The sequence below is a fragment of the Primulina tabacum genome, chromosome 16, assembly GCF_025594145.1.
Source record: "Primulina tabacum isolate GXHZ01 chromosome 16, ASM2559414v2, whole genome shotgun sequence".
Lineage (NCBI taxonomy): Eukaryota > Viridiplantae > Streptophyta > Magnoliopsida > Lamiales > Gesneriaceae > Primulina > Primulina tabacum.
The window spans coordinates 21846019-21918107 of record NC_134565.1 but is presented as its reverse complement, the minus strand read 5'-3'; the positions used below and the strand labels follow the sequence as shown (position 1 = coordinate 21918107).

The 72089-nt window shown below is 34.6% G+C and overlaps 2 protein-coding genes and 2 long non-coding RNA genes across 4 annotated transcripts in view; 2 read left to right on the top strand and 2 right to left on the bottom strand.

The window, feature by feature from the left end:
• LOC142529242 (putative xyloglucan glycosyltransferase 6) overlaps window positions 1-4951 on the bottom strand; it is a 5815-nt gene extending 864 nt beyond the window's left edge. The window contains exons 1-5 of the mRNA XM_075634715.1: window positions 4106-4951; window positions 2214-2522; window positions 1317-1607; window positions 1130-1243; window positions 1-198 (exon numbers count right to left, since the gene is read on the bottom strand). The exon at window positions 1-198 is cut by the window's left edge and continues 864 nt beyond it. Coding sequence (XP_075490830.1) covers window positions 1-198; window positions 1130-1243; window positions 1317-1607; window positions 2214-2522; window positions 4106-4798 — 1605 coding nt within the window. The 5' untranslated portion in view covers window positions 4799-4951. The remainder of the gene's footprint in view (window positions 199-1129; window positions 1244-1316; window positions 1608-2213; window positions 2523-4105) is intronic.
• A 14145-nt stretch (window positions 4952-19096) lies between these two features.
• On the bottom strand, window positions 19097-60273 carry LOC142530106 (putative phosphopantothenoylcysteine decarboxylase). Its single transcript, XM_075635884.1, has 4 exons — window positions 60170-60273; window positions 26392-26579; window positions 19806-19944; window positions 19097-19637 (listed from the first exon to the last, which is right to left on the bottom strand). The coding sequence occupies exons 1-4, from the start codon at window positions 60221-60223 to the stop codon at window positions 19326-19328; spliced, it is 693 nt and encodes a 230-aa protein (XP_075491999.1). The 5' UTR covers window positions 60224-60273; the 3' UTR covers window positions 19097-19325.
• Window positions 31053-32897, top strand: LOC142529762 (uncharacterized). The gene is made up of 3 exons (XR_012815956.1): window positions 31053-31149; window positions 31676-31735; window positions 32774-32897. It is a non-coding gene; the product is annotated as an uncharacterized LOC142529762 (long non-coding RNA).
• Window positions 37761-39232, top strand: LOC142529761 (uncharacterized). Its single transcript, XR_012815955.1, has 3 exons — window positions 37761-37858; window positions 38385-38444; window positions 38957-39232. It is a non-coding gene; the product is annotated as an uncharacterized LOC142529761 (long non-coding RNA).
• Window positions 60274-72089: the final 11816 nt, after the last annotated feature.

Here is a 72089-nt window from a genome sequence, read left to right as displayed (position 1 = left end):
TCGTGGGGATGGGAGGATGTTCAATATGGAGACTAGTCCAGGGACGTAACAGACAACCCAAAAAGGCAGCTGAGCTTCGGGTAGGAACATAGTCAACGGGAGAATTATGCAGAAGAGTGTGAATGAGTAAAATGGTAGTATGAGCTTCCGCAGAAGGAAGAAAAGAAATATTAGGTTTGCTTTCTTGACGAAACTCACCTGAAATATCCAACAGTGTGATTAATGTATTGACAGCTTGATAACCACGGATGTATTAAAGCATTGAAATTTTTTTAAAGCAATAAATGGTAGGTGATAATTATTTACTTTATATGAAATGATATTTAAAATCAAAATATCTCCACCAGGAAACAAAATCAAACATAAATCATAATACCCAAAAAATGTATTTCTACATAACTCGGAAAATAAAACCAAAACATGGCCCCATTCTTTTGCTGTGTAAAGTACAGCTACAAGTCAATTATCAATCCTTTGCATAAAGAGCTATGTTCAAAAGAAAAAACTGCATCCAAATTTACAAGTGGCATTCTCCAAGTCTGATTTCATTTCTTTCAATCGACGGCAATTGGCAAAATACTTTCCAACAACAATTCATTATTTGAAGATCAAGCCCCATATTTATTATATCTTTTTATTTAAAATCAAAGAATGCATCATAAAATACGATATGATGTTATTATGTCAGATCTTTGGTATAATTTTATTGTGGTTTAGTTACAAGAAATATTATATTTGTCCCAAAAAAGAGTTTTCACTCTAGCCACGACATATAAATTTTGTGTTTTCTTATATTAACTTCTCAACATGTATCTATATATAAAAGAAACATCAATTATATCCTCACATTTAAATTCATCGTAAATGCAACATATGGTAGCTTCCTGATGCATTCAGAAACCAGACAGTAAAACAAAAGAGTTTTCGCTCTAGCCACGACATATAAATTTTGTGTTTTCTTATATTAACTTCTCAACATGTATCTATATGTAAAAGAAACATCAATTATATCCTCACATTTAAATTCATCGTAAATGCAACATATGGTAGCTTCCTGATTAACTTTATTATCCCTTTATCCATGCATTCAGAAACCAGACAGTAAAACATATACATCAGTTGTACCAACCTTGGAACGCAGAATGTCAACAAAACAAAGACGAAATAACTGCATGGGTCCTGAATGCCAGCGGTGTTGCTGCTTTATGTATGCTTCATAAGACTCGGGAAGTTCACATAAGCACTGCAGACATGAGAATTGTTAATCACAAACTTAAAATGCATTGACGACAATAAAAATCTTCATGTGCACAAACCTTAACATCATTCAAGTAAACAAATTTCCAACCACAAAGGTGAGCGCGAACAGCAACATCCATGTCTTCAACAGTGGTTCGCTCCAACCAACCACCGCAGTCATCTAGGGCTTTGATTCTCCATACACCAGCAGTTCCATTGAAACCAAAAAAGTTGATGAACCACCCATTGACCTGTTGCTCAACCTCAAAGTGGAATGCCAGATTTATGTTTTGCAATCTTGTAAGCAGATTCTCGTCCTTGTTGACAAAAGCCCACCTAGCTTGCACCAATGCAAGGTTATCTTTTCCCTTCAAAATTAAGGATTCAATTAGTAGTCTTTCACAAATATTCTACACCTTAACAACGAATTTGAGTAAATTAATATTTCAGATTCATGCAAACAGAAATATTCTTCAGCGTTGCAGATGTGAACATGTATTTTCGGTAAGAAGGGCCAGAGATAGATACTCGGTGGAAACCCAACTTCTTACTATCTCTTAATCTGGGAGAAAAGGTGGTGATAAGCAATTGCAAGATGATTGTAGCAATTTTTTCAGAAGCAGAATTTAAGTAAAAGAGGTCCCGGGGTGATTGTACTGTATTATTTTTTAGGCCTACCTTATAGAGCAATGACTATTGGCGCTAGCAATTTTTTAGTCACCTTGTCCATTGTGGTTCATATTTTTGTAGCATTTGATATTTCAATTGGTATTATTCATAACCATAGGCATTTTCCAGTTTCCAATCATATTTACAACAATAAGATATTAATTATTTCAAAGTCTGAATGGAAAAAATACTTAGTAGCCTCACGAATTAAATTCAATCAAGACACACAATCCTTATCATCAAACAATTTTTTTTACTTTTTACATTTCTAAGTCCACTTCACATATATATGGTAATCTGATTACCTTGAAGTAAGGAATAGTTCTTTTCAAAAAATCTGGTGCTGGCTGGAAATCCGCATCAAAGATAGCTACAAACTCATATTCTTTTACATAATCACAATTCATTGCAGATTTAAGGTTCCCAGCTTTATATCCAGTGCGAATAAGACGATGTCTGTATATGATGTGCACACCCCTCTGTTGCCATTTCTGCACTTCTGCCTTAATAAGCGATTGAACATCTGTATCATCTGAATCATCCAATATTTGTACGAGCATCTTCTCCTTGGGCCAATCCTGGATGCATACAGCTGCAATAGATTGCTGGTATACCTGAAGCAGCATCAAAGAACAACAAACCTCAGAGCTACCAATTATCTAAATCATATCCACATTTCATAATGCAGAAATACAGAATCCAAAGTCTAATTTTCAAATTTCCTTTTCCTCTGCACTAAGAGTCACTGGAAACACTTTTATCCAAGAAAATAAATTGAAATGATTCCCATAAACATAATCGTTCTAAATTAGAAGCACCAGTATGTCTAATTTTCAGATGGAACTCAAAGGTCATTAATCACCTGAAAATATTAGGTACTTCATACTTAACTTGCATCATTAGATTATACCAACTCTTTACAACTTTTCAATATTTCTTAACAAGTTTTCATTTTCATGTGCCTATTGTGGACTTTGAACTAAAATACATAGAACATTAAAATAATTTGAACAAAAAGTTATTGAATAATAAATTTATGAAAACAAAGTGATTCTATGTCAAATTAACTCAAACCACTGTAATAGCATCATCTTATTAGGCTCCTGGATTTCAATCCTAAGGAAAAAGAGGTAAACAGAATAGTCCGATGGAATAGAGGACAAATCCATTTCTCTAATGAGATTATCCTGTTAGTGTCACGGAACCAAGTCACAAACATTCACTGAAGCTGGAGGTATGACCATTTCAAGCATGAACACTACTATCAAAGACAATGATCAAACTTATTTGTGAGCCACAAATGCTTTGCATGTAAATAACAACAAAGGATGTACGAGAGTGTGATTTATAGTAAAAGATTCAAATGGACCCAACATGATAAAGGGATTGTAAAAACAGAATTATCAGCTTGATTGCCTGAGCTTTTTGTCAATCATTTTCACCTAAAAACAAAGAAGCGTTCTTTTTGTAGCATTTTGTCAAGCACCAATTTTGCATCCTTCCAAGTAATATTTGTTTTCCAGCAATGATTAAAAATTGAATGAGAGGAATGTGTAAAACAACTTCTTCGAGCACAAAAGGAGGTCCTTGTAGAACTGACTGCTATATCTAAACTTTAAGTTACAGAAATTTTTATCAGATACCATGCAAATTTTAAGTCTTTTCAAGCAGACAGCCGTATCCTGGTTACCTAGCTAGGCCATTCAATCAATTAATCATCATATGAATAGAGCAATTTAAATAGAAACCGCATTTAATATCTGCATATCGTGATAATGCAATCATGTTATCAGTTTTCTCCGGCATTGTCATAAAGAGAAATGATTATGTTTCATACAATCAAAACAAACAAAGTTTGTGTATATTCAACACTTCTTCCACACGTGCTTGTAACAAGGTCTCAGTGAAACTAAAGAATTGAAACTAATGACTAATTATAATTATAATTCCACAAAAATGGCATAAATGTGAACACCATTCTTTCTTTCTTATTCTGAGTTTGTGCTTTTGTCATGTAAAGGCGCAATTCACAAGCTTTCTTTTAATGGATTACAAACATCATGTTTATCACCGTCATTGATAAACTTCAGAGTGCATTACAAAACATAGTCAGTAAGTGGCGGGACAAATACAATACATGTGTGGAAGAAGTGTTGAACTTTTAATTCGAATGATTTGAAAGCCTGCATCATCTTACCTCCCTCTCATTGCAAATAGGAATTTGCAGTAGCACCATCGGGAAATTGTCCACATTCCCGCCCCCAGTTTCATCATCCTGCTCATTATCCATCTCCGCCACCGGCTTCAACCCTCTGAGCTTGATATAAAAACATCCCAGCACCAAAACCAATCGATCCACGGACTGTGCCAAGAACAACACAATGCACACATTCACAAGACTCTGCAAAGGTGGCGCCAAATAGTTCGCCCTAGTTACCAACCATTTGGCATAAACATACTCCAGTAAATCTTCGACCTCAGACTCCAACGTAGGAGGACTGAAATGCCAACCCTTAAAGTATGCAACGAGCTCGAAGATAAGGAGGCACACGCTGATAAACAAGAAGAATTTGATGATCTTGTAAAAGCGAGACTCGAATCTGGGGACGGCGGAGGCCGTAGTGATTCGACGATTCGCTGTGCAAATGATGGATATGAATCCATTTGTAAGGAAAGCAACGGTGTGAGTGATTTGATGGAACTTGAGGAGGTAAATCCAAGACAGCTGCCGCGCGCTGCGGGAACGGTCCTTGGCGGCGGCTGATGTGGGGCTCTGAATGTCTACAGTTAGGAAAGCGGATTTTTGCAATAAATGGTGGTCGGATTGTTCGTTGTCGGTACGTTGCTTGTTCCACCATTCCTGGAACTCGTAATTAGGTGAAGGAGACATATAGATGCAGGAAAACGATGTATGTACAGCTTCCGATCTGAGCTTGCTTTTGCATCAATGGCGGATCATCTTCGTTGGATCCGGAGAAACAGGGAAGAGGAAGAAGAAGAACAAGACTCTATTTTACAAGTTTAATTAGTTACCCGACTTTTTTATTTTTTATCTATTTTTTTCTTTCCGAAAATTCAATATAACGTAATATATATATATACATAATATATATATACACAATATACATACATATAATACGGATCATATATACATTTTATTATCGATGGTTTTTTAGTTATTGTGAAGATATTTGCAAAAATTTCCTAACTTTAATATTATTTATGATATTTTTTAAGTTGTTTTGAAATGTATGGTTTCAATTATATGTTCCAAAAATATTTATAAATGTTACTTAAAAAATATTGTTTTTTTTAACATAACAGATTTATTAATTATTTATAAACGTTACTTAAAAAATAGGGTTCACGAGTCGTTGATTACGGTTGTGATTATGATTAACCGACAATCACCGTTATGGTTTGACTTTTTTTTATTTACCAAAAAATTGAACTTATAATTTTTTTAAAAACTGATTCTAAAACATTGCTATTAAAAAAAATTAAAGGCTTGAATATGTATTTCCTCAACGCATAAGATTATATAAATAATATGAAATGAATGGAATTTTGAACCATCTAAACTAGTAAATCCAACGATGTTATTACAGAGGAAGAGGTGGTAAGAGAAAATCTCCTAATATTATTGCTCAGCATGAAAAACAGAGGCTTATAGCCTAGAATATTTCTAGTTCATCAGCCAGTAATATTGAGCAAAATGGTTTTCTATACAATGAATTTCAAGAATTTTTGTGTAATGTCCCGAAAATTTGAAGGTCCACGTAAACCACATGCATGCGAGTTATCAAATTTCTTATGTATTTTAATTAAATTGTTTTAATTGCATCTAGTAAATATGGTAGACATGTTTACATGTTTAAAATATGATTTTCAACTAGAATGCATAAAACTGTTTTTTAAAGGTTATTCGAGATGCGATCGAGGAATGGAAATCGGGAGCCATATGAGGGAAAAATATTTTTATTAAATAATTATTTTAAATTTTATAATGTATGGTATATTTTAAATGGTATTTTCGAAACGACAACTTGAGACGTATTTTTAAACGGTATTCGATTTTCGACGAAAATATGAAATTTTCGAGAACTCGGCTAATATTTTCACAAAATTTTTTAAGCAAAATATTTTAATTATTATCTAATGAGCTTAATAGGTTTATTATACTAAGTTAATGGGCCTACACTTGTGCCATGTGTTTTATACATCTAATAAGAATCCAAAAACTCTACACACACACAATAACACACGCACACCACATCAAAGCACTAAGACTCTCCTTGGGAAGCACCTACACGATCACACACATGATTTTCAAGAAAGTTCATGTAAATTTGAAGGAAAATTCAGCAAGGGTCGCCTCTCCGCCAATGTTCCTCACATCGCCAAATTGTTTTCGTGCGTGAAATACGCAAATGCACGCCTTAACTTTCTTTCAAACATCTTTCACACTATATTATGTTTTTTTGATTAAAATTTGCATGAAATATATGTGGCACAAGTTTTATTTTCGTGCATATTTGTGAAAAACTGATCCAACTATGTAAAGGCAATGAGCAAACCAAAGAAAATAAGCTTTCAGTTGGCGTGCATAAATTTGATAACATCAAAATGAAGATTGGTGAATCAATGAACGAATTTGATGAACGTGTAAGAAGCATCGTAAATGAACTGAATGCACTAGGAAAAGTGTATTCAAACAAAGAAGTGGCACTAAAAGTAATGCATGGTTTTTCCAAGGAATGAGATATAAAAACAATAGTCATACGTCAATCAAAATACCTCAACAAAGTGAAATTGCATGACCTGTTTGCTGACCTGAAAGCATATGAGTTTGAAATGCAAACAAAAAAAGGATAACCATCAGTTCCAACAGCCACAACTGCCCTCGGTTCTCTGAAACTGGAGCCAACAGTTTTAGCTGAGAAGAGTGCTGAACAACTGAGCAATGACGCAATGCTATTGCTTTTCAGAATGTTTGGAAGGTTTATGAGAAAGAATCATGCATCATTCCAGAAGAATAACAACAGGATTGAATCAAAGGAAGAACCGAATACCTCCTACAACTATGGCAAAACTGGTCATTCCATAGCTGACTGTTCCAAGCCAAAGAAGGATAGCAGACGATCTTCGAGCACATAAAAATATCTAAGAAAATTGATCCTACCAACAAAAAAACTGAAACTAATTGTTCACAATCAGTTGAAATGTCAAATTTCAAAAAGGAGATTGCTAAGATGACAGCAGAAAAGGGTGAGAACCAATCTATGATTCATCAGTTGAAGTTTGAGAATTCGAGACTAACTGCTCTGATTCAAGTCTGGAGCAAGTCATCAGTCACGTTGACTGAGATGCAAGGTTTACAAAAATCAGTTGGAGAAAAAACTTGTTTAGGCCTTAACAGTCAAGATGAACCTTCATCAAGCGGTACTAAGCCAGAACTTAATATATGCAAAGGAAAATAAATTCACTTTGTTAATTCAATTATAGTTGATGTACTACCTGAGCCCAGTAAGCCGGTTGAACAGTCGATTGAAAATATGAACAAGGCTAAAAGGCACGTGATTAGATATACTCCAAAGAATTCAACTGTTTGACGTATATGGTCACATAAGTGGTTCAGTTATAACAAATAGAATTCTGTGAAAATCTATTACAATCACAATTGTAATTGCAAGCTTGTTCAAAAATGATATCGGATGAACAAGAAGGCGAAAAAAGCTAAAACACATATTATATCATCTAAACACAACACACCTAACAAGCACAAACTAGGTAAATCTATTTGGAACACATCGACTGGAAAGTCAAGTTCGACTGATCCAAGTATGGGTTCGTAAAAGACTAATAATTTCAAGACCCAAATAGATTTGGGTAACAAATTTATTTATTATTTGTGATTGCAGGTTACAGGAATACTGACCAAAGACTCAGTCTAGTACTTGGACAGTAGATGTTCAAGACACATGACTGGAGATGCATAAAAATGTATGAACATTTGTCAGGGCACTGCTACGACAGCTAAAATGCTCAGATGCAAAAATGATCTGTTCCCAATCACACTTATCGAACTGCCTTACAAACATAATTGTAACCATTTCTTAGACGTAAACTCGAGATCAAACCTTTACTTCTATAATTCACTTAAAACTTTGACCGGAGTCCCGTTTTAGTCCGAACTTAACCAAACTTAAACCATATTTCAAAAGCTCGTAACCAAACCCTGTATGACCCAATTAAACCGTCAACGAACTTGAACACAATGACACATCAACACCCAAAACAAACCATGCCCATCAAAATCAAATACTCTCATGTGCATGATTAGTGCCTAGGCCCTAGCTGAGTAGCACTTGCGGCGCTTGTAAGTGCCTAGGTGCCATTCATCAGTGCTGCGGTGCTACAACAACCTGAAGCTCGAGCGCTGCGGCACTAATCCTGCAGGCAAAAAACCCTAATTTTCCACTTCGAAGCCAAGCCATCCTACGCTCACCCAGCCCGGACTAGGCTCAAACCAACCCATCCTAAACCACAACCAATACTTCTTGCACTGCCCTAGCCATGACCTTCATGTTAGAGTAGGCGCCCGGCAAGACAACTTCTGACTCGAGTTTTATTGACTCTAATGTAAAATAATATTTATTTTAATAATATCTTAGATTTCATTCGATTATGACATTATAATTTATTTGTATACTCATGCAAGCTGCATAGATAAAGTCCTTGAATATACAATAGGTACCATGAGGTCTAAGTCGCAACTGTAAGATCATGGAACTCATTAGGAAGTGTACCGTATAATCTAAACAGGTTCCTAGTCGAATCAGCCGCCTAAAAGAAGGATAAAGGTCGCTCGAGCTTGAGACTAGCATCTGTGATGTAAACGTTATGTTTCATTGGCAAGGACATGTAGATGTCCATTCACATAGATGTGTGATCATATGATGATGCACTGAACAACCCTCCATCAGACTATCCAAGTGTTTCCCACTTATCGAGTGAAATAGTCTGTAGTTATGGTTGTATACCATTAGTCCTATGACCCTGAACAATGTAGGGGCTTTACGTACTAGCATACACTTTTATCCGTTTACCGACTCCATAGAGGGTTATCAGGTGGCAATGTTGGGTGTAGTTTTGAAATCCGTAGGAGTAAATGTATTGTAGTCGGGGATTCATTGTTCGCCTACGGGAATATATCCTATGTGATTTGATGAGTTAATAGTGCAAGGAGTCTCTGGCCAGAGCAAGAAATGTGCCTTAGAGAAAGGTATTTTCCTAGTTGCATATACCATGACACTATTAGTACTCAAAGATAAATCGCATCGTTGTCAAATTCATATGCAACTCTCGATATACCAATGGTTGCAGATTTGACTGAGATATATGTGTTTAAGGGACCGTACTGTATGCTGACCATGACTAAAGGTTCTTGCAGGCACTATCAGTGATACCTAGGGGATCATGGGGTGATGCTACTAGACGCTCTTATCATGATCTGATGGTGCAATCAAAAATGAGTTCTGTCATTCTTGATCAAGGAGTTGATGAAAAAAATGTGGTTAATTAGGGTAAACTCGAATAACTAATAAATGTTATTCTGAATCACATGGAGATGTTGTAACGTCCCGAAAATTTGAAGGTCCACGTAAACCACATGCATGCAAGTTATTAAATTTTTTTTGTATTTTATTAAATTGTTTTAATGCATTAATAGCATGTTTATTGCATGTATATGTGTTTTAATTATTGGTTAAATTATTTATTTAATTATTTAAAAAAAAACCATTTTTAACGACGCATAATTTATGATTTGCATTATTTTAAATTATTACATGTTTATTTGATGCACGTTTAAATTTTTTCTTGAGTTTTATATTTCAGGCGAATATTCGATGCGGGATTGGGAAAAGAGACCGTGACCGACTTAAGCTATTATTGAAAATGTGATTTAGTCTGATCAGACGCAATTATGTATGGGTCACTTGCTTTGAAACATATCTCTACGCAAAATGATGATGTTTATGTATGCTCAAGTATGTATGATGCAAGTATGTTTATGAAAAGTTTTATGAAACGATGGCACGTCTATGTTTATGCATGTACCTGTCAAGTTTAAGTATGAACGCTCTACTTTAAAATGCATGTGGTTTCATTATGTATTTCTTGTTATTCCCAGTTTATACATGTTGATTCTTTAGACTCACTAGACTTGATCGATGCAGGTAAGGACGAGTATGAGGAGACGAGAGGTAATGATCAGTGAGCTGGCTCGGACTGCACAGTGGACTAACCCGAGGACCGCCTTAGTTTTAAGGATTTTTATGCATGTTGTTTCATTTACTCTGATTTTTAAGAATTTACTTTATAATGTTTTGAACAAGTACTTGTTGCGAGTTGTTTACAATTTCAAATATTTGTTCAAGCATTTTTATTACGTGGCATTTTGAATGATAATTTCTTATTTAAGAAAATTTTTTATTTTTCCGCAAATTTTAAGTAGTTCAAAAATACGGTACGTTACAGTTTGTATCAGAGCGATGTTCTTGTAAAGGGTTATTCCTACTGCCGGTTGCGAGAAGCTCACGAAGTCACGCCTCAAGTTTGTAAGTTTAAAGGTTTTAAATAATTTTAATGCTATCACCTGCATGTTTACATGATATACGTTTTACTGTGCAGGTTTATCTGTCGTTATGTTATAAGATTAGATGCTTTCAAATTTTTATGCATGTTACAACATGAAATGAGAAATTATATGGTTTTCATGCATGCTGGTTTGTGATGGAATTGGACATGATTAAGATTTTGGCTATTGGGCGTTAAGAGAGATTGAAAATGATTTGACTATATTAATTTTTGGGTTAGTAGTACTGATGTTTTGCTTATGAGTCATAAGTTAATCTTGAAAATTATGAATGCTTTTGAAGGATGTAGGTTTTCTCAAAAAATGTTGATGGTTCGTGGTTACTAGTTATGTTAATTTTTGAGGATTTTATTTAAGCAATACTGATTTGAAGACTACGACAATCTTTAGAAGTGTAAAAATGTATAACTTGGGATTTGAAATATTGATGGAAATTTAAGATTTGATTATGAGAATTGAGTTTGGGATTAATAAGGTTAAAATTATTGAACTTTGTGTTACGGGAAACCTATAAAATTGGATTAGGAGCGCCAAAAACTTATGGATAATTGTAGAAATTTGGTAATTAAGGGCCCAATTGGATATTTTTCGAGGAAATTAGCAATTAATTTTTTTCAATTGATAAGAAATTTAGGGACTAGTTTAGCAATAAGAGAGAATTGAATGGTTTAAATGATAGGATTTTTCGGTGATTTAGGCTTGAATGATATTTAGAACCTTTAAATATCTTGGTTATAATGTTGTAAGGAATGGTAATCAAGGGCATGGTAGGATGAATCAATATTGGGCTTGAAAATTTACGCATTAATAGAATAATGTTGTGACAAATTAAGAATTTAAAATGATGAAAATTTAAGGTAAAGTGGATCAATTAGTTAAGTTATAAAATTAGACATCAAGTTAACTTACTTTTGGGGAAACTTAAGGTTCGATGTAGCATAAGTTTTAATCATAATCTTAAGAGTTAAAGTTATACCTTTGTTAGGGTTAAATTTTTATAGAAAGTTAGATATGATTGATGGTTAGGTTACTTGATAGACGCACTTAAGAATTGAGGTAGACACCTTATTTTTGGAAATTTTTGAAGATCATTAAGAAACTTGAGACTAAGTGGATATGTGTGTTGGAGTTATACTATCTATTACTACTTGGGTTGAGTAAGCTTGAATTTCAATTTATGAGATAATTTGACTCTACCCCGAACCAATTCAGACCAGACCTTAACCAGCTCTTCCTAGCCCACCACTGGAGCCCCTGGACAGACCTTATCCATGGCCCCTAGCCCCATGCACTCGGACGTGGGCGATTGACCCGAACACCCCAAAACCGTTCCACCACCACTCCTAGCTTCCTCGATCGGCCCTTCGACCACTGACCAGCAGTACTCAAGCCACCCTAGGCCACGTCTTGACCCACCAGGGGTCTGATCCAAGGCCTAAGACAGCCCTTGGACCGCAGCTCACATCCTATCACTCGATCTAGTAAAAACTTGTGCTAAAAACAAGAAATCTGATCAGTCTCCTACCATGACTCGATCCAAATCTGAAGCCTTCACCTAAACCCTATCTAAACCTCCTGTAGATCGTCCCTAACCATCAAAAACTGGCAGTCCCTTCAACAATATAAAAAAAGTGAGATGCAAGTGGAGAAATCCAATATTTTCATGTATAAATCGTGAGAAACAATTGTACTATGATGTGAAAGATGCAAAAATAAAGGTTTTCGGGCGTGCCTTTGTGTTGAAATGTTCAAAAATTCGAACTAACGGAGCGAGGAACGAACACCGGTGGGACGGGGAAAAAGCTCTTACTCAAATCTCCTTGAAAACGAAGCAAAAATGTGCTGGTATGTGTGCGAGGTGCGGCCGAGTGGAGTGGGGAGGGTGGCTAGGGTTTGGATGAATTTTTTTGCTAGAAGAATGAGTGGGTGTTTGGGCCTAGGTTTTTAAAATAGTTTGGTGTAGTGGGCTTGGCCCAAAAATATACTAACACAAGCCCAATAGGCCTAATAACACGCACGTAAAATATTTCGTTTTGGTACGTTTTCAAATTTTACCCGAACCCTCAAAAAGTCCTCCGTTTTGCTAAAATTCGACTACCAGTTTAAAATATAGCTCGACGTGTAAAATACCACAAAATACCCCTTTTCGAGAACTACATAATAAATACATCATATTAAATAACAATTATTTAATAAAAATATTTTCCTTAAACTGTCCCCGGTCTATGTTACTCGTTCGAACATTGAATACTTCCAAAAGCCCTATATTATGCAATTCTACTAAACCATATCATATAATCAAAAAATCATGTCATAACCATGCCTTAAATGCATTTTAAACATTTAGTTAAGCATTTTAATAATACCATATATTTGCATGCAGTTAGGTTCCATCGCTTGAGTTTTTTAGACCTTACAAATCCGCTCTGGTGTCTTGCTTGGAACTTTTCCAAAAGATAACACTACTATTGAGTTTGAATACAAATCCAGAGGTTGATTTTGAATCATCCACATCTGGTTGAAAGCTATAAAATGTTCCAATTTTAATTCTCCACTTCCGTAAACCATGAACAAATTATTGGTCCTTTTAAGGTGCTTAAGAATATCTTTCATGATTTTCTAATGAAATGGACCGAGATTCGACTTATGTCTGCTTGTAACACTCAGTGCAATGGCAATATCAAATCTAGTATATATCATATTATCCATAATATTGCCAATTTCAAATGCATATAGAATGCAAGTCATGGTTTTATCTCCTCATCGGTCTTGGGAACATGGACTTAGATAGCGTCAAACCATGCCACATTGAGAGATATCATCTCTTGGACTCCTCTATAGAAAATCTCCTCGTTATGCTAATTGAATCCGGTGAGCCCTAACATTCTCTTTAATATATCCATATAGATCAGTATTCCTAATACATAGGATGTTTCACACATATCCTTCATGCAAAATTAACTAGCTAACCACAATTTAGTTGATTGCAACATCCCTACATCATTCGCAATGAATAGTATGTCATCAACGTAAAGTATTATGAATGTCAATACATTCCCAATAACCTTCTTGTATAGACAAGATTCCTTAGGATTTTTAACAAAGTGAAACTATTTGATAGTGTTGTCAAATATTTTATTCCAACTCATCGATGTCTGCTTGAGTTCATGGATGAATATCTGAAGTTTTCATATTTTATACTCACTTTCTACTGATGTGAATCTTTCAGGTTAAGATATATAAATCTCTTCCTTAATGTCACCATTAAGGAATGTTCTCTTCACATTTATCTGTCACTTTTTTATAGTAATACCATAATATGATAATGAACTTGAACATCATGACTGGAGAAAAAGTTTCCACGTAGTCGATATATTTCATTTGAGTGTATTGTTTTGCTATCAATCTTGATTTGAAGGTCATTACCTTCACATCCGTTCCAAATTTTCTTTTGTGAATACATTTGCTTCCTACGAGAATAATTCCTTCAGGTGGATGACTAAGAACAATACATGGTTTGAATGCATGGAGTCCTACTCGGACTGCATGGAGTCAAGCCATTAGGATGAATCGACGTCTGTTAATGTTTCTTTGAAGTTTCTTATATCGCATACCGGAATGAGCTCATCTTGGTCCTCTTCAAGAAACACGCTCATCCTCTTAGGTGGCCTTGAGACCTTTTCGGATCTCCTAAGAGCTTGCGTCTATTCAACTGGCTGTAGGGTGTCGGTATTACTATTTCAGGAGTGGGTGTTTCTTATATCTCCTCGAGTTCTATCATCTCACTTTTTTTATGTAATAGAAACTCCTTCTCCAAGAAGGTAATATTTCTTGAAACAAACACATTTGTTTAATTGAGATCATAGAAATAATATCCAACAGAATTCTTTGGATATCCCACAAAGTAGCAAAAATTAGTTGTGTTATCCAATTTTTCTCCCACTGTATGCTTCACATAAGTTGGACATCCACGTATTCTTAAGAAAGAATATTTGAGAGGTTTTCTCATCCATATCTCATATAGAGCTTTATCCACTGCTTTTGTATGAGCTTGGTCCAACCAACATTGTCGCAGTCTTAAGCAAATTCCCTAAAAGGATGGCAACAATTCAGTGAATCTCATCATAGATCGAACTATGTCCATCAATATCCGATTATGACGCTCTGAGGTGGGGTATATTGTGAGAGAATTTCATTCTACTTAAGGTAGTCTTGAAATTCGGTACTTAAATATTCTCCACCTCGATCAGATCGAAGTGTTTTAATATTCTTTCCTAATTGTTTTTCTACTCCAGCTCTGAATTGTTTGAACTTTTCAAAAGATTCAGACTTGCATTTTATTAAATACATATACCATACTTCTAGAAGTCATCAGCAAGTGTAATTAAGTAAGATTGTCTATATCTCGTGGTAATACATAGAGGGTCACACATATCTTTATAGATCAAATCAAGTAGATTATGTGTACGTTCCATTTTCCTTGAGAAAGGGACTTTGGTCATATTTCTTTTTAAACAGGACTCACATATTTCAAGAGAGTTTATGTCTGATATGTCGAACGTGCTATCTCCCACTAACTTGTGCATTATTCTTTGAGAAATATGTAATAGTCTAGCGTGATACAAGTGTGTCTTATTTAGACTATATTGTTTTCTTTTGTTTGTTGAAATCGTATTCACTTTCATATTGTTAGTTGGAATATCTTTTATTTTTAAGTTAGAGAGATTGTTTTGTAATTGTCATTTCAAATTAAACTATTCTCATGTAAATATTGCAAACGTTTTTAAGCAAATAAACAAGAAAATAAATCTTTATCAATCATAGAAATTAAAAAATGTTTTTAACCATGTAAGAAACATATAAAATATATCACAAAAGTAACTTAAAATTATTGTTTAATAATAAGTAAATATTTCCTCAAACCTCCTCTGCAATTCGTTTGACATAGAAGCTAGCACGTAGCTCCTAACTTGCAAATCATGGTCTCATCATTTGTCAAGCTTAATCAATTTCTCAGCAGAGGCATTGACAACAACCTATTTTGGAAGTGCTTTGTTGAGAAAATATGTTATTTTCTTGGAATTTAAAAAAATTTTAAAGTTCTCAGCTAGTCATGAAAATTAGAGATCGGTTAGATTGTTTTAATCATGAATAACATAAATAAATTACGTGATGAAAACATAAATATAATGAATATAAAACAGATCATCATTGCCAATCATTTTAAATATTTTATTAGACATAAAATATGATTATTTTTTTTATAAATTGTCTCCCATTATTTTGACATTTTCAACATCTTATGATGAAAATAGAAAATTTAATTTCTTTAGTGAGCATGCAAAACACAATTGCTAAATTATAATTTCGAATAATATCAGTCAATCATAATTTCTAAAATGTAGAGTCCAATTGCAACCCATTGCAACCCTCACGTATTTTACATCACGTTTGATAAGAGCCCAATAATATGACGTCATTTCCCTTCACTTGTCGAGCTTGACCCATCAATGTTGAACCTTAGTGGTCAGCCACCATGATATCACCTAATAATATGAGCCAAAATCGTGAGAGTTTTACGTAGTTCATATCAAGTATGCCAGTGGAAGTCACAAATTTCTGGCCTCCAAGCCTTTCCAATAATGTGAGCCAGACACTGACTGCAGGTAGCGTTCATCACGCAACCACCGTTAATGGAAGGCAAGAAATTTAAGCTCTGTTTAATTATTCTTTTATGGTCTTGATATTAATTTTGAATTTTATCCAAAATATGGGATTTTAATTCTGAACATTTGTCTTATCATTAATTTTAAAATCTCGTGTCATGTTTGTACGTATGTTTTTCGGATTCATGCAACTCTTGTTATTATATTAATAATAAAGCACATACTGATTATTTATAATATATCACATGCAATAATAAATGATGATCGATAACCGAGAGTTAAGTGATCCATATGAGCCAAATATGGATTCAAGTCCAAAACCTAGGTAAATACAGTGGTGCAAATGCGATTCATTATAATCTCGATCGACGATCAGACAACACCAATATATCGAGGTTACAAATCTTGTTCGACAACGATGTGATGTATCTTTGAATAATAATAGTGACATGATATGTGCAACCGAGAAAACGCCTTTTCAAAATGTACATGTCTTACTGTGGCCAGAGATTTCTTGCACTTTTAACTCATCAGATCATATAGGATATCTTCACCTGTAGTTGATCAGTGAATCCACGACTATAATGCATTATTGATTCCTACGTATTTTGAAACTACATCCAATATCACCATCTGATGACCCTCAGTAAAGTCAGTAAACAAATCAAAGTGCATGCAAGCACATAGAACATCCATGTTGTCCTAGGTCAAAGAGCTAATGGTCTACAACCATAACTGCGGACTATTCACTCAATGAGTGATAACTACTTGAAAATTCCGAGAAAAAGTTTTTAAATGTATAACCAAATGATCACTCATCTGTATGAATTGACATCTTTATATTCTTACCAATGAAACATGTCGATTATATCAAAGATGCTAGTCTCAAGTTCAAGCAACTTTTATCCTTATTTTAGGCAGCAAGGAATCAGTTTAGAATATACAGCACACTTCCTAATTAGTTTCATGATCTTACATTAAAAAACAGATATCATGGTACCTATTGTATATTCAAAAACTTTATTTATACAGCTTACATGAGTATAGAGATAAAGTAAATGTCATAATTGGATAAAATCATAAAAAATTATTAAAATAAAGATTGTTTTTACATAAGAGTCAATAAAAGCTCAAATCACAAGTTGGTTTATCGGATATTTACTCTAACAAGTTTCACCCGCTGGTCGGGCCAGAGAGGCAACACACAAGGGATTATTCGTTATGCTGTTTGCAGCTCATTGCTTGTTATATCCCTGCTGTGGCTCCAAGAATTTTCTTTCTGGCTGTGAGGCTGACGGGGGCAGGTGTTGCAATCGAATGGAATAAATAGGGAACTGAGTTTTGACCTATCTCATTTTAGAGTTTAATATCAAGCTAAAACTCAAAATGTAATTGAAGCTTGATTCAAAACATAGTCGCAACAGATTAACGTTTCCTTAAATTCTGTTTGAAATACTTTTGGTATTTGGTGGAGTTTGACTCAATTTTTTATAATCTGGAATGAGAAAAGCTTATTAATCAGAATTAACTCCTCTATTAGATTGAGAAACCCTCTCTTGATGTTGATTTATAGATTTAATCATTTTTTATTATTGAAGTTAGTCTTCATCTGCAAATTGTAATGTGTTCAGACAATACTGATGATACGTATTTTTTTACATGTCATGTTGAGTCAATATGTTTAACTATGTATGCACATAAAAATTAAAAATCCAATATGTTTATTAGTAATTATAAATATTTTATACTGTTTGATTTTGCAATTTAACACATTACTTTCCTAAATAATGCAGTAACTTAAGGCTGCGTTTGGTACGTGTGATAGGATAAATAAATGATTAATAATTAGAGTGATTAAAAAATGAGATTTATGGATTAATAGTATGGTAGGATAAATAACATGGTGTTTGGTATGATTTTAAAATCATGGATTAATTTTGTAAATTTTATTGTAATGACCAAAATGTCTCAAATGCTAATTAAATATATATTCTTAAAATAATTGAATAGATAATTAAATTTTTATAATTATAATTTATATTTATTAAAATTAATTTAAATATATTTATTAGAAATAAATTTGTAAATATGTATTTACTTTAATAATTAAAATAGCAATAATATTTTGAATATTAATGTTAAATAAAATTTTAGTAATAATTACAATATTATTGTTTTTCTTAAAATAATTATAAATATTTTTAAAATAATTTGGTAGATAATTAAATATTTATAATTAATAATTAAAATAGTAGTAATATTTTGAATATTAATTTTAATGTTAAATAAAATTTAGTGATATTATAATATTATTGTTTTTTTAAATAATTATAAATATTCTTAAAATAATTAAATAGAGAATTAAATATTTATAATTATAATTTATGTTTATTAAAATTAATTTAAATATATTTATTAGAAATATATTTGAAAATATTACGGTAATCATTAAACACAATAAATTAGAATTTAATAAATATTTATCTTCATAAGAGATAAGAGGATAAAAATGTAATTTTTGGTGTGTTGATAACTTATCCAACTTAATTTGTTAGATTAATAATCAAATAATTAATCATAAAATTAGGTCTTAAACTGGGTCAAAATGATTATTAATATATTTTAAAATTTTAATCAAACATTAGATAAGTATGTGATTATTCATCTATCTTTATTTAATCACATCAACCAAACACACCCTAAAAGTACCCGTAGTCAATTTTTAAGCTTTAGAAAGTGAAATATAACCGATGAAAAAAATTAATTAAAGTATTATACTGTTCGATTTTGCAATTTAACACATTACTTTCCTAAATAGAGTATGGATTTAGGTAATTTAATAATATATTTTGACAAACCAATGAGCTTTTACCGTGTGATCTGATCAACTAGGCATTTAACGAGCTTGATATGCACAATCTTGTATTTTGATTTGTAAATGTGAAATACTTTTACCATTAACAGCAAAGCTTCTTTTGTTAACGGTAAAAGCTTCAGTGGATGTTCAGAAGAAGCTTTGTACATGTCAAATACTTTTACCTATCTTTGTGTTCGGAAGAAGCTTTTGCAGGTATAGGCTTTAGGCATTCGCCTCATCGCGGTACCCTACTGCCTCGTGATCTTTTGATATTAGAACTCAGTATACTTTTTACAGTCGACACAATTATGGATGGCTCTTCCATTGTACCGAGTCCGCGATCCACTCCCTCCACGATTTTTCTCACTGGCCGGATAAGGTAAACTCCGAGGTCCTCTATTCCAATCATTTGGTTTTCGGTTAAGGAGCTTTTCCACACCAGAGGATCCATATCTGGTGCCACCACTAGCGGTTTACTGCTGTCCCAGTCCCATGCACGCACAATGCAAGTCAGCAAGTTGTCGCACAAACCACAAGATATCTGCATCTACCAAGTTTTAGCCATGTCAAAACATTCCAAATAAACGTTCAAAACTTGAAAAAAATACTGTACTTTCAAATAATGCATGTGTAATTTGTAAAATTAGGTTCAGGAAATTTAGTCTCTTAATTAATCATTTTAATCTGCAGAGTTAACAATTAGGAATACATTTACCTTGGCAAGAGTGCTTGCTGACAGAGGAGCAATGACCAGAATATCAGCCCATTTACGAAGCTCAATATGAGTCACTTGGTCACCCAGTTTCGTCCAAGTACAACAATCAGGCTGGTACAAATGGACATGAGGGGGAAGTTGTTGGATCAATTTATTTATATGGGCTTATATGTGAATAATTATGTATCGTGGGTTGTCTATTAAGTTAAACTCAAAATAAAGTGATCAATTAATGTTTCGGGTTATTGAGCTTTAATGTATCTAATGGGCTGTGGACCTTTAATGTGTAGAGACATGAGTGTAATTTCTGTTTTTATGATAGGCTAAAACAGAAATATCAGAAGATATTGATAAACATTATCTATAAATATGGGTTATGGTCCCCAGATCTCGCGTTGTCACTTTCACTATTCTCTCCCCCATTAAGAAAATAGTTCTGAAGAGAAACTAAAGGATTCTCTCAAGAAAAGAGCGCGTAGATCTGGAAGATCAAGACACGTTCTAAAGAATTCAGGATTATGGCTTCAGGTATGCTTCCGCTTAAGTTTTCAGTCAAATTCTTGATGATTTATCATGATGGATTCTGCGGTTTATGAGTTTTCCCCAACAAGTGGTATCAGAGCCATTCATGTTTGAATCATTGAGATTTGTTTAAAGTTTTTGGATACTTTTTGGATCCAGATCTGAAAAAATTAAATTTTGTTTAAAATTTTTTTGATATGGTTTAAGATCTGGAAAATATATTGATATGTTTTCAGATATGAAAATATTTTGATACGGTTTCAGATCTGAAAATTATTTTGGTTTAGATCTGAATTTTTTTTTTTTTTTTTTGATAAGGTTTCAGATCTGGAAAATATTTTGGTTGAAAACCAAATCTTTTAAAGTTTCAGTTTTGGTAAAAAGATTTGGTTGTAAAATTTTAAAGATTTGGTATAAGATTTCGATTTTCCTTCCGGTTTTTGTTCAACAAAATATTTTAGAGGAAAATCGAAAATTCGGATTAAATTTTTTTTAAAAAAAAAGGTACGGGTTCGGGTCGGGTCGTACGGACCCGGGTCGACCCGAACCGTACGGATCCGGGTCGGGTCGTACGGAACCGGGTCGACCCGACCCGTACGGAATTTCCGAAATTTAAAAAAAAAAATATTCGGTTCAGGTTTATTAGGTTGAGGTTAAATATTCATTAATTCAAATAATGACAAGGTTATATGTATTTTTAAAATTGATTAATTGAAATAAAATGTCGCCAAAGTGACCTCTTTTATGAAAATTAATTTTATTTTGAAATACAAAAGGATTTTGGGTATATGTGATTTATATGAATATTGATCGGCCCAAAGGAAGGTTAATATTTAATATAATCACATATGCAATTGTGGTGGTAAACATGTGATAGTTTTTCGGTTTTTTCATGTGAATAATAAATCGGCCCAAAGGAATGTTGTTATTTGACATGATAGTTACTATCAGTGTTTGACTGCTGCGCCAGGATATCACTTACAAGTTAATCTTTTGTCCAAAGATGAAATATTAATGGAGTGCTCGATATTCTGTTTATGGGGGTTTACATTATTTGAATTTATTGATTATTTTATTTGGATATTTGGTTGAGCATGTATATTTGGTTTTTTGTTCTCTATTCAGATTTGACTCCTGCAAATATTCACTCCAACATAAATTATATTCCTATGTTAAATGGCTCGAATTTTAAATCGTGGCAAGAGAATTTGTTGATAGATCTCGGAGTCATGGATTTAGACCTTGCGATAAGGATTGACTCTCATCCCGCCATTACGGATAAGAGTACCTCTGATGAAAAGAGGGAGTTTGAAAGGTGGGAGAGATCGAATCACATGTGTATGATGATCATGAAGAGGGCCATTCCAGAAACATTCAGGGGCACAATGTCTAGCGACATTGCTACGGCTAAGGCTTTCCTTCAAGACCTCGAAAAGAGGTTTGCTAAAAGTGAAAAGTCTGAAATTGGTACACTTTTGGCAAGCCTCGTTTCAATGAGGTACAGGGGTAAGGGCAACATCAGGGAGTACATTATGGAAATGTCTCATCTTGCTTCAAGGTTGAAAGCACTGAAGCTTGACCTCTCTGAGGACTTGCTGGTGCATCTGGTTTTGATATATCTTCCTCCTCAGTTTAACCAGTTCAAGGTGAGCTATAACTGTCAGAAAGAGACTTGGTCTCTGAATGAGCTCATCTCGCACTGTGTCCAGGAAGAGGAAAGGTTGAAGCAAGACAAGACAGAAAGTGCTCATTATGCCTCTACCTCGAAGGATAAAGGAAAGAAACGAAAGTATAAGGAAGCTGCGGATTCACAGCCTCCAAAGAAACAACAGAAGAATCCTAGTGATTCTCAAAGTTTTGGTTGTTTTTTCTGTGGCAGTGATGGGCATATGAAGAAGCAGTGCAGTAATTATCACGCTTGGCGTGCTAAGAAAGGTATGCTTCTGAATATGGTTTGTTCTGAGGTTAATTTAACTTCAGTGCCTAGACACACGTGGTGGATAGATTCTGGTGCAACAACTCCCATCAGTGTGTCTATGCAGGGTTGCCTGGATTGCCGAAAACCAAGTGATGCTGAAAGATTCATCTATGTTGGTGACGGCAACAAAGTTGAAGTTGAGGCAATAGGAAAATTTAGATTGTTGTTAAAGACTGGAATATATTTGGATCTTTATGAAACATTTGTTGTGCCGTCTTTTAGACGGAATTTGATTTCCATTTCTGCATTGGACAAATTTGGTTATTCTTGTTCTTTTGGAAATGGAATATTCAGTTTGTTTCTCGATTCAAAATTGGTTGGTTCTGGTTCTTTATCAGGATACGATAATCTCTATTCTTTGGATGTTATTGCTTCATTTAATGAATCCCTGCAAACAAGTAGAAGCACTAAAAGAAAATTAACCAGTGAGAATTCAGCTGCGTTATGGCACAAAGGATTGGGTCATATCTCTGAAAAGAGAATAAGGAGACTCGTGTCAGACGAAATTCTCGAACCTTTAGATTACACAGATTTTAATAATTGTGTTAATTGTATAAAGGGAAAACAAACCAACAAAAGGAGATTTGAAGCCAACAGGTGTTCAGGCGTCTTAGAACTTATACATACTGATATTTGTGGGCCATTCCCTTCGGCTTCTTGGAATGGTCAACAGTATTTTATAACGTTTACAGACGATTTTTCAAGATATGGCTTCATTTATCTCATTCATGAAAAGGCACAGTCATTGGATGTGTTCAAAAACTATAAAGCTGAAGTTGAAAATCAACTTGGCTTAAAGATTAAAAGCGTTAGATCTGACCGTGGTGGTGAATACTATGGTAGATATGACGGTTCAGGTGAACAACGTCCAGGACCTTTTGCTAGATTCCTGAAGGAATGCGGTATCGTCCCACAGTACACTATGCTGGGTTCGCCCACTATGAATGGTGTTGCTGAAAGACGAAACAGAATGCTTAAGGACATGGTGAGGAGTATGATCAGTCATTCTACCTTACCAGAATCACTCTGGGGAGAAGCACTAAAGACCGCAGCATATATCCTTAATAGGGTTCCAACTAAGGCAGCGACCAAAACCCCTTATGAACTTTGGACGGGTAAAAAGCCCAGTCTTAAGCATCTGCACGTTTGGGGATGTCCAGCTGAGGCAAGGCCTTACAAGCCTAATGAAAAGAAACTGGACTCAAGGACGGTTAGTTGTTATTTTATTGGATACTCTGAAAGATCCAGGGGGTACAAGTTTTATGATCCCACGAGTAAGTCGATTTTCGAGTCAGGAAATGCCAGGTTCTTTGAGGATGTTGAGTTTGCGGGGGGAGATAAAGTAAGGGATATTGTCTTTGAAGAGGAATATGTAAATATTCCCACAGGTGTCTTGGACATTGGTCAGGATCATATTCCTCACTTTGACCAAGACACAATACAGGAAGACAATATTAGAGATCCTCTCATTCCAGATGAACAAACTCAAGCACCTCCAGAACCTATGCCATTAAGGAGATCCACTAGAGAGCGGAGAAATGCAGTGCCAGATGATTACATTGTATTTCTTCAAGAACATGAGGCAGACATTGGATTGATGGAGGATGATCCTATTAACTTCCGTCAAGCCATGGAAAGTTCTAACTCTCAAAAGTTGAATGATGCCATGAATGAGGAGATAAAGTCCATGAAGGACAATGACGTATGAGATCTTGTCCCATTGCCTAAAGGTACGAAGCCCATTGGTTGCAAATGGATATTTAAAACCAAGAGGGATTCGAAAGGCAATGTGGAAAGATATAAGGCTCGTCTTGTCGCTAAAGGCTTTACACAGAAAGAAGGCATTGATTATAAAGAGACTTTCTCTCCGGTTTCTTCGAAAGACTCTTTAAGGATTATAATGGCTTTGGTGGCGCATTTTGATCTTGAGCTTCATCAGATGGATGTAAAGACTGCGTTTCTAAATGGTGACATTGATGAAACGATTTATATGGTGCAGCCAGAAAATTTTGTGTCCAAAGACACAAATAATATGGTTTGCAAATTAAAGAAATCCATCTATGGGCTCAAGCAAGCATCTCGACAATGGTATTTCAAATTTCATCAAGTGATCATCTCGATTGGTTTTGAGATGAATTTGGTCGATGATTGTGTGTACCATAAGTACAGTGGGAGTAAGCATATTTTTCTGGTTTTATATGTTGATGACATTCTGCTCGCTAGCAACAATATAGATTTGTTGCATGAAACCAAGAGATTTCTAGCTAAGAATTTTGAGATGAAGGATCTTGGTGATGCATCTTTTGTACTGGGTATTCAGATACATCGGGATCGTTCTCGGGGTATTCTTGGATTATCTCAGAAAGGCTATATTGAGAAAGTTCTCAAGCGATACGTGATGCAAGATTGTAAACCAACAGATACCCCTGTGGCTAAGGGAGACAAATTTAGTCTCAAACAATGCCCAAAGAATGATTTTGAGGAAAAAGAAATGCAGAAGGTTCCCTACGCATCTGCAGTGGGGAGTCTGATGTATGCTCAGGTTTGTACACGTCCAGATATTGCGTACGTGACAGGAATGTTGGGACGATATTTAAGTAATCCAGGAGTGGAACATTGGAAAGCAGTCAAAAGAGTTTTACGGTACCTACAGAGAACAAAAGATTACATGCTCATATATCGGAGGTTGGATCAGCTTGAGATCATTGGGTATACTGACTCCGATTTTGCTGGATGCCAAGATAGTATGAAATCTACGTCGGGCTATATCTATCTCCTTGCTGGAGGTGCCATTTCCTGGAAGAGTGCTAAACAGTCTCTTATAGCTTCTTCCACCATGGCAGCTTAATTTGTAGCGTGTTATGAGGCATCCAATCATGGAATATGGCTGCAAAATTTTGTCACAGGACTGCGTTTTGTTGATGGCATTGAAAGGCCACTAAGATTACATTGTGATAATAAATCAGCAGTTATGTATTCCAATAACAACAGGAGCTCGACGAAGTCAAAACACATTGACATCAAGTTTCTGGTTGTTAAAGAAAGAATTCAGAGTGGAAAGTTGTCTATTGAGCATATCGGTACAAACTCCATGGTTGCGGATCCGCTTACTAAGGGACTACCACCCAAACAGTTTCATGAGCACACTGCTAGTATGGGTGTTATGTCAATTGAGGAAATTCAATTTTAGTGGGAGTTTGTTATTTTAAATGCTTTTCAGTTGTAGACATTGCAGTTACATTTATGTAATTTATTTTCTGCAGAAATAAATTTCAAGTTAAGTCACACTCTGATTATGATTTAAAGTTTGATCTCAATAAGGTTAAAGGGAGGACCAGTTGGAAATAGGCATGTTACGGTCACATTGCATGAAATTTCCATGCTACACATCCACTTCATGATCCATGTCATTCAGTTGTGTTGGCATATGTGACCATTGATGGGTCTAGTTACCTTGAGTGTAGCGAAGACTGCTTTGATCCTATGTTGATGTGATTGATGGACCGGATTGGTTATAGATACATTTCGGAATGACAACAATTTTGAGCTCATAAGGTTATTTTCACAAACATAATTATAAAGTTGCACATATAGCCCAAGTGGGAGATTGTTGGATCAATTTATTTATATGGGCTTATATGTGAATAATTATGTATTGTGGGTTGTCTATTAAGTTAAGCCCAAAATAAAGTGATCAATTAATGTTTCGGGTTATTGGGCTTTAATGTATCTAATGGGCTTTAATGTATCTAATGGGTTGTGGGACATAAGTGTAATTTTTGTTTTTATGATGGGCTAAAACAGAAATATCAGAAGATATTGATAAACATTATCTATAAATATGGGTCATGGTCCCCAGATCTCGCGTTGTCACTTTCACTATTCTCTCCCCCATTAAGAAAATAGTTCTGAAGAGAAACTAAAGGATTCTCTCAAGAAAAGAGCGCGTAGATCTGGAAGATCAAGAAACATTCTAAAGAATTCAGGATTATGGCTTCTGGTATGCTTCCGCTTAAGTTTTCAGTCAAATTCTTGATGATTTATCATGATGGATTCTGCGGTTTATGGGTTTTTCCCAACAGAAGTAACTCAACGTTTATAAAACGTGTGGCATTCTCAATGGCTACTGCCTGTACGTCGGCCCACTGAGAAAAGCAGTGGCAAAGATAGGTAAAATCTACTGCAGCTTCAGTTCCACAGGCAGCAAGCAAAATCCGAGGCCTAATTATTTCATGAACTTCCATTGGTTGGGAATGTTCCGGATGCGCCATAACCTGTTCAAGGGCTGATAAGAAAATTTGGATGAACAACAACAACAATCCAAACAATTTAGAAGGTTAAATTTTTTTACCTAGAACCAGTGCTTTGGAAACTGAAAGAGACTTGCCAAACGAGTATCTGTATGCTATGGACATAGAGCGCATGAATCCAATAAAGAACTAGAAAAACAGTAGTATATCTCAAGTCTCAACTTCCATTTTCTTGTTTCAGGGAACCCCTCCTGCTTCAACTATGAGCCTGTCTTTAAAGAAAATGCTACATATCCTAAGTTTCTCGATACATTTTGGTGTATCAGATGCTAAACCAAGCAAGTATTAAGAAAAAAAATAAAAATTAAAAAATTCATAGCGGAATAGAGCAAGAAACACAAGGCAACAACTTGTATGAAGAATCTCATTCGCTCTCCAAGTTTGAAACAAATAGATCATGTACTCTAGCCTAAATATAAATAATAATTAATCTTACATCTTCATACAATCAAATTAGATTCAAAGAATGATCCACAAAAAAAAGCACTAATACTCAATGACCGACGATTTCGGTTGGGAATAAATCTAGCAAACGGACTAGGTCAAGTAATAGTATTTGGAGATGAGTCCGGTATCGTACCCACAAATATTGATGTTTAATTACAAGAATGTGAATTATTTTTCCTAATTTAGGCTAATAAAATTCAAATGATGGGAGATAAATTAATTAAAACTAAATAAAACAATTTAAATAAATTAACTAAAGCAAAAATAATCCAAACTATTAATTTAGACGAAAATTCAAATTTTTTAGAAACGACTAAGGCGCACAACGGTACCGAGACAACTTATAATCTACGTGACAAATTCATATTCATTAAATTAATTATTTAATTCACGACGGAATTCCCAAAATTATTTATTAAACGATTCCTCGAATTAATAAACCTAATTAAATCTAATAGTCCAATTATTCCTAACTGAATTTAATTAGATTCAACCGCATTAGATCGCTGTGAAATTCCAGTTTTTCAACCTAAAGTCGCACACTGAAATCAAATACTATTTCTAGTCAATTTAACCATGTGTTGATTGATGTGTGAAGCAAATATTAATCTATCGCCTTCTGGTTTTAGATTAACGAACAAATATTCAATTTAATTGGTCAGATTAAAAGAACACGTGATAAACGACATCAATCAATGAATAAAATAAATAATCTAATTGAATTAAACTCAAAACATCAAAAAATAATATGTCTCGGCCCCATCATGGCCTTAGTCTATAAAAATCTACTCCATACACTTAAAATAAAAGTCAAAATCAGTGTTTAAATTCAATGAAGAAAACATAGTTAAGAAAGAAGAAAAAGAATTCTCAATGATTTGTAGCGTGTGTACGGAATTCCTCTTCCTCCCTCTTCCTTCTTCCGCGGTGGTGCTACTTCACAGTAGCTTCTGTTCCTTTCTTCCTCCCCTTATGTTCTTCTTCCGCATTGTCGCTACTTCACTGTATCTTTTTTCTTCTATGCTTCCTTCCTCTTCTATCCTGTTACGGCCCTTCTCCTCTGTTCTGCTCTCTTCCTTCCCTATCCTTCTGCGCTGCCTTCTTCTGTCTCTTCCCTCTGTACGTTTCTCTCTTCTCTGTTCTGTCCCTTCCGCGCTGGTTTTTTCTTTTGTTTTGCGCCTCCTTCTCCTGTTACGCTTCTGCCCCTTTTTATTCTTCTGAATGGGCCTCCTCTTTCAAATATTTTAAGCCCATGTCAAGTATAAAAAATGTAGATAAGATATTTATCAAGATTTACATAGATTTTTCTAAATTTTCAATATCATCAAGGAATGAGAATATTTTATTTTCTTTCTTTTGATATTTCGTTTCTTTTGAAATCTTATAAAATCATTTTATCTCCCAATTTAGGCATTTTTTCCTCTTCTATTCAAATCTACAATCATTATAAAATTAATTAAGATAAGCACAAAATTAGAGATAATCATTACAGATAAGCACAAATATTATAAAATTAAATCCCTAAAATATCTATAAGATTTGGGCTTATCAATCCCCCACACTTAGCCTTTGTTCGTCCTCGAACAATTAGAGAATAAAAATATAACCGAGGAATATTCAATGATTCACCACAAAATTGATACAATCAACACTTTTCAACCTTCCAAGTTCCGTCACACTCAATCAAAGGGCCACACTTTGAAAATCATAAAATTCACATTCGTTGCAACTTCAAAACTCAAGCATTCACTAGAAAAGATCAAGATAATGAGACGTGTGTAGTGTGGAAGTCAAAACTCATATTCCTCAAAGGTGTTTTAGTTCAAGGAGTGCTCATAGTTTCTGATTTTTTTTTTAAAGAAACTCTCCATAGGCTTGTTTTTCATACATTTCTCCACTAAATGTTGGAGGAATATGACCTGGTCAATAGGTCTTTTCAAGCATATAATGTTAGGCCACGAATCACGGCTACAATAAAGGTAGGGAATTCAAAATGAGAGAAAATAAACAATTTAATCATATAGCGCTCTCTTTCATCTCTTATCTTCCTTCCCTTATGGAATTTCATCATTCATCCACCTATCTTTTTCATCTTCCTTGTACTTTCATTCTATTCCCCCATATTTTCTTTCTCTTCCTCCATATTTTTTTCGATCTTCAACAACATTCCCTTTTAGGTTTTTCAATCACCACATCATACAACATTCATTCCTCCTCCTTTTTCTTTTATATATATCTTTTCATCAATCACTTTCTCAATCTTCATGATTTTTTCAAACTCCTCCAATTTTTCTTATCAATCAGTACATGAGAGTTATTGAAAATTTTAAAGCGCTAAAGAGTTTATTTCTCTCAAAATTAAGGTAGAGGAACAGTGCATGAGCTAAATTAAAATTGGGTAGTTGATGTGGGATTTTGAAGGAATACGAATGGGGGCTAACTGTATGTCTTTGACACACTCCATTCGATTTTTTATAGGCTCAAAATGGGGTACTAGGGATATAAATGATGCATTAGGTAGGCTCGAAAGGCTCAAATGGTCCAAAGATCGCCTAAATCATCCCTAAGTCATTCTCCTCCGTATTTTCGCCTTGAAAGATAATCAGACACAAGATTGTTTCTTTTCTTTCTTTTTTATGAGCCCACCTCTTGCCAATTCACAATTAATTCATATAAATATGACTTAAAGTGCATAGATTATGTCTCAAAATATGATACAAAACTAGTTTGTGCTCAAATCCTTCGGCTACAACTACAGCTCATCTCAATCAATTATAGGTATGATGTAATTTCTTGAGTGTTCAAAAATATAGAAAGTCAATTAGTGTATCATGTAATCACTAGTGCGGTTTCTCAAAGAATAACCAAAAAAAAAATTCATGCTCGAGGATTAAACATTTAAGCACATGCTAAGTGTTGTGACGTGAAACAAACACAAATCAAATCCCCTCCTCACTTTAGATTTACACTGCCCTCAGTGTCATGCCATTCAAAATGGATATAGAATTTGGATGTAGAATAGTAAGAGAACACTTCCATGGCAGTGTGCTTTAATATCCATGGAGTACAACATGGGGATGGTGGAATTCCTCAGTGCTGGTAATCTCTTATTTCAACAGTTTAGCTTTTCCAAAGTCTAAGTCATCTTAATTCATTCCAATATTCCCTACACACACCAAAATCACAGAGAATTAATATAATAGAATGAAAAAGTAAAAAAATAAAAAAATAAAATGAAACGAAATAAAATAAATCAATGGGTTGCCTCCCAGCAAGCGCTAAATTCATTGTCTATAGCTTGACTATGGAGAAGCATCCTTCAAATAGCGGCTTCCGCCCATAGTAAGTATCATACGATATTACATATGGGTCTTGATTATGTGTGCCATCAAGCTTGACATGATATTGACATTGTAAGCTCGTCGCTCCAACAACACTCAGCAAAAATTGATTATTAGGGAAAGAACAATCCAATCCATGATAAAGCTCGTAGAGGATGTAATATTCTTGAGTTTGCGTTGATGAAAATAAATAATAGCAGTGGAATATATGTTAAAACCCTATATGAGTTCAAATCCTTTGTAATGCCTGAAGTAAATATCACAAGTTATGGATTTAGTAACGTGATATTACTAAATAATTAATGATTGTTAACGATAGAAATATGTGATATCTTGGTCATATGAAGTCCAAATGATTTGAAATTTGGATAGAACGTAGAACACAGAAAGATATAGAAGTTGCATGTTTTGAGTTTTGGAAAATTTGATCGTTTGACTGGTCCAAAGAGATATATCGGTGTTAAAATGTTAAATATTATATATATTATATTATTTTATTAATATAATATAATATAATATTAAAAAAATAAAAAAATAAAAAAAAAAGAAAAATGCAATGAGTCGGTGGAATTCATTTTGAATTCCACCGAGCTCAACAAGGCAAGAATAGAGGCAAGAGACGTGGGGTGAGATAGAGAGAAAATAAGTTTTTTTGATTTTCTTTTCGATTGTGTGATTTATCCGTTTATCCAATCGACGAACCGACTTCAGTTCTGAGATCGTTGACACGAGGTCTTCGATTTGAGGTATAAATTTTATAGTTTTGGTGATGTTTGAAATTCGTCGATTTCTGGAATAAATCCAATAAATTGTTAAATCATACTGAAATTGAAGATTGTTGAGTAGTGTATGATTTTAACGAAGTAGAGAAGGTTATTGTGTTGTTGTTTTGAATTATTCCTAATTTATTATAATTAGGGATTTTTAATCATTGGATTGAGATTGGAGAGTTGTTTGTCAGTTGTTATTAATTCTGATTATATATTCGGAGTCTACGAAGTATAGGCTACACGTTGATATAAAGTTTTCGTAATTTGACGGATGTTGTAAAATAGCCTATTATTTGAAGTTAATTAATTAGGGTGTATTTGATGGTAGTATTGTGAATTAAATACACCAGATTATTAAATTGTTGAACAATATGAATTTATAATCGAGTTTTATATTTTGTTGAATTAATTGTTGTTGGGCTATTTGATGTTATATATTGAGGCTGTTATAACTGTGTTGATACTGTGACAATGATCTGATAATTATTGTTGAATTATTTAGATACACCACAAGCCTCGGGATCAAAGAAATAGCCAGATTTTATATATACTCGATTATCAGGTACGTGTTGACGTACGAGCATATGTTGTTATTGTTTAGTATTGATGAATACTATTGTGTTGAACGATGATAAATCACCGGAATTGGGTGATTTGGTATTATATTTGTTGTTGTTATTATTGTTGATATTGTTGACTATCGTTGTTGGGAGATGTCTCGTTGATGTTGTCACGTTGATGTTGTTCGTTCAACGATATTGCTGTCGCCGGTGTTGGGTGGCGACGTATCGTTGATGTTGTTATTCGTTCGACGATATTGCTGTCGCCGATGTTGGGGTGCGACGTATCGTCGATGTTGTTGTTCGTTCGACGACATTGCTGTCGCCGGTGTTAGGGTGCGACGTATCGTCGATGTTGTTGCATTGTGATGTTGTTGAGGTTGTTGTTGGCTGATTGTCCAGAAACGGCAAAGGGGGTATTTCTATTATGATTTCAGTTATATTTTATGTTGTTAATATAACTGTTATGTATTGCGATGATGATTGTTGTATATGCTCACCCTTTGAGGGCTGTTTCTATTGGGCAGGTTACCGGACTATGCGTTAGACAGGATAGTGGTGAAGGACTAGGTGTGTCTAGTCAAACAGTCTTGTAGTTGATAGTAGATAGAGACAGTATAGCTTATTGTCTTATTTGAGTTGTATGTGTGTATTTATTATACTGTTTCTGCTACACTGACGTAGATAGTGTGGTGATTGCACTATTTTGTCGTATATGCATTATATTATTACGTCGTCGAAAAGAAAAAAAATTTATGCATATGACGTCACATGTTGCATGATTACGTGGCGAGGTTTGGGGCGCCACATTTGGTGGTATCAGAGCATATGTTAGATGTCTGGGATGGTTAAGAGTTGGGTTTGTGATGAGGGAGTTGGATGACGATATTATCTGCGTGTGTCTGTGCATTTGACTTGTTATTGATGATTTCTCGATTTGATTGATTGTTCTTTAGTTGCGTGTACTTTCGTGCGAAAGGTGTGATGATGATTACTGGATTGTAATTGTTAAATGTTATGATTAACAATTTGATTTCTAGTGATGGCAGCTAGAGAACAGGTACATCCACACGAGGAAACAGATGAGGTTGACAGTGGGTTTGGACAGATGAATCCGTTGCCACCTCCTCCTATGGGACAGGCACCTGCAGATCAGCCTTTATTTCTTGGTGAGTTGACTTTGGCAAAGTTCAGCAGTTATCTTCCGCCGAGATTTGATAGTTCTGAGACTGGTGAGCGAGCCGAGGAGTGGATTGAGAGGATAGAGCAGATATTTGTGACCGCTCCGTGTGCTAGGTCTGCTTGGTTACGATTGGCTACATTTCAGCTTTCGAGGAATGTATTATTGTGGTGGCAGACGACTAAGGCCGGATTGAGAGCTCAGGGCCGTACTGTTGATTGGGATGTGTTTCGGTCTCGTTTTCTTGATAAATATTTTTCTACAGCAGCCAGACAAAAGAAAGAGAAAGAATTTGAGGATTTGAGACAGGGTAGTATGTCTGTTGCTGAGTATGAGACTCGATATTCTGCATTGCTGAAATATGTGCCACATATTGCTACGAATGTTCATGCTAAGATGAGACATTTCTTGAAAGGGTTGAAGTTAGAGTTATTTGATTGTGTGCAATCGAACAACCCAGTATCATTTGAAGATGCAGTGACGAGAGCTGAGATGGCTGAGTTGGTGATGCAGGAGTATGGGGCTCAGGGACGATTATCAGAGCCGATTAGGGAGTCATTGCGACCACAGGGACAATCTTTTAAATATCAGAAGGGTTCATCTTCTTCTTCGGCATCATCTGGGAAGCGTCGATTTGATTCACGACGTGTTGAGAGTCGTGGGGGCAGTTCTCAGTCTGTTCAGGGGCAGAGAGGAGAGTCCAGAGCAGTGAGATGTTATCGTTGTGGGGGACCTCATTTGATCAGGGAGTGTGCACAGACCGAGATCACCTGTTTTGAGTGTAGCGGTGTTGGTCATCTGGCGAGACAGTGTCCTAGTTGTGAGGGACAGCGAGAGCCTAGGAGTGCTAGAGGTAGATCCTCAGAGAGAGGAGGACGACAGCCTCAGCAGTTTACACCACGACCTTCTGGAGGACAGCCACGTATGCAGGGAGCTAGTCCGCCTCAGGCACAGGTGTATGCTTTGACACGAGAGCAGGCAGAGGAGGCACGAGAGGAGATGATAGCGGGTAAGTGTTATTTATGTTCTTATCCTGCTTATATTCTTGTTGATACTGGTGCCTCGCATACTTTTATATCGAAGAGGTTTGTGGTTGAGCATCATATGCGCTTGTCTCCATTGTCTATGCCTCTTTCTGTTTCGACACCTTCTGGAGTTGATATATCAGTTGTATCTATGATATCACATGGTATTATTTCTTATGAGGGCTATGAGCTGAGATCTGATATGATTATTCTAGAGATGACTGATTTTGATTGTATTGTGGGAATTAATGTGCTGAGGAGATATTGTGCGACAGTTGATTGTTATCAGCGGGTGGTATATTTTTATACAGATGAGAAAGAGCGTTGGACATTTTATGGGAAGGGTTCTCGTCCCCGTGTTCCGTTGGTATCTGCCATCCGGATGTCTCGGTTATTGGAGCATGGGCATAAGGGTTATCTTATTTATGCTGTAGATGTGACAGAAAAGAAGAAGGAGGTGGGAATAGAGGAGATACCTATAGTTGCTGAGTTTGCCGATGTATTTCCTGATGAGATTCCAGGCTTCCCACCAGCCCGTGAGGTGGAGTTTGGGATCGAGTTGATGCCAGATACTTCCCCTATTTCTCGTACTCCTTACAGAATGGCACCAGCAGACTTGAGAGAGTTGAAAGCCCAGTTGCAGGACTTGCTTGACAAGGGATACATTCGCCCTAGTGTATCGCCTTGGGGTGCACCAGTCTTATTTGTGAGAAAGAAAGATGGAACTATGCGGCTTTGTATCGACTATCGACAGCTGAATAAGGTAACGATTAAGAATAAATATCTCCTCCCTCGTATTGATGATTTGTTTGATAAGTTACAGGGAACCTCAGTATATTCGAAGATTGATTTGAGGTCAGGATATCATCAGATACGAGTTAGAGAGGAGGATATTCAGAAGACAGCATTCAGGACCAGATATGGGCATTACGAGTTTTTAGTTATGCCTTTTGGGTTGACGAATGCTCCAGCTGTGTTCATGAGTTTGATGAATAGGGTATTTCAGCCTTATCTCGATCGATTTGTTATTGTGTTTATTGATGATATATTGATATATTCCAGGAGTGAGGCTGAGCATGCAGGGCACTTGCGTTCAGTGTTACAGGTGTTGCGAGATAGACAGTTGTATGCCAAACTCAGTAAGTGTGAGTTTTGGTTGGATCGAGTGGTCTTCTTGGTTCATGTTATATCGAGAGATGGGATTTCTGTTGATCCAACGAAGGTCGAAGCCGTGTTACAGTGGTCTGCACCTACATCTGTACCTGAGATTCGTAGTTTCTTGGGTTTAGCAGGTTATTATCGTCGATTTATCGAGGGATTTTCAAAGATTGCTAGGCCTTTGACACAGTTGACTCAGAAAGGTGTGCGATTTCAGTGGTCTGAAGCATGTGAGAGGAGTTTTCAGGAGTTGAAGCACCGACTGACGACTGCACCTGTGTTATCAATTCCTACAGAAATGAGAGGTTTGTTGTTTATACTGATGCATCATTACATGGTTTGGGATGTGTTTTGATGCAGGATCGACATGTTGTGGCATATGCCTCGAGACAGCTGAAACCACACGAAACAAGGTACCCTGTGCATGACTTGGAGTTGGCAGCCATTATCTTTGCCTTGAAGATATGGCGACACTATTTATATGGTACCTCATTTACGATTTATACTGATCATAAGAGCTTGAGATTTTTTTTACCCAGACATAGTTGAATATGAGACAGAGACGATGGTTAGATTTGCTGAAGGATTATGATTGTGAGATTGAATATTATCCTGGTCGAGCCAATCTTACAGCTGATGCATTGAGCCGTAAAGTGAGTTGTACTGCAGAGGATGTGAGTCGTTTATCAGCTATGATGATGTCTTGTTGTTCCTTGGGATATGATTTTGATATCTCGACGACTCCTATCCAGGTATCTACCTTATTAGCTGAACCTGATATATATGGTTGTATTCGTGATGCACAGATGACAAACGAGAGAGTTCAGCGATGGAGGGAGTTAGTTTCTCAGAAACAAGATACTCGTTTTAGAGTGACTGATGATGGCAGTTTGAGGATGAATGATAGATGGGTAGTTCCTGATATATCTGAGTTGCGCCAGGGCCTGTTGCGGCGTGCACATTGTAGTCGATATTCTATCCACCCTGGTGGCAAGAAGATGTATAAGGATCTACGCTCTCAGTTTTGGCGGAAGGGAATGAAACGTGATGTGATTGATTTTGTACGTCGATGTCTTAATTGTCAACAGATCAAAGTTGAGAGGAGAAGGCCGGGAGGTGAATTGAGGAGTTTAGAAGTGCCAACTTGGAAATGGGAGCACATATCGATGGATTTTGTGACTCATTTGCCAAGAAGCACTGGAACTATTGATGCTATTTGGGTGATTGTTGATCGATTGACGAAAGTTGCACATTTTATACCCTATAGCATGAGTAGTACGTATTTGACGATGGCACAGTTGTATATACGAGAGATTGTACGGTTGCATGGGTTTCCAGTGTCTATTATTTCTGATAGAGATCCTCGATTTACTTCTCATTTTTGGGAAGGATTGCAGACTGCGATGGGGACAGAGTTGAGATTGAGTACGGCTTATCATCCTCAGACAGATGGTCAGACTGAGCGTACTATTCAGACGCTGGAGGATATGTTGCGTGCGTATGTGATGGATTTTAAATCTGTTTGGCAGTCATCTATTCCATTGGTAGAGTTTGCATATAACAATAGTTATCAGAGTAGTATTCAGATGGCTCCATTTGAGCCATTGTACGGGAGACGTTGTAGATCTCCGTTATACTGGGATGATGTTGATCGAGCTGCAGTTACCGGTCCTGATATGATTCATGAGATGGAACAGAAAGTAAAGTTGATACAGCAACGATTGAAAGCAGCTCAAGATAGACAGGCCGCCTATGCCAATAAAAGACGAAGACCTTTAGAGTTTCAGCAGGGCGATCGAGTATTTTTGAAAGTTTCTCCTTTTCGTGGCACAGTGCGATTTGGCATGAAAGGAAAGTTGGCACCGAGGTATGTTGGCCCGTGTGAGATATTGCAGCGGATAAGCACTTTGGCTTACCGATTGGCTCTACCTCCATCTTTATCTGGTATTCATGATGTGTTTCATGTATCGATGTTGCGGAAGTATGAGCCGGATCCTTCACATGTGTTGGATATTTCTGAGGTTCAGTTAGATCCTGACGTGTCTTATGTTGAGAGACCAGTTTGTATTTTGGATCGATCTGAATGAAAGCTTCGTAGTAAGCTTATACCGATGGTGAAGGTTCAGTGGGAGCATAGAGGTGTCGAAGAGGCCACTTGGGAGACAGAGCGGCATATGAGAGAGCTCTACCCCTACTTATTCTGATGGTATGACGTATCTTTATTTATGCATGTTATTACTGTTGTTGATTAATTTCGGGGTCGAAATTCATTTAAGGGGGGTAGAAATGTAATGCCTGAAGTAAATATCACAAGTTATGGATTTAGTAATGTGATATTACTAAATAATTAATGATTTTTAACGATAGAAATATGTGATATCTTGGTCATATGAAGTCCAAATGATTTGAAATTTGGATAGAACGTAGAACACCGAAAGATATAGAAATTTCATGTTTTGAGTTTTGAAAATTTGGTCGTTTGACTGGTCCAAAGAGATATATCGTTGTTAAATATTATATATTATATTATATTATATTATTTTATTAATATAATATAATATAATATTAAAAAAAATAAAAAAAAAAGAAAAAGAAAATTCCACCGAGCTCAACAAGGCAAGAACAGAGGCGAGAGACGAGGGGTGAGATAGAGAGAAAATAAGTTTTTTTGATTTTCTTTTCGATCGTGTGATTTATCCGTTTATTCAATCGACGAACCGACTTCAGTTCTGAGATCGTTGACACGAGGTCTTCGATTTGAGGTATAAATTTTATAGTTTTGGTGATGTTTGAAATTCGTCGATTTCTGGAATAAATCCAATAAATTGTTAAATCATACTGAAATTGAAGATTGTTGAGTAGTGTATGATTTTAACGAGGTAGAGAAGATTATTGTGTTGTTGTTTTGAATTATTCCTAATTTATTATAATTAGGGATTTTTAATCATTGGATTGAGATTGGAGAGTTGTTTGTCAGTTGTTATTAATTCTGATTATATATTCGGAGTCTACGAAGTATAGGCTACACGTTGATATAAAGTTTTCGTAATTTGACATATGTTGTAAAATAGCCTATTATTTGAAGTTAATTAATTATGGTGTATTTGATGGTAGTATTGTGAATTAAATACACCAGATTATTAAATTGTTGAACAATACGAATTTATAATCGAGTTTTATATTTTGTTGAATTAATTGTTGTTGGGCTATTTGATGTTATATATTGAGGCTGTTATAACTGTGTTGATACTGTGACAATGATCTGATAATTATTGTTGAATTATTTAGATACACCACAAGCCTCGGGATCAAAGAAATAGCCAGATTTTATATATACTCGATTATCAGGTACGTGTTGACGTACGAGCATATGTTGTTATTGTTTAGTATTGATGAATACTATTGTGTTGAACGATGATAAATCACCGGAATTGGGTGATTTGATATTATATTTGTTGTTGTTTATTATTGTTGATATTGTTGACTATCGTTGTTGGGAGACGTCTCGTTGATGTTGTTCGTTCAACGATATTGCTGTCGCCGGTGTTGGGGTGCGACGTATCGTTGATGTTGTTATTCGTTCGACGATATTGCTGTCGCCGGTGTTGGGGTGTGATGTATCGTCGATGTTGTTGTTCGTTCGACGATATTGTTGTCGTCGGTGTTGGGGTGCGACGTATCGTCGATGTTGTTGCATTGTGATGTTGTTGAGGTTGTTGTTGGCTGATTGTCCAGAAACGACAAAGGGGGTATTTCTATTATGATTTCAGTTATATTTTATGTTTTTAATATAACTGTTATGTATTGCGATGATGGTTGTTGTATATGCTCACCCTTTGAGGGCTGTTTCTGTTGGGCAGGTTACAGGACTATGCGTGAGACAGGATAGTGGTGAAGGACTAGGTGTGTCTAGTCAAACAGTCTTGTAGTTGATAGTAGATAGAGACAGTATAGCTTATTGTCTTATTTGAGTTGTATGTGTGTATTTATTATACTGTTTCTGCTACACTGACGTAGATAGTGTGGTGATTGCACTATTTTGTCGTATATGCATTATATTATTACGTTGTCGAAAAGAAAAAATTTTATGCATATGACGTCACATGTTGCATGATTACGTGGCGAGGTTTGGGGCGCCACATCCTTCGACTTGTGTTCTTCTACATCCTCCAACTTCTGTTCTACCTCATCTTCGCATAGGAATTCCTCGAAGAATTCTTCTTCCTTCAAAAATAAATATTTTAAATGAGGAGGAAGTGGTTTGAGTTCGAGGAATTGGGGTTCTTCTATGGAAGGTTTAAGTGATTTTGGAATATGTCCAAGCTCCCCAATCATCGAATTCACCGATCTTGGCAGAGGCTTTGATCCCTCCAAGTAGTTCATACATTCCTCCACCTCTTCTCTATCTGATTCCGTGGACTTTGGGTTCACCAAAAGCATCTCCAGTGGGTCTTCAATAAAAATAGGGATGTAATCGAGTCGAGCCGAGCCGAACTGTTGAATGTTTGAGCTTGGTTCGTTTATAATCGAGCCGAGCTCGAGCTTTATTTAACGAATATATGCATGGCTCACGAGCTTATTCAAGTCTTTATCGAGCCTAAACGAGCTTAATAAATATGAATTATACATTTAAATTTTCATTAAATTAATTAAAAAGTAAATTATATATTTAAATAAAAATATATTATTCTTATTAAAATGTAAATTTATTATAATAAATAAATTTAATAGATTTTTCTATATATTTCATAAATAATATGCAAAATCAATAAATCAAATATCAAAACTATTATTTTTTCATCTAAAAGATTACTCATTAACTTACAAACGAACATGTTCACGAGCTAACGAGCCGAATACTGTAAAGCTCGAGTTTGGTTTGTTTATCTTAACGAGCCTCATTAAACGAGCTCAAACGAGCTTTGATCGAATCGAGCTTCGAATAGCTCACAAACGGTTTGGTTCGTTTACATCCCTAAATAAAAGTATCCTGCACACTACACTCAACAATATCTTCAATAGCATCTATTCTATAAAAATCAGAAGATCCAGGATATTTCATACTGCGAAAAACATTAAAAGTTACCTTATCATCATTCAACCTTAAAACTAACTCACCTTTTTGCACATCTATGAGAGCTCTTCCAGTAGCTAAGAGAGGACGACCTAAAATAAGGGGGATCTCACGATCCTCCTCCATGTCTAGCTGTCACGTCTCACTCGTTTTATAAAGTGCGGAATATTTTTTTTAAAGCTCGCGCTTTTCGAAAGAACATTTAAAATAATCGTAATTATCTGACCGTAAAAATAATACAGTTTAAATTAACCATACTCGTCCCAAAATCATGCGTAAACATAAACGAGTATAAATCTTAAAATCATCGACGTATGAAAATATTATCTCCTCTCAATCTCATAAATCGTAATGCAGAAAACATGTGGTCCTCGGGTCGTGTCGCCGCACCAGGTCTGCCTACTCAGAGTTCGGCACCTCCAGTCTCCTCATCATTAAGCTCACCTGCATCACACACGCCTAGTGAGTTTAAAGACTCAACACACCTGCACCGTTAATAACAAGTACATATACATAGCACACAGCAGTGAAAAATATCATACTCAACATATCTTTCATGAACTTAAAAGCATAATGTAAACGTGTCGTGTAAAATAGTATCGTGCCAAAGCATGTCATCTCATGTCATCGTATACGTATACGTGTCGTGTAAAATCATATCGTCTCAAAACATGTCATCTCATGTCATCATATACGTATACGTGTCGTGTAAAATCATATCGTCTCAAAACATGTCATCGCATGTCATCATATACGTATACGTGTTCTTTTTAATTGAATTCAGTTTATTAGTTGTGACTTTCATATCAGCTCTATCGTATCAGCTCTATCGATGGATCCATCTACATGTAACCGTGGTAACCGGCGGTGAGGGACATCAGCGACAGTATTACCCGTCCACTGAGCCCGGGCCTCAGCTCATCATATCTCATATCATCGTATACATATACATCATCAGTCACAACCAAATCACATCCTTCAAAAATAGCATCATAATCATCACTTAATAAAAATATGCATATACGTAACTTTTTCCTTTAAACCAAGCATGCACCGTATTTATCATAATTGCGTAAAACTCATAAATGTGATGCATAAACATTTAAATCATGATAAAATGTGCTCATGGTGCTGCCAGGTCCAAAATCTCACCCCGGGTGCAAAATGATCATTTTGCCCCTTGAAACCCAAAAATTATCGTTTCACCCCTAGAGGTAAAATTTCACGTTTGTGACCTTTTCTTAATTCAAATGACTCTAACGTGTCCCAAATAATTATTTAAGCCTACAAGAAATTTCTCATATTTTTATTTGGCTTAAATCGATGACCTTTAAATTAATCCTTAATTATAACATAATAATGCGCTTTAATCCCAAATTAAATCAAACCTTAACATAAAATTCCCAAATTAAAAACTTAGACTTCTAATAATTATTTGAGCTTAAATATAATTTTCTATAATTTTATTAAGCTTAAATATAGGCGTTTCAATTAAACCTTTAATTAACGTTTTATGCGGCGATTAAATCCCGGATAATTTCAAAACTCATTATTTTGATCCGAAGCTTACCAAACTTCTTATAATGTCCCAAAACATTTTTAAAAGCATTCCTAGATGTAAATTCGAGCTCATTTCATAACTTAACCAAATTGTTTTCGGTTTTAAACCGAATCGAACCGAAACTTAACCAAAACTTTCCCAACTTTTTACCACACTTAATAAACATCTAAAAGATCCTAAAAACCCCAAAACCAAGCTCTTAAACCTTCGGACCACTTCCGCCCTGCTGCTGAAAAATCTAGCACCTACCTTCACTACAAACCCTTGTCCAACTCGTCCATTCATGCGCCCTAGCCTATGCTCAAGTGATCCAGCCCTTACTCAACCCTCTTTAGACCATCTTAGGACGTCCCTACACCTACTGAACCCACGCAAATCATCCCAAGAAAGCTGCAGCCTACAAACCGCTATTCTCCCAACATGGCTAAACCGAAGCAAATCCTCTACCTTCTCGATCCACAGCACTTGGGGTGGTTCCAGCACGAGCCAAGACCTTCCAAGCCTTGTCTCAGACCCACCAGGGTCTGGTCTAAGCCTTGGCGAGGTCCCTGAAATGCTGGTTGAAACCTGGACGCTGAAACACCAAAGATCGAGCCACCCCCGAAGAACCCACCTCATGTCCCTTCACTCGTATACTTCCAGCAAATTTTCTAAACCTCATGACAACAACTTGACACCACCAGCAGCCTCCAAACTCTCAAGAACCGCAGCCCCTTGCCCAAGAATTCAGAAAAAACGTGAGTAACACAAAAAGAGTGCAAGAAAAACACATGGAACCCGAAATTCTTTCAAAAACATGCTTGGATCGGAAATCTTTAAGCATGAACACAAACATCAATATACAACGTGAATGATGCGAGAAAAGGAGATACAAAGCATGCCTGTTGATCTTTTATGCGAGAAGGTTGAAGAGAAACGCAACAGAGAAGCGTCAGATTGATTTATTTGCAAGAACAAGTGAAACCAATGCACCTAGAGGTTGTTAATGAAGGAAACCGAGGGAATAGATCTGAATGAAGGGATGTCGGCTGTTGGGGTGGCTTATAATAAGTTTAGTGGAGCCTAGGTACTTATTAAGTAATTAATTAATAAGTAAAGGGGACCTACTTGTTAATTAAAAATTTTAAAAACAAGTTTTATGTCCAATAAGCTTAAAAATAGGGTCATTAAATCCAAACACAATCCCGAAAAATATTTCGTGTTGGAAAGATTTTGAAAATATTAGCCGAACCCTCAAAAAGTCCCTCGATTTAATAAAATTTTCACACCGTTAAAAATTAAAATCATGCGGGTAAAAATACCCAATAAATTCCAATTCTTGAAAAATACATTTAAAACATCTTATATTAATTAATAAAAATTAATCGTGTAATAAAAATAATTTGTTTTAAAATTTCTCGGTCTCCGTTCCTCGTTCGAGAGCGAAATGCAACTTAAAAACCTTAATGCATGAACTTATAAAATGTATGGAATAAATTCTACCATGCATGAATTATGCATAAAATGCATAAAAATAATTAAACACAATTTAATAAAATAAAAATACATTTTATGCTTTAAAAGAATTTAATAATTTGCATGCATGTGGTTCACGTGAACTTTCCGATTTTCGGGACGTTACAATCTCCCCCCCTTAAATTGAATTTCGTCCCCGAAATTTGCTTATCCTCGATAAACAAAAATTTAGACTCTTAATTCTAGAATCCCAATATTCTTCGCTTTCGATGCGCTACTCTGATAAAATAAGTGTTAAGTTGTTCTTACATCTCCTCAATTCTAATAAACTCTAACTTCTAAATCTTTTTTTGCGAAACTCAACTTATAACTACCCATGGTAACCTAGTTTCATTTTTCTATAATCTCACATTTCAACTTTTCTTAAACTTCCCAATATTAGAAATGACAGTCTGAATTTTATTGCGTCTTACTTTCTTATACTGTACTCAGGATGTTCATTGACATATTATATTAGTATTTATGCAGTTAAACTTAAAAACCTTAGCACCCAAAAATTACTGATCGACTTCTATCCTTGATAATACACTTAAAAGTTAAACCTTATCTCAACCCCATAATAATATTAGCCTAAGATCCTTGAATCGAATTTTTATCTTACGGCACCAACTTACGTAACTTACTATTTACAAGTACATCCCGGATGTAAAATTGTTGAAAATCTTAAACCTTGAATAATGCTAATCCATAAAACCCAATTATACAATAATGATCTTCTACCTAATTAGTAAAATCCTTCTCGCATCAGTTGCATGCTTAAATTATTCCCTTCTCAATTACAATATAGTTGAGGCCTAAGACTCTTAGATTTTCACCTTGAAACGGATATCGCATTCTTACGTATCCCTAATGCTTAATTAATATTAACGTATAAAACTTAATAAGTTATCCCGTGGTAGCATTAGACTAACTTTAATAAATCAACTTCACTTGTAACCCATAAAATTTAAGAACTCCCATATCAAGATTTTAGATTTCTTACTCGGTAAAAATCTTAATATTTGTTCATAGGTAACCTGTAAGGCCCGAGAAATTTATCCAGTTAATCTGAAAATATTTGGCGATAATTATTATAATTTATGGGTGATAATTGATACGATTATAGACGGAACGGATCGGACTGGGAAAGACGAAAGAAAATCAAAAGAGGTGCAAAGAGAAGTCCCCGCGCACATGCGCGACATGTATCGGCGCACATGCGCGAGGAAGACAGAACCATGCGCGCACATGCGCGACGTAAATGGCGCACATGCGCGGGTTGGGCAGAATGATCTGCGCATATGCGCGAGCCAACAGAAGATGCTGGTCGAACTACCGGCGCATATGCGCCAACAAGGTCGCGCATATGCGCGCAACGTGCAGAACATGCACAACGCCACTTGCCCTTGTATCATGCAACATATGTATATATATATATATATATATATATATCAGCATGCGAATTCCTTCAGAAGAAAAGGAAACGAGGGCCAAAGAGATTTTCAGATTTTAAAGCATAGATTCGTGATCTTGTGAAATCCGTCCATTCGATTTTGAATCCGACTTCAGTACTGAGTGCCTATCAACGCAGGCTTCATCTGGACGTAAGTTTTGTTACGTTTAGACATGATTTGAATTTATGATATTGCCAGAATTGAATACGAATCAGATATGATGTTTCTGCTACAGTAGGCATTGTATAACTGAAGTCAGATTAAAGAATAGACTGTTTATGAAATTGTTATGATTTTTGGAGTTGATTTAGTTGAGATTTTATATCAGAGTTGTGTTATTATTCAGGGTATGAGCTGTACTGATATCGATTATGAGTTGGGGTATTATATCTGTGATGTTCAGACTGACGGGGTTATTCAGATTGTATCGCTATGCCGTCAAAACATCAGTTGATTTAGATTGATCAGATTCAGTAATGATTTCGATTGTATCGTGATATCGTTGATATGAATTAGATTGTACCTTGTTCAGTTATGGATCAGAATATATATATTTCGATTTGAATATTGATCAGAACAGGTATTGAATTGAATTGTATACTGATATTGTATTTATGCGATTGTCATTGCCAGACTGGGTATGGACAGATTGACATACAGACTTCGTCTTCATCAGATCGTGAAGAGAAAGGTATAAATCGATGTTAATTGGGAGATCGACTTGAGTTAGATTTTACTCGAGTTTCCCTAAACCACATACTTGTATGGTATTGTTTTTATACCTTTGTGTTTTAATGATTATGTTATTCTATTGAATTAGAAGTAGAAATCAGATAGCTATTGAGTGAGAGTCACTGACAGAGGGGTTAGATTTTGACAGTATAGTCACTGACCCATTGCACATTGTCAGACTAGGCTTAGTCTTGGTAGATACGCCAAGGCACTGGACATTTGGTGTATCGATATGCTTAAGATACAGACATTGTTCTTATTGTAGATTATTCGATACAGCTAGACCAAAGTCCAGAAATAAGAACGTACCACCACCGCGAATGGTAGTAGTAGGTGGGAGACTTGTTACGTTCTTATTCACCGGGATCCCTAGATTAGAATGAGAGATGAGTCGAGTCTTAGATATCGAAACTAGAACTTGATTTACAGATTTGTATTGATTTATGTTTCGTAGATTACGATTCAGATATTAATTACAGATTGGTATTGATACATGTTGGTTGATTTCGCTACATGTGATAAGATATAATTCATGCGTTTATGTTAATTCAGTTAACTGCATGTATACATTATTTATACTGGGATTTATTCTCACCGGAGTATTCGACTGTTGTCTTGTTTGTATGTGTGCATGACAACAGGTGGGGCAGGATCATGGTCAAGAGGATGATGAGAGATCGAGATTAGAGTGGTAATTCCGGACTTGGATGTAGACTTGGTTTAATACTGAAAACTAATAGTTGAACCTTAGACTAGTTTGAATAATTGTTGTACATTATTGTACTTTTATACTGAGATGTATATTAGTTAAATTCCATTACGTTCCGCACTTATATTTTAAAAAGAAAAATTTTTAGACCCTGTTTATCTTAATTGATAATTAAATCCCAAAGATGATTAAGAAGATGATTAGCGTCCGGGTCTCCACATAACCTATGTTGAACACCACTAATTCTCTTTGTTTTAATTTCACGCGCCATAAATTTGAAATTCAAACTTACGCAACCCAAATAGTTTTGGATAACATAATTCCAATGCACCTATTCACTGATTCTCAAGTTTCTTAATAACTAAAAAAAAAATTTCTCAAGACAAGGTAACTACCTCAATTCTTACATGCGTTTATCAAATATCCTAACAATCAATCACACCCAACTTTCTAGAAAAAATAAATTCCAACAAAGTAATAATTTTAACTCTTAAGATCACAATTAAAAATTTATGATACATCAAACTTAAGTTCCCAAAATTTTGTTAGTTCCATGTCTATTCTTATAACTTAACTAACTGGTCAACTTTACCTTAAATTGTCATCACTTTAAATTCTTAATTTACCACAACATTATTTCACTAACACTTAAATTTTCAAGCCCAAGATTGATTCACCCTACATTGTCCTTGATTCCCATTTCTTATAACATTATAACCCAGATATTACAAGGTTTTAAATATCCCTTCAAATCTAAATCATCAAAAATTCCGGTCATTTAAACCATTTGCTTTTCACTTACTGCCAAACAAATCCCCCAAATTTCTTAAAAATTACAAAATTAGTTCTTACTTTCCTCGAATATTATCCGTTTGTCCTAAATCTCAAGAATCCCACAATTATCCATAAGTTCTTGGCGTTCCTAATCCCACTTTATAGGTTTCTCGTACATAAATTTCAGAAATTTTAAGTTTATTAAACCCAAAATCAATTATCATAACCTCGAAAAATTATTGATTCAACCTAAGTGTTCCTCAAAGTTCAAATTAAATCCTCAAAATTTTCGAAATTTGCAATTTGGCATTTAAAGTTCTCAAAAATTATATTTTTGTCCCTACAACTCTTCGAAATTTGCATTCTTGGTCCCTATAAAATTTTCGATTTAGCCTCATTAAACCTTAAAATTCTCAAAACTAAAAATTTAATCCCAAAGTTTGGTAAATTCGAAATAGTCCCTTAGAAGTTTATTGTTGCACTTATGTCCTCAAATTATTGGTTAATACAGTTAGGTCTTTAAAATTCTCAATCCATTCAATTTAATCCTTAGGTCTCACTAGGTAGAGCATGCATCTTAAATAAATTATACGTTTTCATACTTCCAAAGATTGTCGTAGTTTTCAAATCATTAATCCTTACATGGAATCCTCAAAAATTAATTCAACTAGCAACCACGAACCATCAGTAATTTCTTAGAAATTCTACAAGTCCCAAAAGCATTCATAATTTTCAAGATTAACTTATTACCCCAAAAGTAGAACATCAGTACTTCTAACCTAAAATCAATATAATCAAATCATTATCAACTTCTCCTAAAGCCCAATATTCAAATTCTTAGACACGTCCAATTCCAAACGTAACCAACATGCAATTTAATCTAGTTTTGAAAACAGTAAATCCTTAAATCATAAATGCAGTTAAACATATAACGTAGATCATCATAAAGCGTAAATCATGTTAACATGCAGGTGATATGAGTAAATCATTTAAATCATAAAAGCTTACAGACTTGAGGCTTGAATACTGAGCGGCAGAAGCTGACGGTGGCACAACCCTATACAGAACCCTTGCTCTGATACCTACCTGTCACCTCTCACTCGTTTTATAAAGTGCGGAATATTTTTTTTTTAAAGCTCGCGCTTTTCGAAAGAACATTTAAAATAATCGTAATTATCTGACCGTAAAAATAATACAGTTTAAATTAACCATAGTCGTCCCAAAATCATGCGTAAACATAAACGAGTATAAATCTTAAAATCATCGACGTATGAAAATATTATCTCCTCTCAATCTCATAAATCGTAATGCAGAAAACATGTGGTCCTCGGGTCGTGTCGCCGCACCAGGTCTGCCTACTCAGAGTTCAGCACCTCCAGTCTCCTCATCATTAAGCTCACCTGCATCACACACGTCTAGTGAGTTTAAAGACTCAACACACCTGCACCGTTAATAACAAGTACATATACATAGCACACAGCAGTGAAAAATATCATACTCAACATATCTTTCATGAACTTAAAAGCATAATGTAAACGTGTCGTGTAAAATCGTATCGAGCGAAAGCATGTCATCTCATGTCATCATATACGTATAAGTGTCGTGTAAAATCATTTCGTCTCAAAACATGTCATCTCATGTCATCATATACGTATACGTGTCGTGTAAAATCATATCGTCTCAAAACATGTCATCTCATGTCATCATATACGTATACGTGTTCTTTTTAATTGAATTCAGTTCATTAGTTGTGACTTTCGTATCAGCTCTATCGATGGATCCATCTACATGTAACCGTGGTACCCGGCGGCGAGGGACATCAGCGACAGTATTACCCGTCCACTGAGCCGGGCCTCAGCTCATCATATCTCATATCATCGTATACATATACATCATCAGTCACAACCAAATCACATCCTTCAAAAATAGCATCATAATCATCACTTAATAAAAATATGCATATACGTAACTTTTTCCTTTAAACCAAGCATGCACCTGTATTTATCATAATTGCGTAAAACTCATAAATGTGATGCATAAACATTTAAATCATGATAAAATGTGCTCAGGGCGCTGCCAGGTCCAAAATCTCACCCCGGATGCAAAATGACCATTTTGCCCCTGGAAACCCAAAAATTATCGTTTCACCCCTAGAGGTAAAATTTCATGTTTGTGACCTTTTCTTAATTCCAATGACTCTAACGTGTCCCAAATAATTATTTAAGCCTACAAGAATTTTCCCATATTTTTATTTGGCTTAAATCGATGACCTTTAAATTAATCCTTAATTATAACATAATAATGCGCTTTAATCCGAATTAAATCAAACCTTAACATAAAATTCTCAAACTAAAAACTTAGACTTCTAATAATTATTTGAGCTTAAATATAATTTTCTATAATTTTATTAAGCTTAAATATAGGTGTTTCAATTAAACCTTTAATTAACGTTTCGTGCGGCGATTAAATCCCGGATAATTCCAAAACTCATCATTTTGATCCGAAGCTTACCAAACTCCTTATAATGTCCCAAAACATTTTTAATTCCTAGACGTAAATTCGAGTCCCATTTCATAACTTAACCAAATTGTTTTAAAACTTGGACCGTAGTCCCGGTTTTAAACCGAATCGAACCGAAACTTAGCCAAAACTTTCCCAACTTTTTACCACACTTAATAAACATCTAAAAGATCCTAAAAACCCCAAAACCAAGCTCTTAAACCTTCGGACCACTTCCGCCCTGCTGCTGAAAAATCTAGCACCTACCTTCACTACAAACCCTTGTCCAACTCGTCCATTCATGCTGCCCTAGCCTATGCTCAAGTGATCCAGCCCTTACTCAACCCTCTTTAGACGGATCAAGATCCTCTACTGTGGGGGAGCCCACAGTAGAGGGTGCAGTGCTATGGATTTTAGTTTACAACATTATTAAAATTATTTTTTAAAAAAATTGATATTTTTATATTTTAATTATTTCAAAATTAAAATTATATTTTTATATTAAAATATGTGATTAATAATCCAATTTAAAGTTACAATTTTATTTTTTATTACAAATATATATTGTGAGATTAAAATGACGTCTCTCTTATTATTATTTTTTTTTATAATTTTTTCGATTCTTTTTTTAAAAAATGTTCATAAAAATTTAATTTTTGTTACAAATATATGATTTCGAACGAACAAGAAAAAATGACAGTACATTAAATTTTTTTTAATATTATAGTTCTTTTTAGAAAAACTATTTTCTCATTTTTTATCTTGTTAATCTTTTATTTAGAAGTTAAAATTTTATTAATCATATATTTGTAAGAAAAATAAAATTAATGTCTAAATACATGAAATATGTACATATGTACATATCCAATTAAAAAAATGTACAAAAAATTTAAAAAGGTTGAACCTATCGTACATTAAAAATAATACAAAATAATTGACACGATATAAAAAGAAAATTATCTTGTATAATTTTTTCTTGTTCGAATGCTTAGTCTTTTTTTAATTTTTTTTTACTTTTTTTGGATTATTTCTTAAATCTCTAAGAAAGGTAAAAAAAAATTATATTTAAAATTTTAGAAAAGAATGTGAAAAAATTAACAATATAAAAAAAGAGAAAATAATTTTTCAAAAGAATTAGAATATAAAAAAGTCAACAAGATTATTATTTTTGTTACAAATATGTGATTAATAAAATTTTAATTTCTAAATAAAAGATTAACAAGATAAAAAATGAGAAAATAGTTTTTTAAAAAGAACTATAATATTAAAAAAATTGAATGTACCGTCTTTTTTTTTTTTTGGTTCGTTCCGAATCATATATTTGTAACAAAAAAAATTAAATTTTTATTAACATTTTAAAAAAATAGTTGAAAAATTATAAAAGAAAAAGTAACAAGAGAAGTGTCATTTTACCTCCACGATATATATTTATAATCAAAAATAAAATTGTAACTTTAAATTGTATTATTAATCACATATTTTAATATAAAAAATATAATTTTGATTTTGAAATAATTAAAAAATAAAAATACCAATTTTTTAAAAAAATAAGAGCCCATAATTTATTTAAGGAATAGAAATATACAGGACTCTATATACGAGAGAAAGCAATAGTTTAGAGTAAACATTTGCATTTGATCACGTCTCACTTGTGTGTGACAAATTTGTAGGAAAAATGACCGGAAGATCGAGTCTGGAGCAAAGTGCGCAAGCCAAGAAGAAAATGGCAGAAAGGCTGGCGCTCGGGCGGTAGAAAATTACCGCCCGGGCGCAAGAGATGATGATGTCCAGAAAGTATGGCGCTCGGGCGGTAATTTTCTACCGCCCGGACGCGAGATTTAATTTCCGAAGCCAACTTACAGAAGACTCGGCGCTCGGGAGATAATATTCTACCGCCCGAGCGCGAATGCCGCATATCCCAAGCAAGATTACAGAAGGTGTGGCGCTAGAGCGGTAATATTCTACCGCCCGAGCGCCACTTATTTTTTGGGAAGATTTCTTGTCCGATTCCTTACCTTATTTTGGGGATGTGGATGATATGGAAGGGGATTTGGACGTTTTTGGGGATCATTCAAACTTCATTCATCAGCCGCCGCAAGCTTTGGAGAGGATTTTTGCGCTTGGATTGAAGATTCGAAGCTTTCCGGGAGTCGTTCTTCGCAATTTTCGTCAATTCTAGTATTTCTAATTTAGTTTTTATCTCTTAAACATTGTTGTGTTTATTTCAATCATGAATTCTAGTAGCTAAACTTTAATCTTTGTTGGGATTTAAGGGGATTCTACGCCAAACTTTGATATAATTAATTCACATATCGATTTCTGATTTATTATTGATTATACTATTGTTTTATCGTGTTGTTAAAGCGTAGCTAACTTTAATAACAATTTTATATTGCGAGTGAGTTCGAGAGAATAACTTGTGATAGGAACGAATAGTATAATCCGTGGATCTACAATTTACATAGATATATGAAATTGGATACGCGTCGATAGTTATAGTCCTAAGGGTCGAAAATTAGGGGATTTCATAAATCGACATGCAATTCACTCTTGATAAATAATTAAAGACATTTAATTACTTCATTGAGTAGAATTAGTTTGGCATAGCTCGAGAAAGTGTGTTCAATTGAATAGGAAATCCTGTCGGAAGCATAAAATCATTATCGAACGAATTAATTAATTAACGAGGGGTAGGTGAACCGAAATTCCCAACAAATCCATTTCTCATTGAATTTTAATCAACCATTTTAGATATTACATTTCACTACCCAATTCTTGAATCATTTTATTTGCGTATTTATTTGAGCATAGTAGTAATAATTATTCAATCAATTTTCGTTGCTACAGATTTAATAACTGGAAATAATAATTTTCAAATACAGTCTTCAGTAGAACGATACTCGTACTCACGTACATTATACTATTACTTGACATCGTGCATTTGCGATTAATTATTGAGCATACAAAACTATATTTTTATTAGGGATTTTACAGTGCAAGTTTTGCTCGATCAAGTTTTTGGCGCCGTTGCCGGGGACTGTTAATCTACAAGTTTATTTTCAATTATTTACTTTAGCATTCTCTATTTTACTTTGTTTGGCACCTTCGATTTCTTCGCAGGTATCTCTCTTGTGCATGCCAAGGTCTCTAGAGTCTGAACTAGAGATATTCGATCCCGAGATTGAAAGAATCTTACGCAGGAGACGACAACAACAGAGGCTTAAAGACATAATGAACATGAACGAACGTGAGGAGGAGCATCACGAAGATCTAAAGGTCGAAGAGCCAAGGCGCATACCCATGCTTGAGTATGCTCAACCGTCACTTGATGGAGCACGTCCAAGCATAGTGCGACCAACGGTCAGGGCAAATCAGTTTGAGATCAAGCCAGCCATAATTCAAATGATCCAGAACACTGTCCAATTTGGGGGGAATGCGCTGGATGATCCAAACACTCACATCGCCGACTTCTTAGAAATTTGCGATACTTTTAAATTTAATGGAGTTTCAGATGATGTTGTTAGACTACGTTTATTTCCATTCTCTTTGCGTGTTAAAGCTAAATCTTGGTTGAATTGTTTGCATGTAGGGTCAATCACAACTTGGGAAGACATGGCTAAGGCATTCCTCTTGAAATACTTTCCTTCATCGAAAACCATGAAGCTGCGAGCGGACATAACCACCTTCTCTCAATTTGAGCAGGAGTCACTCTATGAGGCGTGGGAACGCTACAAAGATTTATTGCGAAGATGCCCACACCATGAGTTACCTCTTGGGTTAGTTGTCCAAATTTTTACTATGGGTTAATTTCCTCTAACCGTACCATGATAGATGCTGCGGCCTATGGAAATCTGTTGAGAAAACGGCCGAGGAAGGATACGAGTTACTGGAGGAGATGGCTGCTAGCAGCTATCACCCTCAATCTGAGAGGAACACTCAGCGAAGGAATGCAGGACTACACAAGGTAACTGATTTTTCAGCTGTCACTGCACAATTAGAAGCACTTAACAGGAAAATAGACAGCATGAACGTAAACTGGACAGCGATGCGCCTGCAAGAGATATTTTGTGAAAAATGCGGAGGAGAACACTATGTTAAGGACTGTCAAGACAGTGGTCCTTTCTATGTGAATGAGGAGGCACCGGTGAATCAAGTGGGGATTAAAAACCGTCCGAGGAATGATCCTTACTCAAGTACATAAAATCCTGGATGGAGACAACACCCCAACTTCTCATGGGCTGGTCAAGGTAGTCAGACTCGACCACAAGGAGGACAGCAGTACAGTAAGCAACCGATGTATCAACATGACCCTCGATAAGAAAAGTCCAATTTGGAGCAAATGATGTCCAAGTTCATTTCAGCCACCGAGACTAGACTACAGAATCAGGATGCATCGATAAAGGGGCTAGAGAATCAGATTGGGCAGTTAGCGAAGATGATAGCAAGTAGAGAGCCAGGCACCTTGCCAAGCAACACTGAGACTAACCCGAAAGAGCAAGTGAAAGCCATAGCATTGAGGAGTGGAAAAGTGCTTGAACAAGAGGAAAAAGAAAAAGAGGATCAAGGAAAAGAAGCGGTTGGTACGCACACAGGTAAGTTCTCAAACTCTACACCAACATCCACTGCACAATCCAAAATTGTTATACCTCCTCCTTTTCCTGCAGCATTGAAAAAAGCAAAACTTGATGTGCAATTCGGTAAGTTTCTTGAGGTATTTAAAAAATTGCACATCCATATTCCTTTTGCTGATGCCTTGATGCAAATGCCGAGTTATGCTAAATTTCTGAAAGACATCTTAGCTAATAAGAGGAAGTTGGAGGATCACATGACGGTAAAATTGACTGAGAATTGCTCTGCATTGGTACAAAACCAGATCCCACTAAAGCTAAAGGATCCAGGGAGTTTTTCTATCCCTTGCATGATTGGTGATGTTGCTATTTCCTAAAGCTTTATGTGATCTTGGTGCGAGCATTAATCTTATGCCTTTAAGCTGTATTCAGGAAACTTGGATTGGGCGAGCCTAAACCGACACAGATGTCCTTGCAACTAGCCGACGGATCCGTCAAACATCCATGAGGAGTCAAAGAAGATGTATTGGTGAAAGTGGGAAAGTTTACATTTCCTACAGATTTTGTGGTGCTTGACATGGAAGAGGATAGGGAGATGCCTTTGATTTTAGGGAGACCGTTCCTTGCAACAGGCAAGGCCGTGATTGAAGTGCAAGAAAGGAAGTTGAGATTGAGAGTGGGGAAGGAAAAAATCACTTTTAATGTTTTTAACGCTCTTAAGCACACACTGCACACTAATGATTGTTTTATAGTTGATTCATCGGATTCACTTGTGTGTCAATTTGTGCAGGATGCTATGAAGGACCCATTGGAAGCCACGCTCACCACTGAATTGAAGGGGGGTGAACTTGATGAAGAAAAATCTGCAAGAGTGGCGTACTATAATGCCAACCATCAATGGAAGAAGCCAGAAAGGATGAAATTGGAGGACATGGAGGATCGAAGAGATTTGACCACTCAGAAGTCAAGCGTTGAGAAACCGCCGATATGTGAGTTCAAACCACTGCCTCCACACCTGAAGTATGTGTACGTAGAGCGTAAAAAGCTAGCACCCGACAAGCGCATTACACCAAGAGAATTTAAAGAAGGCGAAGCGGTGCTCCTGCACAACTCCAAGTTGCACTTATTTCCTTGCAAGCGCAAGTCAAGATGGACGGGCCCTTACAAGATCACCAAAGTTTTCCCCTCGGGAGTATTAACTTTGCGAGATGGGAAAAATGAGCCGTTCACAGTCCATGCTCAACGACTGAAGCATTATTTGGGTGGTGCAGTGGAGCCACAAATTGGAGTCACTCGATTCCAAAATAGTCAGAGCTGAGAGGAACCGACAGTCAAGCTCTCGACTATAAATTGAGAACTATCCATCTCTCCCTTATCTTGCATTTAATTCGATTTTATTATTTTCGTTTTTTTAGAGTTGGTCAGTCTTCTTATTTTAATGTTAGTTTTAGGCATCATCACCACCGGAGCACGATGAGGAGGAGCCTTGATCAGGGGAGTTCACTGTTTCCCCTTCTTTACATTTTTATTGTCTATTGCATTAATTTTTTTTCCTCATTGTTGCTGCATTCGTGCTTTATTTTTGCATTTGTTTTTGTGTCCCCTTTCGTCTTTGCATGTTTGGGTTTCGGTTTTTTTTTGTGCAATGGGGATATTGCACACCTTTAGTATGTGGGGGTCGTTTTTCGTAGTTGTCTTGCATGAGTGTCAGATGATGGTGAAACTAGTAAATTGGTAGTCAATGATGATTGTGGGATAAATGAACTGCATGTTGCTTAGTCTTATCACTCGTTATGAATCCCCAGGTGAATTGAAATCTTTTTATGCACACATAGTGGATTTTGATAGTGGTGTCGATGTCAGTTAAGTTCAAAATAATCTGTGAGGGGAACTGAAGAAACATAAGATGCGAGTAGAACTTGAATGAATTTCTGTTGAAATAAGTGACTGACCAGTAGCATGAACTCGTGTAGAAAATCAAACGTATACCTCAAATACCCTTCATCCCAATCATGCATAGGACCTAAAAATTCATCCCTAGGTCAGATAAATGAACATACCCTATATCCCAAGCCTAGGGAGTACTCATGAGAAAACTATGCACCAAAAAAAATATAAATAAATAAAGAAAAAGGGGAATGTAAGGTGTGGGGGAGCCAAAAAGGGATGAAATCCTATCCCAAGGCTAAAAAGATGGAGATGTAAGGCAGTTGAGGAATGTCAGAGAAAAAATTCTGACAAGTGCATAGTGAAAATGATCTACGTACTCTCAATCTTTCTAAACCACTTGAGCACTTATGGCTATTAACTCCCTAAATTTTGTTGTTCAACTATGAAACTCTACCGCTTTATGTGTTTACTGGTTGGTCCCGAGTAGAAACAGAACTTAGGAGAGAGAAATTTGCGTTGCCATGTAGATTCGGCGACCCACATGATTTGCGAATAAAACTAGTCTGAAACACAAGCTAGAAAAATCCACAGCACACACGGCCACACCTTTTGGAAAAATACAAATGTTGCGCGATGTTTTGAAGGGGATATTAATGGATGTGTGTTTTGACTAAGTGGATGTAGGTTCACAAACCCGCTGAGGCAGGAGATGTCAGTTTGCTACTTCGCCATCAATCTAGTTATTTTAATACGTTCACTTTGTGTTTGTTGCATGTTTAGTTGTAGTCTGTAACCTATTTTGCTTGAGGGCAAGCAAAAGGTTAGTATGAGGGGTTGATAGACGTGGTTTTTACATGTTTTAGTGCATTTGTTTGTGTGTGTTTGCATGGGGCATGTGTTCATTTCATTTACATTTTGTTCACTTTAGAGTAAACATTTGCATTTGATCACGTCTAACTTGTGTGTGACAAATTTGTAGGAAAAATGACCGGAAGATCGAGTCTGGAGCAAAGTGCGGCAAGCCAAGAAGAAAATGGCAGAAAGGCTGGCGCTCGGGCGGTAGAAAATTACCGCCCGGGCGCAAGAGATGATGATGTCCAGAAAGTATGGCGCTCGGGCGGTAATTTTCTACCGCCCGGACGCGAGATTTAATTTCCGAAGCCAACTAACAGAAGACTCGGCGCTCGGGAGATAATATTCTACCGTCCGAGCGCGAATGCCGCATATCCCAAGCAAGATTACAGAAGGTGTGGCGCTCGAGCGGTAATATTCTACCGCCCGAGCGCCACTTATTTTTTGGGAAGATTTCTTGTCCGATTCCTTACCTTATTATGGGGATGTAGATGATATGGAAGGGGATTTGGACGTTTTTGGGGATCATTCAGACTTCATTCATCAGCCGCCGCAAGCTTTGGAGAGGATTTTTGCGCTTGGATTGAAGATTCGAAGCTTTTCGGGCGTCGTTCTTCGCAATGTTCGTCAATTTTAGTATTTTTAATTTAGTTTTTATCTCTTAAACATTGTTGTTTTTATTTTAATCATGAATTCTAGTAGCTAAACTTTAATCTTTGTTGGGATTTAAGGGGATCCTACCCCAAACTTTGATATAATTAATTCACATATCGATTTCTGATTTATTATTGATTATACTATTGTTTTATCGTGTTATTAAAGCGTAGCTAACTTTAATAACAATTTTATATTGCGAGTGAGTTCGAGAGAATAACTTGTGATAGGAACGAGTAGTATAATCTGTGGATATACAATTTACATAAATATATGAAATTGGATACGTGCCGATAATTATAGTCCTAAGGGTCGAAAACTAGGGGATTTCATAAATCGACATGCAATTCACTCTTGATAAATAATTAAAGACATTTAATTACTTCATTGAGTAGAATTAGTTTGGCATAGCTCTAGAGAGTGTGTTCAATTGAATAGGAAATCCCTGTCGGAAGCATAAAATCATTATCGAACGAATTAATTAATTAACGAGGGGTAGGTGAACCGAAATTCCCAACAAATCCATTTCTCATTGAATTTTAATCAACCATTTTAGATATTACATTTCACTACCCAATTCTTGAATCATTTTATTTGCGTATTTATTTGAGCATAGTAGTAATAATTATTCAATCAATTTTCGTTGCTAAAGATTTAATAACTGGAAATAATAATTGTCAAATACAGTCTTCAGTGGAACGATACTCGTACTCACGTACATTATACTATTACTTGACATCGTGCACTTGCGATTAATTATTGAGCATACAAAACTATATTTTATTAGGGATTTTCCAGTGCAAGTTTTGCTCGATCAATATACAGTGCGATCATCCTCCTCGTTCTCCATTGCTTCAATCCCTGCTGTTTCAACTTTCTCCTCTTGTTTTAATTGTTCTTCCACGTCAAAGTCTGAGGATTTCTCCCTTTGTGCTCTACGTCTCCGTCGAAAAGTATTCTCAATCTCTGGATCAAATGGCTCTAATTATGTGTCTCCTCTAGCACGGCTCATGCACAGTAAGATAATTCCTGAAAATAAACAAACTTTAAACGTACGAATATGCGTAAAATCAACAAATTAAATAAAAACCTAATCTCAAGAAAATAATAAATCCTAATATTAAACAATTCAAACCCAGGCAACGGAGCCAAAAACTTGACCGACGATTTCGGTTGGGAATAAATCTAGTAAGCGGACTAGGTCAAGTAATAATATTTGGAGATGAGTCCGGTATCGTACCCACAGAGATTGATGTTTAATTACTAGAATGTGAATTAGTTTTCCTAATTTAGGCTAATAAAATTCAAATGATGAGAGATAAATTAATTAAAACTAAATAAAAAATTTTAAATAAATTAACTAAAGCAAAAATAATCCAAACTATTAATTTAGACGAAAATTCAAATTTTTTAGAAACTGACTAAGGCGCACAACGGTACCGAGACAACTTATAATCTACGTGTCAAATTCATATTCATTAAATTAATTATTTAATTCACGACGGAATTCCCAAAATTATTTATTAAACGATTCCTCGAATTAATAAACCTAATTGAATCTAACAGTCCAATTATTCCTAACTGAATTTAATTAGATTCAACCGCATTAGATTCGCTGTGAAATTCCAGTTTTTCAACCTAAAGTCGCACACTGAAATCGAATACTATTTCTAGTCAATTTAACCATGTGTTGATTGATGTGTGAAGCAAATATTAATCTATCGCCTTCCGGTTTTAGATTAACCAACAAATATTCAATTTAATTGGCCAGATTAAAAGAACACGTGATAAACGACATCAATCAATGAATAAAATAAATAATCTAATTGAATTAAACTCAAAAAATCAAAAAATAATATGTCTTGGCCCTATCATGGCCTTAGTCTATAAAAATCTGCTCCATAAACTTAAAATAAAAGTCAAAATCAGTGTTTAAATTCAATGAAGAAAACATAGTTAAGAAAGAAGGAAAAGAATTCTCAATGATTTGTAGCGTGTATGCGGAATTCCTCTTGCTTCTGCCCTTCACTCTTCCTCCCTTTTCCTTCTTCCGCGATGGTGCTGCTTCACAGTAGCTTCTGTTCCTTTCTTCCTCCCCTTATGTTCTTCTTCCGCATTGTCGCTACTTCACTGTATCTTTTTTCTTATGTGCTTCCTTCCTCTTCTATCCTGTTACGGCCCTCCTCCTCTGTTCTGCTCTTTTCCTTCCCTCTCCTTCTGCGCTGCCTTCTTCTGTCTCTTCCCTCTGTACATTTCTCTCTTCTCTGTTTTGTCCCTTCCGCGTTGGTTTTTTCTTTTGTTTTGCGCCTCCTTCTCCTGTTACGCTTCTGTCTCTTTTTATTCTTCTCAATGGGCCTCCTCTTTCAAATATTTTAAGCCCATGTCAAGTATAAAAAATGTAGATAAGATATTTATCAAGATTTACATAGATTTTTCTAAATTTTCAATATCATCAAGGAATGAGAATATTTTATTTCCTTTCTTTTGATATTTTGTTTCCTTTGAAATCTTATAAAATCATCTTATCTTCCAATTTATGCATTTTTTCCTCTTCTATTCAAATCTACAATCATTATAAAATTAATTAAGATAAGCACAAAATTAGGGATAATCATTACAGCTAAGCACAAATATTATAAAATTAAATCCCTAAAATATCTATAAGATTTGGGCCTATCACTCAACACGGTCCACAAAAGTGAAAACTAATTTCGATCAAGTAAAACATCATCTTAACATGAAGAACAAAAAAATATCATCATACGCATTTAACACGAAGATCATGAAAAAGAGAGAATTAGGAGGAACTTACTTCAACAATACCGCGAAAGAGAAAGAGACGCAGAATTTGGAGACGACGTACCATTGTGGTAACTAAAGGAACGGTTTCTCCCTCGATTTTTATTTCGGCGGGTCGCTCCGCAACTAACACCCAGCTGGCAACTGGACACGTTTTTAGTTAAAAGTTTGATCTTTTTATTTCTTAACGATGATTTGGAAAATCAATTTACATTTTTATTTTCAATTTTTCATTTTTTTACTTTTTATTTTCAAACAGGACTTACTTCTAATTTTTTTCCAACTAATTCACAATCTATAAATTTAAGCACCTATCTAAACTTTTTCAAACCCCCTATCAGCATGTGTTTCACCGAGATCCAGACTATCAGTGTCTTCCCATTTTCAATTCAAAAAACTTCTGGTGCTCCTTAGGATCCAAATCCCTAACTCAAACTTGGAACTAATAAAATAATATATTATTGACAGATTTCCAATGTGAGACAATTCTGACTCCTTTTTATTAACTACTCACCATTTATCCCACATCTTTTTCAAACCCCCTAAAAGATTTTTCGTATGATCATGAAAAATCTAGACTTAAATATTCGAACGACAATAACAAGGTGCATCCCAAACTGAACCATCTGGCCTGTACCCGGGTCGGGTCTATTGGGTCATTACAACCTCCAGAATAGGACCTAAAATTCAAGATTATATTTGATCAGTAATTGGGCCTTTGTTATGAATTTATAAATTGGGCCTTTGTTAATTTATCTTAATATTGTCCCAACCCAACAAATGAAACAGGCCACAAACTTCGCGGCGAACATTAGTTTCAAGACAAGAATTGTTGATCAGATCGAAATGTATATATATATTCACGAAATCGTTTCACAAAAAACACTATTTTTTTTAATCTAATTTATCTCATTTGTTATTATTCTAATGCCAACAAAATTAAATCATAATTTTAAAATATCAGATTTGTTAAAAGGATATAATCGATATAACAAAATCAATATTTTCGATATTCAGGATCTGAATAAGTATGTATGTATTGACATGTCAAAAAACTGGAAACATTGCTAGTATTCGGGATGTACGGACGAATAAATGAATAAATAAATAGGAATTCTAAAGGCATAAAATTAAGGAAATCAGGTATATCATGTTTAATTTTTCAAAAAATTACATCCAATATTTGGGAATATTTTTAAAATAGCCATCTGTTTCAAATTATCTTTTGCGAATTCAACGGATGATTGTTGCCCCTACTCCCAACTTTTGTATGCGTTTTACTTTTCTTTTATTTTGTAGCTCTCTCTTTTTTGTCCCCTTTTGGCAACGGATTCCTCCTTTTTTTCAGAAGGCATCGGAATCCGAGGTATCCAAACCAGAATGTAAAATAATTTCTAAAGATATTATTAAATTTTCGAAGAAACATTATTTGCTACTCCTATATCCCAAATGATCTTTGAAAGATTGCAAGATTTGGCAACTTTTTCTCGTTTTAATGATTGCCCATTTACTTGTTTTCATGCACTAGGCAAACTTACGATTAGTATTGTTGGCTTATTTTATATGTTTTTGATAAATATCAATTGAAATTATTGGATTTTTAGAAATTGATTATTCCAACTTATCTCCTTAAACGTGCATGGCTGGATACATAAATGGGATAGTATCTTAAAAGTATGTCGAACTCGATCTTTTTTTTAAAAAAAAAAATTGTTTCGAATCAATGCTCGAGTTTGAGTTCAACTAAAAAAATTTGAACTTATTGGCGAGCTACTCGAAAATAAAGGCTTGAAATATATTTTTAATGTATAATTATATTATTTTAATAAAATATTAAAATTCATGAATTATCGAACAAAACGATTTGAGCTCGAGTTCGTCTCGAAAAAAATATGAACACGTTCGAGTTCGACTCGAATTCGATAATTTCGAATAAAAATCAAATATTCAAGTTGGCTCGACTTGTTTACATCCCTAATTACAATACCAACCCCTCCACTCGGCCCAAGTTCGCCTACTTCGTGTATCAATATAAATTTGGGAGAGGTAAGATGTTGGGTGCAATAATTGTCCCTGCTTGGTAGAGCGATCGAACCATGGTGCTTGAGCTACTGTGCGGTTTAAAAGATTTGAGTTGCACCATTACTACTAGCTATAGCTTTTGGTAAAGCGGCAAGCGCTCGGTCCTACATAAGAGCTCGCTGGTGAAACTAAGCAATTGACTAGTAAATTAATCTAGTTAAGGCCTTCGACATTGTCCTTCGAATGCTGCTGATAAGTATAAATCCTACAGTGATTTAAAAATTTATTTTATTGTATTCGTGTTTATCTGACATTTTTGTTCAAAGTTTAGCGTTTAATTCATCTTCTTCTGTTTTTAAAATTGTCTGTAAGTTTGACTAAAAGTTAGAGAAAACTCAAAAATGGAAAAGAAAGTCAAAAAACTTAAGAACACTACATTGAAACTACCGAGAAACAAGGAACAATAATATTGAGAAAGAGGCCAAGGGAATTTTCGAAAATGAAGACGCAGATCCTATGTAGGGTCTGGAACAACATCAGTGCATCGATTATGCAAGAATTGATTATTGGGATATATGCTCATATACAAATGTTTTCATTTTATTTGAGATTTTTTTTTCATGCATGTTGTGGACGCTTTATAAATATCGAAAATCCCCGGATTATTATCGTGTGATTTTAAATATTGTATTTTTGTGTGATATACATGGGATAATATTTACAGTATAATAATCTAAATATGTCCATAATCATAAATTAAAGTCGGAATCTTTAATTTAAAATTACTAGTATTAATTGCACATTACGTTATGTATGGAACAATCTTATCTGGATTGTTAACAATGAAAGCAAAAATTTGTGTGAGACGGTCTCACGGATCATATTTTGTGAGACATATATCTTATTTGGGTCATCCATGAAAAAATATTACTTTTTATGATTTGAATATTACTTTTTATTGTGAATATCAGTAGGGTTGACCCGTCACACAGATAAATATTCGTGAGACCGTCTCACAAAAGACCTACTCATAATGAAATTATTAAAATGAAAGCTCTTTATATAATTTTGTAAAAGACTAGAACACAATTAATTTTGAATCTCTGGTAATTCTGTCTTCATATAGAGAATTCAATATTGCTTAGCGTGGTCATATATGAGTGTAATTAGTATAAACTCCTATTTTTGATATTATATTTTTTGGTTTATCGAGTAATACACAAATTAGACAGTGTCATAATTATTGGTATATTGGAAATAAAATAAAATAAATAGCCGGGAATATTAATATACAAGATTAAATACATTGCTTCGTAAAAAAGTTAGATGAATGGTTCTCTTAAGTGTTGATTCGAAACTTGAATACTAAGAGCGCTCAATTTATTATTAGACAATAAATATATTAATTATTAGAGAATCAATGGGATTTAAGGAAAAAGATATAATTAAAGAAGCTAACGGGAATTGTCTAGCTTTAATTATGAATCGATTATGGAGAATTGATTTATATGCAATGGCTATATCAATAGATTATTCATTATTCTTGAGTAAATTTATATATATGATTTCAATATTGCAGTTCCAAGTTTATAATGGAATAATTTTAATATTATCGGAGCTTGAAAATATAAGGCCCGCCATAGTTCCCATGCTATCTCCGGATTACTTTTGAGAACAAACTTATATATAGAAAATTGTTTTTATTTTATAATTTTGATCACAAAATTATTTGTTTCCTAGTCAATTAATTTTGAATTAATTAAATTTATTTTGCATGATATGATTGTCAAAATAAATTGTATCTTATATTGTAATTGTGATTACAAATTTTTTTCTACAAAATAAGTTTGACTTAATTATATACATTATTCTCTAATATTTATTAGATAAATATTAGTAGGTAGGAAAAAGAAGTAGTTTTGATTTTTCCAGTAATTCACGTCAATAAACTTCAAAATTGATTGTCATTATTTACATATATACATATACACATATATACATATACATGTGTATAATAAATAAAGTGAATGATTCAATAGAATTGTGGATTTCCCTTAATACATGGGAGGTGATATTTTATTTATTATTTTGAGTAAAAAATAAAAAGAAAAGACGAATCAATCATTGATATACAAATGAGAGGAACCGGAACGAAAAACTAGTCTGCTAGTTCTTTTGATCTTATGTGTTGAGAATAAACAAAATAAAATTAAATAGTAGGTGTGTGTCATCGAAACTTTGTTTCATTGATATCGGAGACTAGGCGTAGAAGATCTAGTGTCAAATATTCCAGCTTTTCTACGGACGTTGGTATAACTTACAAACTTTTATCTATTGTTGATTAAATTAATATAGATATTGTTTGCACAACAATTTTTGAAGAAAAGTTGCACAACATGCGATTCGATCTATACCATGCTTCCACGATAAATTTTAAAAACGGGTTTACGAAATCAACATTGACGAGTTTCTGACAAATAAAGACATCGACCGAGGCAAGGACGGGGTTCAGGGTACGTTCCTTTCACAAATAAATTCCGTATTTAATGCAGAAAATATGGAATATATGGAAATTTCGGATTAAGCTCGGTTTTAGACATTTTTGGTCACAAATTAAAGGAATAGAGAAGGCTTTTTGGGAAGGGGAAAAACAAAAAGCAAGCCGTGGAGAACTTGGAAAGGACTTTTTGCAATTTTTTGGCTAGGGCTTGGAGTTTTCAAGGACACACACTAGAGAAGCAAGAATCATACGCCATTGGTGAGATTTTTATCCTTATTTTAATTTTCCATAATTATGAATTCGAATATTGGATTTTTTTTTAGATTTGATTTTATGGAGTAGTCGTCTTTTGACTGTCCGAACTATTTACTTTCAGGCAAAAACTTGTGTGAGACAGTCTCACGGGTCATATTTTGTGAGATAAATCTCTTATTTGGGTCATCCATGAAAAATATTACTTTTAAGTTAAGAGTATTACTTTTTATTGTGAAAATCGATAGTGTTGACCCGTCTCACAGATAAAGATTCGTGAGACCATATCACAAGAGACCTACTCTTACTTTCATTTGTGCATTGAATTAACTGATGTTTTGATTTATTTTATGTTATTGATTGATATTTGTTTTAAGTTTCTTGCATTTAATTTGGTCAATTACTTGCATGTATGTTGTTTGATCTTGAATCGAAAAGGAATAGATCATAAATAACTTAAAAATATCTATCAAGACGTGGTTGAACCGATTAGAAATGATATTCGATTTTAATAAAAAATTTTAGGCAAAAGATGAGATTCCACTGTTGTTAATATATTATTATTAAATTCAAATAGAAATAATTAGAATGTTAAATAAAAATAGGATCATTAATTTTAGAAATAGATAATAATTGATGTTTGGTACAGTTGCCTCTTCCTTATCATTTTCTTGAAATTTGAATCCGTCAGTAAGCGTTGTCATATTGTTGTAAGGTCCAGAAAATTAAATTTATGTAACCTGAATGCACGCAATCTAGGATTTTATTTAAATGATGTGTTTATTTATATGTATGCATTTAATGCATAATTATTGTATGATAGGATTCATCTCACGATTATTTTAAAAGTTCACGAATTAGGATTTCTAGATGCATTTCGCGCTCGATCGAGGAACAGAGATTAGGGAATTTTCAGGAAAATTATTTTTAGTACATGTTTAATTTTTATTTATTAGTTTAAGGTGTTTTAAGCGTATTTTTCGAGAAATGGATTTTGTTGGGTACTTTTACACGATAAAGCATATTTTTAATCGGTACGCAAATTTTATCGAAACGAAAGACTTTTTGAGGGCTCGGGCAATATTTTCAAAACTTACCAAACGAAATATTTTCGGGAGAGTGTTTGGGCTTGATGAGCCTATTTTTAAGCTTTGTGGGCTCAAGACCCTTTTTAAATTTTTTTTAAAACAATTAAGAGCCCATTAACTTATTGTTTACTATAACTACTACAAAACACACCCTAAACCTAATTAGCTCCTGTCAGCCGCCCACCCCACACTCTAGCAGCCTCATTCACGTGATTTTGAGCAGCAATTTGCTGAAGAAGTTGGTCCTCCATTTTCTTTCAAGAAGAGTTCATTCCCCGCTCCTACGGCACCTCCCTAACGCGTTCTCCTTCAAGTTTTCGAACATAAAACATCAAGGCACGTTTGTTTCTTCCCTTGTGCATCATACACGCTGATATTATGCAAAAATATATTTTAATGCATGTAAAACCATCGATCTAGCTTGGAGCATAAGGTTTTTGTTTGTTTTGTGACAAGTTCTTGTATTCTATTATCAACTCACGTTTTTTTCTTGAATTGTTGCAAAGGGGCTGCCGAGTTCTTGCTGTTAAGAGTCTAGGAACGGTGGTTTAATGCTGTTATAGAGCTGGAAGTCGATGGAGTGCCGGTATTAGGTGAAGGCCGAGACTTGTGTCCTAGGCGGCTAGGGTTTTGAGGGCTTTTGGGGCAAGGTAGGGTAAGCTCGGCCTGAAAGAGGGCTAAACCAGACCAAGGTGTGATCCATGAGGGTCCAACCGAGGTCTAGGGAAGGCCTCATCACAGCTTGTCTCGAATGGAAGAGGGAGTCGGATGAGGGTTGGATCAGTTTGTGGGTTTGGAGGACTTACCGATTGTGCGTCCCGTGCTGCGTGCATGGGGCTGCTTGCGTGAGGTGGTTCAATCCATGAGGATCCTATGGTGGTCTAGAAGGGATTGGTTCGTGGCTGGTGCGAGTTGGTAGAGCCTAGGTGTGATAGGTTTCGAATTTGGTGCAGCTAGGGTTCGAAGGAAGAATAGCAGAAATTTCCAGCCGCTTGTGGCCTCTTTTTCGTGGGTACTAGTGGGCTTAACTGTGAGGTTTAGGGGCTGGTAGGATGTATTTTAGGCATGGTTTAAGTTTGGAATAATTTGGTTTAGTTTCGGTTTGATTCGGGTTAAAACCGGGACCCCAGTCCAAGTTTTAAGACGAATCGGGTAAATTTTGAAACAGGGCTCGAGTCTACGTCTAATAAATGCTTATAAATATTTTTTGGGATGATTTAAAAAGTTTGGTAAGCTTCGGGTCGAAATTTAGAGGTCCAATGGTAAAACGGTCATTTTGGGTTTCCAGGGGCAAAACAGTCATTCTGCACCCGAGTCGAGACTTTTTGTCCTGGCAGCCCCCTGAGCACAAATTTATCATGATTTTAAATGTTTATGAATCATGATTATGATTTTTATGAAATTATGAAAATACGTTGCATACTTGGTTTTAAGAAAATTTACGCATGTGCATGATTTTGTTAAATGATGAAAATGATGATATTTTGAAAGATGAGAATTAGTTGTGGCTATCAATGAATATGTAAATACTTAAGATGTATATGTAAATGCTGATGATGAGGCCTAGACACAGTAGATGGGTAATACTGTCACTGTTGTCTGACAACCGCCGGGTACCACGGTTCTATGTAGATGGATTCATCGTAAACGATGAATAATGTACGAAAGTCAAAACTAATGATCTGGATTCACTAAAGGAAATGATGTATAAGGATATGATTATAATGATGAGCTGTTTTGACTTGTTATGATTTTATTTGACACGCTTGCATTTACGCTTTTAAAGTTCATAAAAGGTACGTTGATTACAGTATATTTTCATTGTTGTGTGCTATATAATATAATTGTTATTCTGGTACAGGTGTGTTGAGTCTGTAGACTCACTAAGCGTGTACGATGCAGGTGAGCATGTTTATGAGGGGACTGGAGGTGCCGAACTCTGAGTCGACAGGACTGGATGTGCGTGCACGACCTGATGACCACATTTCTTCCGCACATGATGTTTTTATGAGTTTTGAGAGGACATGATCATTTTATACATTGGTTTTGTTACGTTGCTGGTTTTAAGATTTTTACTCGTTATGTTACGCTTCTTCTGTTGGTCAAGTTTGGCCATCTTAATTGTACTGTTTTAAGTAGTTAAACATTTACGATTATTTTTAAATGGTATGCTTTTCAGTTGGTTTGTATGCATGCAAAATATTTAAGTGCATATTTCGAAAATGTGAGATTTTTTTTAAAAAAAAAATATTCTGCATTTCAAGTTAGTAGACGTTTCAATTGTTGATCAATTTAATTTCTTTAGAACAACTTAGAATATGTTTGGTTGTAGAAGCAAACTGAAGAAGAAGACCTTTTTAAAAAGCAAATATTTTCTTAAAAATGTTGCGTTTGGTTTCAAAATAATTTTAAAAAACACTTATATAAGTGTTTTTTTGAAGGTAGAATTTTTGAATTTTGCTTCTAATTATATTTAATTTTTTTTAAAAAAATACTTCTTAACATTTATCCAAATGCTAAAATCATTTGTTTTTTTTAAAATAAAAGAGTATTTTTTAAGCTACAACGTCTGTATCCAAACTCACCCTTAGTTCATTTTAATTAGTTTAAATAAACAAAAAAATCCATTAGCTGCTAATTCGGGCTATTTTGTCTAGTTAAAAATTTATTTTTAATAATATTTTGATTCATAATTACCCATTATAATATCATATAATATTCAATTGTAAGTTGTTCAAAAGAACTTTGTCAATTAAATATATATCTAATTAGTTAAACTGAGAAAAAAAATTATATGCATGTCGAGCGAATTATTAGTGAACATAATTTTTTATTCTTGTTTTTTGAATTTAGGTGTTCAAGTAAAAAACAAAAATCATCTTCCATAACACAATTTTTTCGATTAAAATGTATTTGGAGTAATTTTATAATTTAAAAGTAATATGCAACATTTATCGCATATATAATATTTCTTGAAAGAAAATGTCAATGTAATAGTACTACTTAATTTGGATGCCAAGCACTTGTAATTAGAATTAGAATTAATTATTTATTTTAACGTCCTAAATCTTGAGCCCTTCCTATCTCAAATGCAGATCCAAGCAGGTGATCGTTCGTCTCCTTCAATTAAACGCTAGTATTATGTGGCTTGTGTCATATTAAATTTTTTTATGTTTGATAATTTTTGTGTAAAAAATATATATTATTTTATTAAAATATTGTTAGGATATTTAAGTTTTGAAGTTGAGCTAGTTGAAAAGAATTAGGTCAAGATTATTAGATTAAGCACTCTGAAAAAATTCAGTAGCATGTAGCCAATTCTGCTATATAATCAGAGTATACCGAATCTAATGGATAATAAATTAATAAACATCCACATACTATTGAATCTTGGCAACGATCATTTATGAGAATTAAATATATCATCGTATTTATTGAAGCATAAAATCAACAAAAAGAACATTCAGAGAATGTTCAGCATTTTAGTCATAGAGAACATTCTGACTGATTTGAGAGACAACGTAAAATATTTAATGTTGTTTTCTACTTTTGGAGCAGGTTTATTTTCGACACATAATGAACAAATGCATTAATTATCTTGATATGATTAATTTATAGTTTTTCAGATCCGATCGTTTAAAAATCATTTATATAAACTCAGATCATATTTCAACAAGATATAACACTATCAACGCGGTCATATAATATTATTTAGAAGCATTGTTGAAAATAAATCAGAAGCTTACTTGTACAAGCCTGATCAGATCTTCTAGATGATCATCTTGTGTCATCTTCTACTATCTGTAATCTCATTATTAAATTAGCATTATTATTAGATCTTTGTAACTGACAAAAAAAGATTTTCTGATCAAAAATTAGTGTGTAAGTTGTAAGGAAATTGATACTAAGAGTTTCAGTAGGCAGTGTTAAGTCCTACTGAAATGTGTGCTTACAGAAACTAGTAAATACTTTCTGGAAACAGAAGAAAGAGAGACATATAAGACTTTATCTTTCGAACTTCCAGAAAGAATTATTGTGTCTTCTCATTGCTTCTATTATTGTTCATTAATTCTATTATTGTTCATATAGTTCAGTATACTCATTCTGCATTACTCATCAGTTGCCTACTAACATTTGAATGTCGAAATCAGTTTTATGTTGTTAATACCAATAAATTTCACATGAAGAAAAGAAATTTCAAAATTTGTAGTGCTTTATTCACCACCATTTAAAGCATCACCACCGATCCTAACATACATTATATAGAATTTATTGAGATAGTTTATATAAATTAAAGATAATATGAGAAAAAATCAGAAAAAGACATAGAGATGTACAAAAATTACAAACAAATTCATATCATCAAAGTTAGCTAAAAATATTATGAAAAGTAAACAATAAAGAAATTTTGGTGTCACATTAACATACCAAAACTAATTAGTATGAGATGTTCAAGTGTAATAATATAATAATAATATTTAATAATAATAATATAAAAAAGCATATTTAATATATAATTTCTAAAAGTATAAAACTCTCTTTTCCATTTGTCTTTCTCCAATCTTACTCAAATATTTTTCACATATCAATGATAAAACTCTAAAAAAACAAACAAACAAACAAATACACACAAACGGTAGTAAAAACAAGGAGCGTAAATTTAAACTACTGTGGAAAACCGCGACAAAATTTCAACTTTTTTTCTTTATTATGATGAGGTTGGGAATTTTCTGTTTTAACGGGATATCGAATTTACGTCTTTTTTTATTGAGAGATGTTTATATTAGTACACCACTTAATTTCAATTTTTGGTTTTTCTAATTTTCTATTCTTGGAATTAAATTTGTTGATGTTTATGTATATGTCATGGAACCATAATTTGTCATGACCAAATAAAATATTGTTCTTCAATCGTCGGTCGGTGGTGGCAATAATCTACGAGACAATAACTTGCCCATTCTCTTACTTTTTTTTTTTAATGTATGATATTGTTATAATTGAGTTTCAAATTCGAATTTTTATTTCAAATTTTGGGAATTAGTATAAGATGATGTACAAATAATTGACAATTCTATTTTATTATTACATAATATCTTGTTTTATTAATAAAACTTATTTCTTCTCTGAAATTTAACGAGAAAGAAAAAATGTTTTAAAATCTTCTGATATAATATTTTCCAATCAATTTTTTACTTCTAAAAAATATTATATTGTATATATTATAATACGAAACATAGACTTTTTAATTTTTAAAAATATTCTATTATAATAAGACGTCAATTTTTAGATTATTTTAAGAATTCATTTTTCATCAATGTAAAAAAAACTAAAATAATTAATAATATATGCATTTCACTCTTACTAACTTTTATATATGATATCGTACCATTACCACTCATTAACTCATAAATAATAGATTTATTCATAAAAAATAAAAATATCGAATAATTATTTAATTAAAAAGAAAAAAAGTGATAGGAGCCCACCAAAAGAATCTTAGCTGGATGCAATTAATCATGCAAAACATTATTTATTCGACTCAATCATTATAATTATCTATGTGCGGAGACCCGGACGCTAATCAATTCTTAATCGTCATCAGGATAAATTTACTAATCAAGTAATTAGGGTCATAAATTTTTTTCTTTTTAAAATGCGGAATGTAGTGAAATCAAACTAATATACAACTCAGTATAAAATAAAGTACAAGTCCTGTACCGTCTACAAATCAGTAAAAACTAAGGTTCAACATCTAAATATCAAGTGTCAAAACTCTATATACATCAAAGTCCGAAGTCTCCACTCTATCACGATCTCTCCTCATCTCCTGGGCCCTGATCCTATCCCACCTGTTGTCATGTACACATACAAACAAGACAACAGCCGGATAACTCCGGTGAGAATAAAATCCCAGTATAAATCAACGAACATGCAATCATATAAACAATATAAAAACATGTAAAAAATATCAGTAATATGTATCAAAATCAGAAACATAATCAATATCAAACTGTCGACAATGCTCGTGACTCCACGATTCAGACTAGACTCAATCCTAGTCTAGGGATCCC

Excerpts from the sequence above, each read along its gene's own strand:
- LOC142530106 (XM_075635884.1), bottom strand. The coding sequence starts at position 60,223 with ATGGTACGTCGTCTCCAAATTCTGCGTCTCTTTCTCTTTCGCGGTATT. Across the intron at positions 26,580-60,169 it reads TCTTTCGCGGTATTGTTGAA|GTTATGGCGCATCCGGAACA; the intron begins GTAAGTTCCTCC and ends GCCCTTGAACAG. Across the intron at positions 19,945-26,391 it reads CGTTTTATAAACGTTGAGTT|ACTTCCCCCTCATGTCCATT; the intron begins ACTTCTGTTGGG and ends ATTGATCCAACA.